The following is a 72,089-nucleotide window of genomic DNA, read 5'->3' as shown; positions in this document are numbered from 1 at the left end:
ATTAACTTCTAATCTGAGTCCCTGAGCAGCCTGAGATAATGAAGAGTTGACATTGTCTGAATAACTATTTTATGTCAATGTATCAGCAAATACTTTATGTTTTTAATCTTATATGTAATACATAATTAAATCCCCAAAATACTACAGGTATTATTATTATACTTATTATAAGGAGAATAAACTTAGGTTCAGAGTGGTGACTTAATTTGATGTAGGTGACATAGCAGAGCAGAAATTTGAATCCAAAGAGTTGGTCTCTTAACCGTGATACTCTCTCTGTCAGTTACCAGTTTTGCCATACTGGTTAGCTATGCCTATAGTCAGGTTCAAGGGGTTGTCTATGCAGCCTTTGTTTTTCTATTTCTTTTCTTTTTCTTTTCTCTCTCTCTTTTTTTCTTCTTGAGAGTAAATTTATGATTTCCAACAGTGTGATGGTTTGAACCAGATCTGTACATCAGAATAACTCAAAAAAGAATTTTCAGGTATGTTTTTGACAGGCCCAACTGTAGAGCTTCTGATTTTGTGCACTAAGGCAAGTAGATGCCTGGGTGTAGGTAAAAGCTCCCTGTGTAAGTCTAACCTGGACTCCTGAGGAAGAACACTGCATCAGGTCTTATTAGACACTGAAAAAAAAAGGGCAGAAATTGCAACATTATCTTCAAGGACTTGGGCAAATACAGGAACTCCAAGTGGTGTTAGAAAACTGGTCAACAAAAGTATATAACAACTTCAGAAAGATTGTGAATCTAGTCTAGATGGAAAGAAAACTTTATAACAGAAATATGGTACCTTGCTTGACACATCACAGCAAACCCCATGAAAGATTTAAAGATGAATCAACCACCTATGATACTTTGCAGCCCCTTTTCCTGAGTTATCACATGCCTTTGCATCCATGAGTAGAAAATTAGGGTGGAGTGGAGCAAAAGAATAAAACTCTAGATTAAAAAAAAAAAAAAAAAAACCTCCACTGGAAATACATTGTGGTTAGAGCTAAACAGTCCCAGTCATTTAAAAATGGAGCGACTGCTTCCAGGAGAGAGCAGTGCAAAATAACCCCATATATTTTATTCCTCTTTAATGCTTTCTGTTCTACAGACAAGCCCTCACAATTCTGCAAAAGGGTTTAGCCGGCTTAAAAAGACACGGTGAGAAGTCATTTCAAAGGATCAGTGTGTTTGACATGCTCAGACTAATTTTGCAGTCTCTCTGCATTATTTCATATGAATTATTTAAAATAATCTACAACCCACCAACACAATGACTTGTGCCTTCTTTCATTCTCTATTTAATGTTCTTGTTGTTGTTAAAGTCAGAAGACAACTTTTTGGCTTTCTGTTCTATTTATACTTCTGAGAAAGGCAAAGGAATTTTTTTTAATTGGAGGATAATTTCTTCATAAAGGAAGCTTTAAAAAAATGTTGATGTCTGTTTGTACATAGAGTTGATTTTTTTAAATGTCCTAATTTGGTGTCCTAATTTTGCTTCCTTGTTGTGTTTCCATGTGTAATCAACAGACACTAAGTACGTCATTGCTGCTGCTGCTGCTAAGTTGCTTCAGTCGTGCCCGACTCTGTGCGACCCCATAGAGGGCAGCCCACCAGGCTCCCCCGTCCCTGGGATTCTCCAGGCAAGAACACTGGAGTGGGTTGCCATTTCCTTCTCCAATGCATGAAAGTGAAAAGTGAAGTCACTCAGTCGTGTCCAACTCTTAGCAACCCCCTGGACTGCAGCCCACCAGGCTCCTCCATCCATGGGATTTTCCAGGCAAGAGTACTGGAGTGAGGTGCCATTGCCTTCTCCAAGTACGTCATTAGGACATACTAAATTTTTTCCATAGCCCTGGGGCCATCTTACACTCTGTTTTTTTCATTAGAGCCCCACACACGGTATTTTCAGTAAATTTTCAATTCTTAGGATGTGGTCTTTTTCCACTGAATACAAATTTTTCCCTGATTTGCTTCTAAATTATATAACTGTTGCTAAATTAGAGATTTAAAAAAAAAAAAATCACCACTATCTCTCTTGATGTTGAATTAGTATTTAATTTAGCCTACTAGTAGAAATGTCAACAGTCACCCATTCAAGTGACAAAATTAAAAATTTTTTTCAAGTCACGGTGTGGAAAGAATAACTGATTTTACTACTTAGTTGCAGGACCTGACATTGATTTTCCATTTCTATGACAATGATCCCACAATCAGCAAATATCAATTGAATGCCTACAATTCAGAAAGCAAAGGGCTGTGCCAGGGCCTGAGTTGGAGATCCATTAATAACTCTCTACTTCTTTTTTTTTCCTGTTTTGAAGACAGTATTGGCAGCTTACCTGGCACCCACACCATTCCCCACTTCCTCCTTCACACACTCACTTCCTCCCAGCAGACAGAATCTGCCATCCAACATGGAGACTGAAAACACCAGGTACGTATTCTTCCAGCCTCCTTTGCATTTGGAGTGCCAGTCATGGCCACAGCAAACTGAAGGGAAGTCTGATGAGACTGGGTAAGAAACAGAGGAAACAGGGCAAGAAAAACATGGTTATTCTCTCTGATTAAAAGGATTTTGAGAAAAGTTGCCCCCTTTCAGTTTTTTTTTTTTTTTTTAAGATACTGTTGTTTTAAAAAATGCTGAGGGATTAAGCAGCCATCTTGCAATCATGAGGCAAAAGCTAAAGACCAGAAACCAATATCCTGAGAAAAAGACCAAGCACAAAAGAAAGAGATTGCATTCTCAATGCTATTTTGAGCCATTGTATTACACCTGGAATTTCCCTGCTCCTGCAATTTGTATTATGTGGGATAATAATTGCATTTTTTATTAATCCATCTTCAGTGGGGTAACCTGTATTTTGCAACTGAAGCCATCCCAACTAGTATGAAAGAAAAAGTGAAAGAGAAAGTCGCTCAGTCATGTCTGACTCTCTGTCCATGGAATTTCCAGGCCAGAATACTGGAGTTCGTAGACATTCCCTTTCAATCCCAGGTCTCCCACATTGCGGGCAGATTCTTTACAGTCTAGGCCACCAGGGAAGCCCCAGTCCCTCCCAACTAATATACCTGCTTCAAAATTTAACTGACACATTAATGCTCTATTAAACTTCCCTCAGTAGCATCTCGGACCCACTCTACAGCACCTCCCACCTCCCATCACCATCCATGTAAAACAAAATGACCCTTACTTTCAATTCCCATGATACCCTGGCATACAAATGCTCATTTTCTTACTTAGGTTTTCAAAGCTCCCTCATTCACTAGCTCTCAAATCCAATGCAACAGGTCTGACTGATGTAACCACTTGCCCCATCTGTTGGTGGCAGGCAGAATTAAATGTCTTTACTAAGAGAATCTGCTCACTCTGGGGTAGGACAATGATAGTAGCTGAAAGTTCAGAAGCAGAGGGAATTGTTTGTTCCCTTATATTGAAGCCATCAATCATCTCCTTCTCAAGATGGTAAGCATCTTAAATGAATGGATTATTTCTTTCTCTTCTTTCATCATAATTCCTCCAGTACCCTGCAGAAAGTTTAGCAGTTCAGCACATCATATCTCCTCAATAACTGTCAAAATGGGCTGACAATTATGAAATTTAAATGTTAAAAGCTCAATGACACCTTAGAGATTATCTAATATAACTTCCGAATTTCAGATGATGTATATAAAAAGAGCCTAAACTTAAAGGAGACTCAATAAATGATGGTATTTTTTTAATCATTTTACTCAGTAACTTTTCAACTGAATTCTAGTTGATATCCTATTTGTTTCTTTTAACTGTTGGACCCTTGCCTTGATATGCCAGCTCTGGGCTTCCCCAGCCCCGACCCCAGCTACCCCGATGACCTCCCATGGCACTCTGTGCTCACCTTTAACACCTTCTGTTTCAACTTGTCACTTATCTGTCTTCCTTACTAGGTTGTAAATTCCTTGAACATGTGAACCCTGATTTATTTATATCTATCATATCCAGAATACAATGCTTAGAACCTAAAAGTTTCTTACAATATTTGTTGAGTGACTGTAAGAACAAATATATTTATGTTGGGAAAAGGGCCTTCCAAGAAAAGTTTTTATATAAGCCTTTGTGATATACACATTAGACATTCATCTATTCACTCAACAAAATTTTTATGGTTTTGTCTATGAGCAATTGATTCAGAGATTTGTCTATGAGCAACAGATTCAGAGATTACTGCTTCTTGGAATACATGGGTACATCCCATGGAATAAGTAGGTCTTTATTTATCTTGGCTTTTCCCAGCCAGCTAGTCAATCTCTACTATAGGTAGTTACTCATCCAGTTTGACTTGGACTTGCTGCTCCAGCAGTCCCTTCCATGGAAAGTTGTTAACTTTATGAGGTTCTAAAGAGACTGCAAATGTTTCTCAACACTTTTTTTATGGGAGCCAGAATTTACACACACCACTGCTCTGCGGAAGGGCTGTCTTTTTGGTAATGCAAAACAACAGGGGGCTGACTGGTTTGCCTGCCTCCTCCCTACAAGTGTGGCTTGGAGAGCATGAGGTCAGCTCTAGGCCCACAAGCTGACGTGCCAACTGGCAAAGTCATTTCTTTGGAAATCATTTAGCACTTTTTAAAAATTACTTAAGAACTGAGCAGGGCATTAAAAAATGTCCAAAACGAAACTCCCCATTGAAAGGTTGAGGTCTCTCTAAGCAAGAATAACCTATTCCCAACTTTGTGGGTCAAGAAACCATTAGAAAGAAATCATCGCAACTGCCCAAAGATGGTCTCGAGTCCAACCGCCAAGGTGCCAAAGCCAACATCATGTTGACGCAGACGGGTAGCCAGCCAGAAAAGGTAGCGCTCTGATGTTAGGCTCCCTCTGCTCCTTTAGCCTGGGAGTGAAGGGACGGGAAGAAGGGAGGAGAGGAAGGCAGGCCAAAAAATCAACAAGATGCAACATGTCTCATAGCCACGTCAGCCATGGCAGGGTCCTGTGATGCTGTTGACTAGTTTTAGCTTTATGGAGACAGAGCCAGCTTCTGTATCAGATGCGTCACTTGTAATCTTCCATCTTGGTACCTGCCCACAAGCCTCAAATAATCAAACAAGGAACTGTTCTGGTAACAGTTGAAAATACCTTTTAGAACTTCCTTGGTGGCTCAGTGGGAAAGAATCTGCCTGCCAGTGCAGGAGACACAGGTTCGATCCCTGATCTGGGAAGATTCCATATATAGCGGAGCAACTAAGCTGGTGCACCACAGCTATTAAGCCTCTGCTCTAGAGCCAGGGACCCGCAACTGCTGAGACCCCATGCCGCAACTTCTGAAGGCAGTGCACCCTAGAGTTTGCACTCTGCAACAAGAGAAACCACCATAGTGAGAAGCCTGTGCACCGCAGCTAGAGAGTAGCTCCAACTCTCTGCAATGAGAGAAAAGCCTGCACAGCAACAAAGACCCAGCACAAAAATAAATAAATAAAATTATTTTTTTAAAAAAGAAGAAAACACCTTACCATCAAATGATGGACAACAGCTTGAATTAAGCAGAAACAGCAAAATATAATGGAGCACAGAAGTTTTGAATCTACAGTTCAAGCTCCTGCTTTAACTTTGAGCTTATTTCTTGTTAACTCTGCCACCTTGGACTGGTCACTGGTCCTCTCTGAGTGCTACTTTCTTATTTTTTCTAATTTTCTAATAGAAATGCTAATTATATTTTAACTTACCTACCTGTCAGTTATTGGTCAAAGGTTAAATGATTAAATGGTCTCATGATGCTCTCTTGATTTAAAAGAACTGTACAAGGTATTGCCTGGTGACCCAGTGGTTAGGACTCTGCCATGATCTTACTGCCAAGGCCTGGGATCAATCCCTACTTGGGGAACTAAGATCGAGCAAGCCACTGTGTGGCCAAAAATAAAGAAACACACAAATAAATACGTAAGAATTTTTTAAAAGAACTATAGAATGTTGGATTGTGTCTTATGGGTTACATGATAAAATAAGAGGTATGTTTAAAGTGAGCGTGACGATATAGGTACCTCTGTGTGTGTGCTCAGCTATGTCCAACTCTCTGTGACACTATGGACTGTAGCCCACCAGGCTCCTCTGTCCACAGTATTCTCCAGGCAAGAATACTGGAGTGGGTTGCCATTCCCTTCTCCAGGGTTGCCATTCCCTTCCCCAGGGATCTTTCTGACCCAGGGATCAAACCTGGGTATCCCACATTGCAGGCAGATTCTTTTATCATCCGAGCCACCAGGGAAGCCACCACCACCACCAACACATATCCACTCCTGCCTGAGTCTGGGCCTCCAGTAGCCTTGTTTTTTCTGCCTGGAACCCATTTCCTTCTCATCTCTGTCTCTGAAAGGCCTGCTTATTTCTCAAAGCCCTTCACTTTCAGGAAGACTTGCCAGGTAGCCAGACCTTCATCAGTCCCATTTCAATGTATCCTTCCTATGTGCTTGTCAACTTAATAGAGCCATAACCCAAAAGTTGAGAGTTATGTTTTATTCGGAGGAAACTTTTAGGACTTAAGCCCAGTAGGCAGCATCTTAAGTAGGCTTGAGAGAACTGCTCCAAGGAGGCAAGGGGAGGAGCCAGCTTAGACAGAAATTTTGTAACAAAGGGCAGGTAGCCTGAACATCAACAGATAATTATTAATGAAAGGAAGCCAGATATCCCAAGTGAAGGAATTTAGCACTTTTCTATTTATGGGAAGATGCAAGAGTCTGGGCTCACTGAAATCATTCCTTTCATATGCATCTCAGTTATCTGGGACCAGTTTCCTGCATTTTCACACCCTGAGCTCCTTGGGCTCCCTGGAGGTAGTGGCTGCCGGACCTGCAGATAGGCTTCTCCTTCTGTGTGCCCTGGAGGGCTGGAATGGCTGAAGATCATGACATCCCTGTTTATTAATAAGGTAGGAAATACTCCATTTCTCAGGCTAAACTCCTAAAGACTTCCCATTATGCTGCTGGACTTAGTCACTCAGTCATGTTAGACTCTTTGCGACCCCATGCACTACAGCCTGCCAGGCTCTTTTGTCCGTGGGGATTCTCCAGGCAAAAATACTAGAGTGGGTTGCCAGGCACTCCTCCAGGGGATCTTCCCAACCCAGGGATCGAACCCAGGTCTCCTGAATTGCAGGCAGATTCTTTTTTTTTTTTTTTTCAATTATTTATTTGAATTGGAGGTTAATTACTTTACAATATTATGGTTTTTGCCATACTGTCTTTATGCCTCTGACCTTCTGTGCCACTTCTTTTCTGTAATTATTTTAAAGCATGTGTAACAGTATAGGCCAAGCTCTGATTAAGAGACAGGTGATAAACTCCCAGAAGGCATCCATTTTCAGCAGGCTTCCCTCCACCCCTCCCTGATTTGACTGCCATGGATGCTGGGAGGTTTCCTGCTTATATCCAGTTTATACTTTTAAATAGGTGGTAACTGTAGCATGAACAGTCTTTGAAACTATAAAATCTCTCCATTCAATGGCCTAGACATCCGTGTCCACATAGCACCTGTTACAATCATTTTAAACTAATACATCAGTGAATTTGATGACAGAGGTGCTGATGTTTGTGGAAAGCTTACTGCTTGCCAGGCATTGTTCTTACATATATATCCCTATTTACTACTCAAAACACTCCTAAAAAATGAATACTGTTACAGCTTCTCCACTATGTAGATGAAAGAAGTGAGACCCAGAGAAATGGAAGGACACAGAGCAAGGCAGCAAAGATTCAGATGCAAGGAGTTCAGCCTCAGAACCATAGCTACACTCTGCTCTATTGCTTTTCATCTAAATGATTACTTTGGCTGCAAAACTGATCTTTATTCTATGCAATTCAGGAGACGCAGCAGACTGGAGTTTCATCCCTGAGTCGGGAAGATCCTCTGGAGAAGGAAATGGAAACCCACTCCATTATTCTTGCCTGAAAAATCCCATGGACAGAGGAGCCTGGTGGGCTACAATCCATGGGGTCACAAAGAGTAGGACATGACTGAGCAACTGAGCCCACGCACATGCACACACACACACACACACACACACACATGCATGCACTCACACACCCCTAGACCTTATCTTACTTGAGTTTAAAGGAAAAGCCACAAAAACCCCCTCTTCTACACTTCCCACTGTGCCTGCCCCTTGGGACTTCTGCTTTTGTGTTCCTTTCACCTCCCCAGCATCTAACAACCACTGAAGAAGCAGCAGGGCTTCCTTCAAATGTAAACTGTGGTAAGTACCAGGTTGTTTGGAGCCCACGGAGCTACTGAATCAGTCACTGTTCCCTGCTCCTGCTAACAAATATCTCTTTGAGATTCTCCAGTGACTCAATCACACAGCCCACACCTGCCAAGCAGAATCAGCTGCCCTGAGATCTGAGCTGAGCTGCGAGTACACAGTGTCAGAGGTCAAGCCCGTTTATAGACTCCGTCAGGACAGTGATGCACTAGTGAGAAGAAAACAAGCTTCATTTATGTAGTATTGAAAATTCAGGATGGGTAACCTAGACGAGAACCCAGGAAACATAAATATTGAAACATGACAAACAATGATACAACATTATTACTAACCAAGGTACAAACATCTCTTTAAAACGGAGCCGCAAAATGTTTCATCATATTCCAAATCGGTTTCCCTCCTGGAGTCACAGGCTATGAACCTTCTAAAACTGAATGCAAAATTCATGTGTTTACATTTTTTTTTTTTTTGTCCTGGAAGACCCACAGCTCTCATGAACTTGAAAGCCCCGGCCATGAGGCTACTCCTGCCAAGAAGGCTTTCTCCTGCTGCACAGTCAGTGGAGTTGGATCCACTCAGTCATGATCTCCGTTGTTGTTGTTTAGTCGCTAAGTCATGTCTGACTCTTTGCAACCTGAAAGACTGCAGCACATCAGGCTTCCCTGTCCTTCACCATCTCCCTGAGTTTGCTTAAACTCATGTCCATTGAGTCGGTGATGCCATCCAACCATCTGTCCCCTCCTTCTCCTTTTGCCCTCAATCTTTCCCAGCATCAGGGTCTTTTCCAATGAGTCATTTCTTCGCATCAGGTGGCCCAAGTATTGGAGCTTCAGCTTCAGCATCAGTTCTTCCAATGAATATTCAGGGTTGATTTCCTTTAGCATTGACTGATTTGATCTTGCTGTCCAAGGGACTCTCAAGAGTCTTCTCCAGCATCACAATGCAAAAGCATCAGTTCTTTGGTGCTCAGCCTTCTTTGTGGTCCAACTCTCATATCCATACATGACTACTGGAAAAACCATAGCTTTGACTACATAGACCTTTGTGGGCAAAGTGATGTCTCTGGGTCTAGGGCCAACTTTCAGTTCCATTGTTAATGCAAGTACCTGTGCCTCACACATAGTTAAGCCAAACAAACTGAAATGTCAGAGTTTGGTGCAGAAAAAGGTTTACTGAAGGGCAATGCAAGGAGATAGGAGGCTCATGCCCTAAAAACCCCTGAGCTCTCTGAAGGGTTTCAGCAAAATACTTTTAAAAGCCAGGTGGCAGGGAAGAAGAGAGCTCTATAGGGCCAGCTGGTGCACAATTCTCTGACTGGCTGATGGTGAGGTAAGACTGGTGTCACAGGGGTTAAAGTTATTAGTCCTTAAGCTCCATGAGGGCTGAGGCTATGTGCTCATGGTCATCAAGAAGTTAGTATCTTCTATTTGGTTAGGGTTGGGGTGTGGTTTCACATCTGCAAAACAACTCATCAAATAATATTATCTGTTACCTAGGTATTTCAGAGAGGAGTTAAAACAGAGGATAAGTGGGGAGGCCTGTCTCTTCCCCGCCCCTCCCGCTGCCCCTTCCCTCCTGGTCTCGCTCAGACCTCATGCGTCCTTGTGATTTGGAACACCACAGTTTAAAATCCTTTCTAATGTCCTAATTTATAAGAACAAGTGTGTCTTTGCCTCTACTGGAAGAGAAAAAAAAAATCATAACAGTTAATGTCCTTCTTGTGCGTGTGCTCAGCCGCTTCAGTCGTGTCTGACTCTGTGCGACCCTATGGATTGTAGCCTGCCAGGCTCCTCTGTCCATGGAGTTCTCCAGGCAACAATACTGGCCTGGGTTGCCATGCCCTTCTCACTAGGACCCAAAAGGTAACCTTGACTGTTCTCAGGTTCTACTGACTACATAATTCTTATTGACTACCATGTGGTACCTACAGAAATATGAACCTTCGAAGGCCATTTCACTTCACATACAGGAGGAGGAGGAGGACTGTAGTGACACAATTTGTAGATGAAACGATTTTTCACTTATACAGGTTTACATTCCTCCAGAGTCATATCCTATCCTCTCTCTCCTATTATTGTCTAAGCTATTCCCCATACACAGCTCTTTCTCTGCCACTCCCTTGTTCTGAATTCCTGTGTGTCTGAAATTTATTGTAGAATATTTTGGCACTGCGTGTATATAATGTGTTATATACACATTAGTCATGTTAATCTACCCTGTGCCTGTAGGCAGCTGACTTAACCAGGACTCCCACTTAGCAGAAAGTGAATTAGCATTTCAACAGAAAGTCCACATTCCAGGAATTCAGCTCTGTCCATCTTCCAGCAATACCAAAGACTTCTTACTCTGCATGCATAATGGTGGTAAAATGGGCTCTCACTGCTGAAATTATGGGTATTTAATCAGGGCATTGGCTAAAGCATGCATTCTCAGTGGGAGACATATGTTCCGCAAGTGGCAAAATTTATTTGGTGGGGGAAAGGTAAAAAAAAAAAAAAAACCCTGAAATATTGCAAGGGATTCATGTTCCAAAGCACAACCTCATGTGAAAACATCTTATGCCTTAGTATTTAATTTCTCTCTTTAAACTGAGTTATATCGACTTAAAAATTTCTCCTTTGGGAGTAATAATGAAAAATATGTGGAGAAACACGTAACTAAACTATTTTAACACCCTCTACAGACCTTCGTAGGAATACAGAATGTAGCCAATTCTTTGTCCTTTATTTTTAGGATCACTGAGTACCTTAAGCACTGACCTGGTCATATGTGACCTTTATTATGCTGAGGTATAGTCCTTCTCTGGGGATTCCTAGGTGGCACAGTGGTGAACAATCCGCCAGCCAAAGCAGGAAATGCAAGAGAGGAGAGTTTAATCCCTGGGTAGGGAAGATCCCCTAGAGAAGGAAATGGCATCCTACTCTAGTATTCTTGCCTGGAAAATCCCATGGACAGAGGAGCCTGGAGGGTTACAGTCCATGGGGTCACCTAGAGTTGGACATGAATGAAGCGAGAACCCATGCACATTCCTTCTATACCTAAGATACCAAGAGTTCTTATTATGAAAGGATATTGAATTTTGTCAAACTTTTTTTCTGCATCTATTGAAATGATCATATAATTTTTATCCCTCTCACTCTGTTTATGCCCTGTATCATATTTATTGACTTGCATATGTTGAACCATCCTTCCAACCGAGGGATAAATCCCACCTAATCATGTTGGATCCTTTTAATGTGCTGTTGAATTTGGTTTGCTAGTATTTTGTTAAGGATTTTTGCATCTGTATTCATCAGGGATATTGGCCAGCAATTTTCTTTTCCTGTATTGTTGTCTGGCTTTGATTTCAGGGTAATGCTAGCCTCATAAAAAGAGTTTCAAAGTGCTCCTTTTGCTTCAAATTTTTGGATGAATTTGAGAAGGACTAGTATTATTTTGAACTGTGGTGTTGGAGAAGACTCTTGAGAGTCCATTGGACTGCAAGGAGATCCAACCAGTCCATTCTGAAGGAGATCAGCCCTGGGATTTCTTTGGAAGGAATGATGCTAAAGCTGAAACTCCAGTACTTTGGCCACCTCATGTGAAGAGTTGACTCATTGGAAAAGACTCTGATGCTGGGAGGGATTGGGGGCAGGAGGAGAAGGGGATGACAGAGGATGAGATGGCTGGATGGCATCACTGACTCGATGGACGTGAGTCTCAGTGAACTCTGGGAGTTGGTGTTGGACAGGGAGGCCTGGTATGCTACGATTCATGGGGTCACAAAGAGTCAGACACTACTGAGCGACTGATCTGATCTGATCTGAGTATTATTTTTTCTTTAAATATTTGGCAGAATTCACCTGTGAAACCATCTGGCCCTGGGCTGTTATCTTTTGGGAGATTTTTGATTACTGATTTAATCTTCTTCCTGGTAACTGGTCTGTTCAGATTTTCCATTTTCCTAATTTTAGTCTTGATGGATTGTGTTTCTAAGATTTTTCATTTCTTCAAGTTTGTTCAGTTGGTTGGAATAAATTGTTCATAGTAGCCTCTTATCATCATTTGTATTTCTTTTGTATCAGTTGTTAGACTCAAGAGTGAAAGGTTAAGTCTTTCCTCTAAGATCAGAAACAAGACAAGGATGCCCATGCTCATCACTTCTATCCAACTTAGTACCAAAAGTACCACAATTAGGCAGCAAACATAAATAAAAAGCATTCAAATTGGAAAGGAAGAAGTATAAAATGATCTTTGCTTGCAGATGGCATGATATTATATATAGAAAACCCTAAAGACTCCACCAAATAGCTGTTAGAACTAATGAATAAATTCAGTAAAACTGAAGAATACAGAATCAGCACACAAAATCAGTGCATTTTATATACTAACAATGAACTCTCTGAAACAGAAATTAAGAAGGAAATTGCTTTTACAATAGCATCAAAAACAACAAAATATTTAGATGTAAAATATTTTCAGTATCAATGCCCTAAATTTGATCCCTGAATTAATCCACTTCTGATGTTAAGAATACTTGTTTGCCTGCTGGAGGCATTGTTGCTACATCTTGTCACTGGCCCCTGCATGGTCTAGTCCTGTCCATCAGTCTGGGCACATATGGTTTAAATCTCTCTCTTACTCCCTTGGTTTTATCCCAGTCATATTTCTCATCTGGGTCACCACACTTGTTCTTTGCTCTACCTGGAAGACTTTGACCCCTCACCCACGCTCCCAGAATACACAATGTGTTCATCATCCCATCGTCTGATCAGGAGTTATACATCCTGCTGCTGCTGGTAAGTCGCTTCAGTCCTGTACATCCTGAGAAAATCACAATTCAAAGAGACATATGTACTCCAATGATCTCTGCAGCACTATTTACAATAGCCAGGACATGGAAGCAACCCAGATGTCCATCAACAGATGGATGGATAAAAAAGATGTAGTACATATATACAATGGACTATTATCAGCTATAAAAGGAATGAGTTTGAGTCAGTTCCAATGAGGTGGGTGAACCTAGAGCTATTATACACAGTGAAGTAAGTCAGAAAGAGAAAAACAACTATCATATATTAATGCATATATATATATATATATGGAATCTAGAAAAATGGTGCTGATGAACCTATTTGCAGGGAAGAAATGGCAACACAGACATAGAGAATGGACATGTGGACACAGTGGGGAAGGAGAGGGTAGGACAAATTGAGAAAGTAGCATTGACATATATACTCTAACATGTGTAAATAAAACAGATAAGTAGTGGGAGGCTGTTGTATAACACAGGGAGCCCAGCCTGGCATCTTGCAATGACCTGGAGGGGTGGAATGGGAGTGGGCAGGCAGGCTCAAAAATGAGGGAATATATATATATATATATATATATATACATATACATATATATGTGTGTGTGTGTGTCCCAGGTAGCACCTGTTATAAAGAACATGCCTGCCAATGCAGGTAGACATAAAAAGATGTGGGTTCGATCTTTTGGTCTGGAAGATCCCCTGGAGGAGGGCAAGGCCATCCATTCCAGTATTCTTGCCTGATGAATCCTATGGACAGAGGAGCTGGGCTGGCTACAGTCCATGGGGTCACGAAGAGTCGGATATGACTGAAGCGACTTAGCATTCATATGCGTGCTATACGTATATATGTAGTATATGCATGCTATATATATATATATATAAATTATGATTCATTCACCAGCATATGGTAAAGGAATGATTCCCCAATTAAAAATAAATAAATAAAAGAAGTTGCTTCTTTAAAGAGCTTTTCCCTAAGAAACTCAGCTAATGTAGCCCCTTTCTAGGCAAGTGCCATTATGCTAACTTGTATTATGGACTTCAACCCTCTTATCACTTTCTGAAACTGGCTTATCACATTCAAAGAGTTTATTTCCCAGTTTATTTCATTACTCTCTCTCCCCAACCTGACTGAAAGCTTCAGAAGTGTGGTTAACTATTTCTGTCTATAATGGGGGTACGGCATCTGGTACCTACTAGGTATTAAATACTTTATCACTTATCTGTTGAATAAATAAATGATAAAGTACTTTATTTGTACTGAAACCTGTTGCATTAACAGTGTCCCTTCAGCTGGATATTAAACAACTTAATTTCCCTCTTTAGCTTAACAGTAACTTAGAGATAGTCCATGGGGTCGCTAAGAGTCAGACACGACTGAGCGACTTCACTTTCACTTTTCACTTTCATGCATTGGAGGAGGAAATGGCAACCCACTCCAGTGTTCTTGCCTGGAGAATCCCAGGGACGGCGGGGCCTGCTGGGCTGCCGTCTATGGGGTCGCACAGAGTCCGACATGACTGAAGAGACTTAGCAGCAGCAGCAGAGATATTCCTTTAGGCTAAGCCTTTTCTAGGTAAACTCTCATTGCAGGAAGCAATTTTTTCTTGCAGGTTAGTTTCTCTGAAAATTATTACATCAAAATCTTTGTTTATAAAGGTTTGTTTTAGTTAAAGGAGGGGACTTTCCCAGGCTGAAGCACCTAATTGACTACTAAGAAAATAGTTCTAAGGATTCTTATCTATCTTATTTTCATTTGCCAGGTGCAAACAAAATGAATGAGGGTTTGGGAGAGGGGCAGAATCTTTGAATTGACACTAGAGATGACCAAATTTCTTGAAGGACCTTAGAAGAGGAAACTGTGTAGGCATGCTGTATTTTCTAACATTCATCTGATAGGAAGATATCACACATATTTGTTCAGCAGCCTTCAGGTGAGTGGTTGTTTGGATGTACATCCTTGTTTAATTAGGGAATCCATTTCGTGGGCCTGAGTAGACACTAGATGGTATCTAAGTTTCAGGAAACCCTGGGTGAAGTAACTGGAAGTATTGACAGACAGGTATGTCTCTTCCTCTAGCTGCAGAGGAACAACAGACACCATGTTTTGGTCTATTGAAATGCCTTTTTCTTTTCCCCCAACTTGCCCACTGAGAGTTACCATGAATTTGGCACCATCCTTGAAAATAATTTCAAAGAGAAAATTGTGATGGGTGTTGCATGTGCAGAAAGGCTTGATTTATGTTTTTTCTCTGTTTAAGAGGGCAGGGTATGCTATGCTATGTAACGTAATACAGCTCATCTATTAAGAACTTTTTCAAAACCTTGTTTATTTTGCTGCACCAGGGCTTAGTTGCAGCATCTGAGACCTTTTAGTTTCAGTATGTGAACTCTTAGTTGTGGCACGTGGGATCTAGTTCCCTGACAAGGGATCGAACCTAGGGCCCCTGCATCGGGAGCATGGAGACTTAGCCACTGAACCACCAGGGAATTCCCTCTATTAAGAACCTTTATCAAAGAATGTACAAAAATTTCCCCTGCTAGTATCTTGCCAACCTCGTTCAGTCAGGGAAACCAGAATCTACAATCAGGTGATGTATTCAGAAAGAAATACAGACATAAAGTGAAACTGCCTGAACTATGGAAGTTATTTTCTTAAATTGAGTAGGAGAAAGAGAATCCCGAAAAGGAGGCAGAAAGAAATTTGAGGGTAAGAAAAACTATGACTTTACAGTTCTATATTCATGGCATTTATTGAGCACTATAGCAAGTACTGCAAAAGTCTAAATTCCCTTGAAAATTAAGCATGAGCTTATACACCCTAAAAGAGGGGAATAGAAATATGCTGCTATGGATTGAATTGTGTTCCCCCTTAAATTCATATCTTGAACTCCTAACCCTCAGTGCAACTCTATTTGGAGATAGGGCTGCTAGGAGGGAAACAAGTTTAAACTAGGTCATAAAGGTGGAATCTATAGAACTGCTAACCTCATAAAAATAGGAAAAGAGACCTCTCTCCCTTTGAACACACACAGAGAAGAGGTCATGCTTTCACACAGCAAGATGCTGATCACCTGAAAGCCAGAAAAAAAGGACTCACCGTAATCTCAAACTCAAATTCAATCTCAATCTCAATCTCAAACTCACCTCAACCTCAATCTCAAACTTCCAGTCTCCGAAACTGTGAGAAGTAAATATCTGCTGTTAAAGCCACCCAGTCTATGGTATTTTGATAGGGCAGCCCAAGCTGACTGAGACAAATTTCCCACCTTGCACTTCTCTTGAAGGGCTAGCAGAAGTTGCTGAGCCCTGAATCATAAATGAGGTAGCTTTCTTTATAGAGCTTGAAAGACCAGACTTCCCTCTTAAAGTGCTCCCTCCAGTGCTACGTGACATGCATTACAGAGAGTAGTAGTCACTTATTTTAGGTACTCCTTCTTGCCCCAAACACACACCAAGTGGTGAGATTAATATTAAGAATTTGTAGTTGTTTAGTCACTCAGTCGTGTCTGACTCTTTTGTGACCCCATGGACTGTAGCCCACCAGGCAGAGTCTCCTGTCCATGGGCGTCTCCAGGCAAGAATACTGGAGTGGGTTGCCATTCCCTTCTCCAAGGGACCTTCCAGACCAAGGGATCAAACTCACGTCTCTTGTGTCTCCTGCAATGGCAGGCAGATTCTTTACCATTAGTGCAAAAAACAGGATATTTATCCATAAATATATGTCTTTATATGATCTGAACAATCATATAAAAACCATTGATAGTAGAAGCTTCTATAAATGGGCAGTGGAGGTCTGAAGCAAAATGGAAATTTACCCTCCATGGTATATGTATTAATACTATTTAAATTTTTACCGTAGGCAGGCATTTTAAAAAGCTTAAATTTAATTAACTTAATAAAACACTTTTCCATTTTTGCTGTGATTTTCTTAATTTAAGAAGGCTTTCTATTGTGCACTATGCTTGGATATGACCCTGAGGTTGGCAGGGTAAAGTTCAGAGAATTTCCACCCCACAGAAGCTATAATGATCATGTCACTCTCATGCTTAAACCCTCCAGAGCTTCCTTTCAATGTCTGAAGGAAGAATAGAATCAATTACACTTTGCAGCCTGACCACTGTCCACTCTCCTTTGCAGCCTCTTCCAGCCCAGGCAACATCTTGTTCTCTGCCATACCAGGCTTCCTCTAGTTCCTGGAAATCACACCTCACTTCCTCTTACCTCAAGGTCTGCTAACACATTGTTCTCCCTGTCCAAGGGCTATCTTCTCACTGCTAGTTAACATATGTGAGATGTGGCTTACAATCACACTGGCCCAGTAGCTCCTATTGTTATTTCTTTCCATGTACTTATAGATTTGAATATTTACATATTTGTGTGATTGATTTATGCTAGCTTTCAATGAAAGGGTTATTTTAACAAATGACTGACAATGTCGGAATCATTCTACTACTGAGTGGGAAACTGTAACTAGCCCTTAATGACTCTTGGTCTAATACTTTCAGATCTTTAAGAAATGGGTGACCTACTGAAGCAGAAAGTGCTTCAGCTATATATAAACTTGCCTTTCTGGATGCTACTTTTTTAAACTTTTTATTTTGTATTGGAGTATAGCCAATGAACCGGAGAAGGCAATGGCACCCCACTCCAGTACTTTTGTCTACAAAACCCCATGGACAGAGGAGCCTGGTAGGCTGCAGTCCATGGGGTTGCTAGAGTCGGACACGACTGAGCGACTTCACTTTCACTTTTCACTTTCATGCATTGGAGAAGGAAATGGCAACCTACTCCAGTGTTCTTGCCTGGAGAATCCCAGGGACAGGGAAACCTGGTGGGCTGCCACCTATGGGGTCGCACAGAGTCGGACACAACTGAAGTGACTTAGCAGCAGTAGCAGCAGCAGCATAGCCAATGAACAATGTTAATGACAGTTCCAGGTGGACAGCAGAGGGACTCAGCCACACATATACAGGCATCCATTCTCCACCAAACTCCTCTCCCCTCCAGGCTGCTACATAACTTTGACCAGAGTTCCCTTGTACACTATTTTTAAAGTAAGTACATATCCATTTTCACACAGAGCCTATAACACCTTAAAACATTACTGTGCTGTGCTTAACCGCTTCAGTTGTGTCCGACTCTTTGCAACCCTATAGACTATAGCCCTATGGACTGTAACCAGGCTTCTCTGTCCGTGGGATTCTCCAGGCAAGAATACTGGAGTTGATTGCCATGGTTGGGAAGATCCCCTGGAGGAGGGCATGACAATCCAGTCCAGTAATAAAACATTAATAGCTAAAATTAATGTTTTGTCTAAAACATTAATAATTAAAATTATGTTTGTTAATGAAGAAGTGGGCAAACATTAATAAAATAAAATCAATAGGCTAACTACCTATTTCTCCTCTTTCTGTTCCATCTCCTATGAAACCAGAAAAAGATTTAGTAACAGCGAAACAACAAGGAATGAGTTCTTGTTCTTCTACTATTAACCTTTCCCATACACAACCTCAGAACTTGTGTTTCCAGTTTCTATGTGTGGGAGCTTATGTGTAAGATGTTCTAGACGTTCAATCAGTCTCTAGGGAACCCACCAGTTTGTCTTGATTCCCAAAGGACCAAATTAATCCCTGTCCTGAGTTTCAGGCATTTCTGTTATAACGATGAATATAAATGGCCTCCTATAGCAGGTGCTTTGCTGTTGTGTTAAAGAGAGGAAGTATTTTCCTCAAGGGGGTCCCCAATATTCAGACACCATTTCTTAAAGCCATACCAGTGGCTGAAATGGAAGCAGGGACAATCATAAACGTGCGCAATGAAAATGTGTTTCATGGTCACTGAAAATGGGACCAAACTCAGAACAGTTCAGGGAAGAGAAGATGATGGCTATCTGATGAGGTGTCACCTACAGTCAGCATCACACATCTCTGGTGATCAGAAAGAGAAGGTTAAATTTACCAGACACTCTGTTTCATGTCACCCTTGGCCCCTGCCAATGAAGGATCTGTCATGGGAAGATGGATGTAGTCTGTCCGCCAAGCGAGTGTTCAGACATCACCCCATGGATTCAGTTCTGAATCCCCGGGTCCCATCCAGTCTAGACTGAAGATGGACTCCAGCTTCCAAGTGTTCAGGGCCTGCTGCTCACTGTAGTGGGTCCCTTGGGAAGAGCCAGGGGGATCGGCCAGACTGCTCCAGGAATATAACAAATGACGTGACTGCAAACTCAGAGTGTCTGTTTCCTGTCAGTGGGTGATTAATAAACAGCCCACGGTCAGGTCCCGAAAGGCACAATCAATACACTGTCTACTCTGTGACTCTATAAAAATGGGGCTTTTCTCAAGATGACAGCTAATTACACTTCCTCTCCTCCCTTCCCCAACACACACACACATACCAACCACCACCACCACCTCTATTACCATTATTCATCAAATAGTTATAGGGAGGCCAGATGTGGAGCTAGAAGTTTTAAGAAGTATCATAAGAAAATATATGATTCCTGCTCCCAGGAGCTTAGAGTCCAGACTCACCTAGTGCTTGTATAAATGTGCCTAAGAGCACCTCAGATAAGTATAACAATAATAGCTAGACTTAGTGAACACTTACTACATGTTAAACAGTGCGATGAGCACTTTACACGTTTTAGCCGATTTAATCCCTTTGAGGGTGGTATGATTTTTATCGTCACTATACCAAAAAAGAAATCAAACAGAAATACAAATAAGTTAGTTAAAATCTGCCTGAGATAATAGAGCCAGAGTGCAGGAGATCTGGGGTTCAAGTCTAGGAGTCAGTCTGGCTCTAAAGCCTGGTATCTTATATGTACTCCCTGTGAACAATCATAGCTATAATTTAGTAAATGTTTCCTATCCAGGCAATGTGCTAGGTTATCTCATATGCATTTACTTATTGACTGCTCATGGTTAGTGATTAACCTCATTTATGCATTACTAATCTAATTTATGCATTACTTTTTAAAATGCTTTCATTTGTTCCATTCCACATTTCTGTAATAACTACTATTTTTAACCGATAGATTTTTAACTGAGTCATAAACACTTTCCCAGGGTTAACACTGCAGGACTCAGTCCTTGATCAGTTTTCTCCAGAGTTTGACTCCTGCATGTGAGCATTATACGACAGTTCAAGAAAAATGCCTTCAGGCAGTATCCCAGGTAGGCATCACCTCATAAAGACAATAATACTGCCATTTACTTAGTATTTTACAACTAACATTCAAATTTACCTGAGTCCCATGGTCAGTCTAAGTGCTAGTAGCTCAGACTGTGGATGTCAAAGCTAAAGTTCAGAAGCTGAGAGGCAGGGCTGGAGTTAAACCATTTGGTCAGTACTCACTGACCTTTGTTCATTCACTAGTTCACTTAAGAAACCATCATGCTGTGGAGAAAGAAAGCTGAGTAAGACGCTCTGTCTTCTGTAATTCACAGTCGGAGCAGAAGAGCTGAATTTGTTCCCTCTAAATATTTTCTACTCGGTCTATGGACCCACTTTGACCTTCTGGTGGAAAGATGTTGGTTTGAAAGCGCAGATACTCTGATCCCTGCTGGTAATACTTGCCCCTGGGGGCCACTTTTTATTGCCTGGGATAGTTTGAGCCAGAGAGAATCACTTCATCTCTCTCTCCATGAACTCCGGTGAAAAGCAGAAACTGATCTTCTCAGGAGACAAGAACTGAGCACGTGGCCCTGATGGGGAGGCTGGCTTTGCAGTGTTTTTTTTTTTTCTTTTTTTCAGCCTCTGTAAGTGAAGGGCTCTGGTGGCAACCTAAGAACAAATCAGCAAACTGCAGGACCTCAGAAGGGGCCTACACTTTAGAAATCATGGGGTCCAACTCTCACAAAAGCAGCTGGTGGGAGTGGATGGGGGAGCCAAAAACCCTTTAGGCAGAGCCAACTTCCACCAAAAGCTTGGGGGCAATGGAAAGACCTGGAAGAGGCAACTTCAGAAGTTCACTAGGTACCAATAACCTTTGGATGATGATGGTGTTGATAAAGACGATCAGTTCAGTTCAGTATAGCGGCGAATCCTACAGTGGTGTTTTTTCTGCCCTAGGCAAGAAGTTTGTCCTCTGCTGATTCTCTCTGGCTGGAACTACCCCAGGCAACAAAAGTGAGTGGGGAAAGGCATGGGCTTTCGAACCAGACATAAGTTAGAGAAGTTTCTTCTCCATCTGTGCAACCTTGGAGATTAATGACTGCAAACTCCCAGAAGAGCCTCTGAGCGCAGCGCGTGAATGAGAATACTTGTTATTGGGGATCTCAGAACCCCTGAGAAGCGGGTCAGACGAGAGCGGGGTGTAGTGTCTGGGGCGCACTGCAGGCTACGCTGAGATCTTGGCTGGATCCGACGCTCAGGGTGGAGGAGCCCAGCACAGCGACTGCTCAGCGTGCGCCCAGTCCTCCCACCACTGGTCGCGGCTGCCAGGAGGCCGGCCGCTGGCGGGAAGGGGCCAGGAAACCTCAGAGCCGCACGGAGACAGCAGCTGCCTTGTTCTGCAGCTTTTTTTTTTTTTTTTTTTTTCCTCCCAGGGGCCAGACATCCCCGCCCCACCCCCTACTCCCACCTCTCGTGCCACTTCTTTCCGCCCTGGTTCTGAAAGTGTTAACCCCGGAACGTTTCGCGCCTCCCCCTCCCGTCCCCCACCCCCCACCCCTACTCCCCGCCCGACTCCCGCCCAAGGTTCCTAAAAAAGAAAGGTGCAAAGTTTGGTCCAGATAGGGAATGAATGATCAAAGCCCAGCCGATACTTCCTGTTGCCGGGACACTATATATAAAGTGATGAGTGCACGGGCAGCCGAGACGCACCGTAGCGCTCGCCCCGCAGCCGCCGCCTCCGAGCGCCTGAGGTTTCCCGGGGACCACAATGAACAAGTTGCTGTGCTGCGCGCTCGTGGTAAGTTCCTGGCCCGGGACGCCGGCAGCGGTGCTCTGGGCGCCCGCGGAGGCTCCTCGCCTCCTGGTCTCCCGACCTGCCCGCCTGTTGATGGGGACAAAGCTCAACTTGCTCCCTTTCCCAGGAGAGATCTGGGGTCAGGTTGGAACAGGAGACCTCTTTCAAGCTGATTGTGCTTCTCCTAGGGTGTCCCTTTACACTGGAAAGTTCCTGCTGGGTTTATGAAGAAGAGCTCCTGACCATTTTTATTGGAATGATTTTTTTATACATTCTATTTATTGGCTTTCTTCATCTCAGATGGCTCCATACCATCTTTGCTTAACTTGGGCATCCTTATTATTATTATTAGCGGTAATAATAGTATCAAAGTAATTTGAGAGATTATTCTTAATGCTAAGAATAATAATTCTTAAAACTACTGTAATTAGAATAAAAGTTGGATGCAGTGAATATGACATCATTAGTGTCATATTAAGTGGCTTATTTGCCACTTAAGCAAATATTATAGGAAATTTTGAATAATTGGCACCAGAGAAAAGATCATACACACACACATATTTCTTATTGTGCAATTTAAAATTTTAATAACATTCTATTATTAAAATGGGACATTTCAATTTCAATGTAATGTGGAAAATACTGGTGAGATAATGTTAATTGGGTTACAAAATAGATTTAAATAATTGAGGTTCTGCACTCAATAGGGCTAAAAGTAATTTTAAATTTGGAAAAAGAAAGGAAATTTGGAAAAGAAAGGAATGTCTGTAATTTTTAGCTTCTTTTACTTAAATTTACATTTTGACCAATCAAGTTAATAAGATTTCTATGTAGATTATTCTGTGACCAATGACTTATTTCCTTTGAAACTAAAATGTAGACTGCATTGAGATATGAATCAGACATTCATGAAAGGACAGGAAAATCCATATTTAAGCCACATATGTGTTTTGAAAGTTGTTGCAGTAACTGCTTGAATGTGAATGTCCAACCCACTAAGAGTGAATGGAAGGCTAGCAAGTCCTCCAATTAGATCTTGGGATACACACACATAAATAAGTAAATAAACAGCAAAGTCACTAAAGGAAAGGTAGATTAATAAGAGGTCACACTTAAGCAAGCTAATCTTACGTATAGGTACTATGTATACATATATGTGTATAAATATATTTGTATATATGTGGGTATATATTATATATATATAATATAATTTCACTAATATGGAGAACTTTTTAAAAAGTGAACCCTTATTTAAAAAGGACACATATAAAGAACTGCACAAATCATAAGAACCTAATTAAGTTTCCGAAAGTGAATACTTGTAAGCCAGCACCCAGCTCAGACACCATCACATTACCAGCACCCCAGAAGCTTCCTGAGCTTCCTCCTTATCACCACGACAGTCATGGCCAGAGGAATCAACATTCTGACTTATAATGCCATCCATGAGTAAATGAACTTTATGTACTTTTTTGTGTCTAGCTGCTATCACTTAAGGTTCTACTGTGAGATCATCTCCAGTATTGGATGTACAAATGCCCATCCATTTCAGTGCTGTATAATATTCCATTACATGGCTATACCACAAATGACTTAATCATTCTAGGTTTTGGCTAGTATAAATAATTCTGCTATTAATATGGGGACACTTTTTTCTTCCTAGGCTTTTGTATGCTGTCAAAGATTTGATTAATAATAAACATATTATCAGTAACTTTTAAATTTCATTATTTCCATTAAATAATATGTATATCTAATAATGGGCTTCCCTGGTGGCTCAGATGGTAAAGAATCTGTGTGCAGTGCAGGAGACCTGGTTTTGATCCCTGGGTCAGGAAGATCCCCTGGAGAAAGGAATGGCTACCCACTCACTCCAGTATTCTAAGTGTTCCAAAATAATAAGTAGACAAATGTTTTGATATCTGGTCTGTATAAGGATGTAGATACGTATGTAGATAATACGATCTGAAGATGTTACAGCATTATCAAAAGAGAAACCTTTTATTGTGTCTTGAACCTAGTAAATACTTCAAATAGGAATGTGCTCCCTTTCCCTTCTGTAGCTTCTGAGATTGATTTTATTTTATAAATAAGTGAGAAAAGATACTTTGCAGTTACATATGAAGAGTCCAGATGCCCTTTCATAAACACCAAGAGGTAGTGCTAAGAACTGGAAGCATTACGGCTATTTAGTCCTTTGTACCAGGCAGGCCACTGGATACGAGACACAGAATGGAAAACATGGACACCATTTCTGTCCTCATGGACCGCACAGCAAAACGGAGAAGGCAGATACTAGAATGTCTAAATGAGAATAACAAAAGGGGAAATACGAGGTGACTTGGGAATATAAAAGATCCTGCCTTCCAAGACCTTATAAAGGCAGCTGCTGTGCAGTGGTTATGAGTTTGGTTATTTGAGATCAAAATTCAAAATTCAAATACCAGTATTTTACTTGATAAAAGATGGTGGGCAATTTATATCTCTCTTGTGTTTTAGTTTTCTATAAAATAGAGATAATAATATGCACACGTGCAAGATAACCACACATAATATAGAGTTCCTATTCCACAGTAACACTAGCTTCTAGTCGACATTCTAGACCCAAGTGAATTATGTAAACAAAGTGCCGATGATGCTCAGAGATGGGGGAGAGATGGCCACCAACTATTACCTTGCAGGAGCAATAGAATGTTTATTATTCTCATTATACATTCCAAATGTTTCTTATTTGGAGATAAAATCAAGGCGTCCTGAATTTAAGAAGTGGAAGAAGATAAAATTGTGAGGCAAACTAGAATTCTAGATTCTTTTTGTGACAGCAGAGGATATGCTGGTAGGTAAGCATGAGAGGGTGTAGTCATTAGGACTAATGCCATAGTCGTGGGCTTTCTGAAATGCTCACTCATGTAGTTAGAGACCTGCTCTGCAAGGTGAGGTGGTGACATCACCAAGTCACTTCTTTCATGGTTGCTCAAGGAGCCTCCTGATGCTTTGGGAACATCCTAGTCTAGTCTTAGATTTTCACTGGTGGCTGAAACTTCCCATCAAGGAGCTCCAGAACTAGCCACTGACCTTCTCAAAGCGAAGGTCTAAATTAATGTTAAGATGCTAGGACTTGGGGTGGGGGATGGGGTGAAGCATTAGGAGGTAGTAAATTTTTTTTTTCGGGACAACTGCCTGATACATTGGTCCTCCTTATGTTTATTTTGGTTTCCTTGCCCTCCCCCAGTGGTCGAGTATATCTGTCTAGCCTTTTTGTTTGTTTGTTTAAGAGAATGATGACTTGAAGTTTCTAGGAGAATCTAACATACACTCCGCAGCAGTCCTGTACTTCTGTCTCTAGCAACCTCTCTGGCCTCTATCACCCATGAACCCTCAGCACAATTCCTAATTTCTATCTGGCCTTTAATTTTACTTCTTATTCCTAATTTCAATCTGGCCTTTAATTTTACTTCTTAGGTTAAAACCAATCTTAGGTTGTCAGATTCCACTGGTCAGGGAAGAAGGCGTTCTGTGACAGATGTTTTATCTACATAGTTTAGAAGGAGAGGTATATCAGAGTCTCTCAAAGGGCCACTAAACACACTCAAATATTCTTGTCCTCCTATCCACTCACTTGCCAGCTGGGTCTTGCTCTAAGCAACCCTCAGCCTCCCTGCCTGCATGTTCCCTTTCCATGAAGGCTTTCTGTGAGAAGCATTACCTTCAGTATCTCATTGACCAGAAGTACTTCATTCAACCTGAGTCTTTTCTTTGCAGCCCAGGAAAAAAAGGACAGTGAAGTATATTGCAGAGAAAGAGTACTTTCATTAAAAAAAAAATTATGTTTACATTATTCAAAGTCTTGCCTAATGACGCCTGGCTGCCCCTGATGTTTTTACTGGAGCAGAGATGCCAACATTATCAGTGTATCTGTGTATCTTACCTTGTGGAGCAGTAGTTCTCCATCAGATCAGACTTCTTCCATGCGCTTATTAAATAAATCCTTTGTAACAACTCCCTTGGAGAAGGCAATGGCACCCCACTCCAGTACTCTTGCCTGGAAAATCCCATGGATGGAGGAGCCTGGTAGGCTGCAGTCCATGGGGTCGAGAAGGGTCGACTGAGCAACTTCACTTTCACTTTTCACTTTCATGCACTGGAGAAGGAAATGGCAACCCACTCCAGTGTTCTTGCCTGGACAATCCCAGGGACGGGGGAGCCAGGTGGGCTGCCATCTGTGGGGTCACACAGAGTTGGACACGACTGAAGGGACTTAGCAGCAGCAGCAGCAGCAGCAACTCCCTGGCTCTCCTGAAATGAAATTGAGAGTGCTTATATTTTTACCTACATACAGAATTTTTTCAAATCAATATACTGGCATAACTATACTATGAAGGAGAAATAAAAAGAAAATGATTTATAATGAAATAAGCTTCACTAGAAGATTTAATGAAGTAATGATACATTAGCATCTTTATGTAGAACTGTCATGAACAGACCATGAGAAACAGATGAGAGCACGTGGGGTTCAAAACCATGATTGGCGTTGGCTTTGGGCTGTGATTTTTTGAAATGGTGAACAAATCTCGCTAAAGTTTTAAACAAAATACAACCCTCTTTCAGGCTTCCCAGATAGCACTAGTGGTAAAGAACCCGCCTGCCAATGCAGGAGACTAAGAGACGCGGGTTCGATCCCTGGGTTGGGAAGATCCCCTGGAGGAGGGCATGGCAACCCACTCTAGTATTCTTACCTGGAGAATTCCCATGGATACAGGAGCCTGGCAAAGTACAGTCCATAGAGTGGCAAAGAGTCGTAGATGACTGAAGCGACTTAGCATGCATGCATGCACAACCCTCTATCAAATTTTATGTTGTTAAATTCCTTGAAAATTCAATAGGCATAAAAATCTTACAACACACACACATAGGTCTACATATGTGTGTGTGTATATATACGTACACATATATATGTATGTATGTGTGTGTGCTCAGTCACTCAGTTGTGTGCGACCCCATGGACTTTAGCCCACCAGGCTCCTCTGTCCATGGAATTTTCCAGGCAAGAGTACTAGAGTGGGTTGCCATTTCATACTTCAGAGGATCTTCTCGACCCAGGAATCAAATCCACTCTTCTTGCTTCTCCTGCATGGACAGGTGGACTCTTTACCACTGTGCCACCTGGGAAGCCCATATGTGTGCATATATATACACATATGTGTGTATATATATATATATATATATATATATATATATACACATACACACATGTGTGTTTATATTATATACACATATGTATATATATACGTGTGTTTGTGTATATATATATACGGAGTTTGAATCCAGGCTCATATAATGATAAATATTTTTTTTTAGCTTAGATCACTTATACCATCATCAGTAGGACATTTGACAGTGTGTGTGGGATTTCCCTAGTGGTCTGGTGGTGAAGACTCTGTGCTTCCAACACAGGGGTAGAAAGTTCAGTCCTTGATCGGGGAACTAAGATCCCATATGCCAAATGGCACAGCCAAGAAAAAGAAAGTGTGTGGAATATGGGATTATTCTTGGTCACTGGGGCATCTAGCAGCACACAGAAATTGTGACAAGAGAAAATCCCACACAAATTTCCAGAACTTCTAGGGGATGGTACGACCCCTGTGGTAAACAAAATATGAACTCTTTGCAAACAGAGATTTTTTCCCAATTCATATTTATAGCCTCCAGGTCTCCACAGTGCCTGACACTAAATGTGTGTTTGCTGAGTCAAAGGAGCTACGATGAGATTTGCTGGGGTGTTTGTATAATGTACCAGCAGTTTCCATGGATATTCCAACAAAATGTAGCTTACTGTCAGAGATTTCACATGCTCATGTCAGCTTTGATCTCTTTCAAAATACAAATATAATGCCCTACCCACCTGACCAGTATTTTTCCTACTTATTTTTGTCCATTTCTACTGTGAAGGTACAATACCTTCATGGAGGTCCATTCTTAAGAGAGCAACAACAATGAACCAGACTTATATACTGACCCTTGCAGGTGCTACCTAACTGAATCCCCTTTCTGACCTTCCCATCGATGTTCATTTTTTGGTTTGATAAATGTGATACATTCTTAAAATATCCTAATGGAGATGTCAAATAGGCATTTGGATTCAAAAAGTTCAGAGAAGCCTGGACTGGAGATCAGAAAATCTGGGTCATGAGCAGAGAACGGGTTTTGAAAGCCATAGGAAAGGAGGATTTCACAGGGCAAGAGAGGAGGGCAGGACACAGCCCCAGAGTGCATTTCTGATACTGATAGGTTTAAAAAAAAATGCACACATGAACAGTACTAGCAGCCATGTTTAGAAAAGAAAACAAAAATCAAAATAAAACTTCACAACCCACAAGAGCAGGAACTAGTCAATCGGAAATCCTAGCAACATCTGTAAACTATCCATGCAAGAAGAAGGAGTGAGGTATAGCCAACTTGAAATACACATGGTATTTTTATGTGACATGTAATTAGTTTTAGGAACTTACTACCACAGAATATTTATTTTGGGGTAACTAGCATAGAAAGTCTAAAAAAAGAATTCTTTTAGACAGTTGTAAGGGATAAGAATAGTGTTACAACACATTAGGTAAGAAGCTGTGTGGTACCCACTCCCTCTCACATTTACCTGGCCTTGCTAAATGAATGTTCCAAAGGCCAGAACAGTCTACAGACACACTAAAATGGTTTCTTTCAACTACAAGGTGACATAACTTCCCAGGTGCTTGGGTAGTTTTTTTCAAGCCCAGTTTCTCAGAAGCACCTGAATCAGCCAGACCATAAATGGATAGAGGATACAGGAGGAAATGCAATGTCATTTCTGGAGCCCTTCTAAAAAAGTAATGTGCTCCCAAAAGTTCTGATTTATTACTTTCCTATTGAGATTTTTTTTTAAATCCACCTCTTTTTATCATAGTTTTAATACAGTGAAAAACATTAATTTCCTAGAAGCATCTTCTATAAAATTAAAAAGAGTAGCCTTAGGATTCTTCACCTCCATTTAGTCTGTACCTTGGAAGCATTTTCTATAACAGCCTCTTAAATAATCAACTATAAAACAGGAAAATCAGTGTCAAGATGAATATAGATTTAAAAGACAGTAATTCATCTAAGCTTTGTGACTGCCTTTGGTAAATTCAGTTTTCGTCTCTGGCCTTTGATCCCTAAACCTCTATTGCCATGTAATATTACTTTCTTGTTCAAAAACGTATTTTATTCTTAGAAAATATGGATATCAAGGCCCTATTCTTAAATTCCCTCTGGCATTCATACCACCATCATCACCACCAACAGAAGTAATTTAGGAAGTCATCTGTGAGGTGTAATGATAGTAAGACCTCCGCAACAGCAGTCAAGAAGCAAGAGACCTTATTCCTCAGTTTTGCCTTAGACTCTGAGGTCCAGTCTGTGACTTCATTTCTCTGGGTCTTTGCTCACCTTTAAAATAGGTGTGTTGTACCACATGATATCTGGAAGCTCTGCTATAATTTTATACTTTTGGCTCATCCCCCTGGGCCTCTCATAGTGTCCCATGCCAGAGCAAACCCAGCCCCAAACTATTGCCTGGCCTCTGCCAGTAGGCTGCAGGCACTGAAGCAGTTTGCACAGTGGGAAAAAAAAAAAAAAAAATTACGTTTTTGTCATTAAAAATAAATTAAAATGTTTTATTATATATTGATACTATTTAAAATGCCAGACATACAAAAATCAAATGGACTTAGTTATCTATGAAAAAAAGCATACTAAAGAAAAATTTTTTAAATCTACCTTGTTGCAATTGTCAAAGTTCCTTGTGCCCAACTGGTTTCATTGATAAGAAATTCTGTTTAAGTGAAGGAGATCAAAAGAGGAAGCAGCTTTTTGAAATGTCACCTACTTTTAAGCAGTAAGAATTCTGTGTTTTAGGATCAGATTATTCTTTTAAGCTAAAAACTATTTTTTTTTAAATTCGGAAACAAGACCTTTTTGTCTTTAGCTAGCATAGAAGCCATTAATGTGCATATTTTCATATCCTACTTAGAAGCCCTATTCCCTCAGGACTTACTAAAGAGATGTAATTATGGTCACCAGCAATCTCTTTAGCCTCTTTGAGCAGAGTTTTCTTTGAATTTGTATTCACAAGGAAGCATTTCACCTTCAGGTGAAATAAGCATGTTAATGGGTAGATTGGCATGACCATTAATACTGTGCTGGAATACTACATTGGGCTTCCCTGGTGGCTAGATGGTAAAGAATCTGCCTGGAATGGGGGAGACCTGGGTTTGATTCCTGGGTCAGGAAGATGCCCTGGAGAATGAATACTACGTGGGCTGAGAGACAGAATCCTCTGTTCCCACACTCTGTTTGCTGTCTCTTAATAGCCAGTAAAAGGGGAAAAAATCAACTAGATAGTGCTAAAATAATGGGTCAACTACAAAGTATGAGTGATGTTTACTGAACAATGATGTAGCTATTCCTGCTGTTTGTAAGCCTTCTCCCTTGTCCTACCTTCCAGAAACATGGTAACATTGTACCTTCCAGCTTTCTCTGGTGAGGAAGGAGGTGGATGTGATAGTTCTGGCAGATTTGTGAGTTTAAATGATACAAGTCACTTGTACATTAGAGCACCTCATTGCCTGTATATGACTCCCAACATTTTCTTTCCCAGCAAACCAACCTTGTTCCAGATATTAATTTTTATAAGATCCTAGGTCCTGGACAGAGAGGACAATGCTAACAGCCTTCATTTTCACAAAAACCCTCTGATGCAGAGACTGGAATCTGTTTTACAGGCAAGGAAATTAAGGTTCAGAGAAGTGAAGTAATTTTCCCTACGGTGACCTAGCTGAGGATTTTTTTTTTTCTCTCTAATAGGAGCTGAAATCTAGCAGTGGAGTCCAGTGAAAAATACCCACAAAGCAGAGGAAAGCCTCTGAGTTCCTTCAACCAGAGTTCTTTTCTCTGCTGGAGATACAAACGTCCTGGGATGGGACTCAGAGTCATATCCTTGGGCAAAGTGATCCCAGTGGATTTTTTAAATGCTTTTTTCACCTGCTCCTTCAGCTAGAGGAGGCCACTGTTGTTTTTCTTTCCTGATGAAATTAAATATCCCAGCTTCCTTACCAGACTTGAGTTCTAAGTCCAGACCCTTCAGGATAGAGAACATGAGGCAAACACTTTATAGTTTAGCTCCTTTATTAGAAACAGCAATCCTAGGGAAGCAGGGGCTAGCAAAAGAAGAGTAAGCAAAAAAGGAAGACAAATTTAAGCGGGTGCTTGACTGACTGAGAAGCTGCTGTTTTGTATAAAGTACAACAGACTGCTCAGTCTCACAGGACCATCTTCTAGAGAAGTTGTGTGAACTACTGCATTTCAGGACAGAAGAGCGAGGAATTTATTCACCAGGATAAATGATGTAAATGATAGATAGATAGATAGATGCATAGATATAGGATGAGGTGGCATGGATGGCTGTATGGACAGATGGACAAAATATAGATCTTCCAGAATTTTACATTGTGTCATAGGTGATCACTTAAATGCCTGTCTCCTTCCTAACACTGCAGGTTCTTAGCGAGAAGAGTCAATTGTTAAAGGCTTAGGTTCAGACAGGATTAGGTTTGAATCCTATCTTCAATGTATACTAGCTCTGTGACTTTTGAGCAATCACTCAACTTCTTTGAGGCTCCGTTTCTTCATCTATAAAATGGGGATTAATACTATCATCTCAGAGGTGATTGGAGGGGTAGATGACAAGTGAAGTATAGAACTTACTATGTCATGATGTTATAATATACTATGCTATTATTATTCACCATATCATCCAGTACTTCCAAAAGGATGCTTCACATTGTTTAGGCACATGATAAACATCTACATGTTTAAGTCACATCCTGTTTTATTCTATTTCCATTTCTAGTTTCTATTTCATTTCCTAACCACCATGGCTGTTCTTTTCTAAATTTCTCTCTCCAGATGCCCTTAACCATATATTGATTGGGCTTCAATCTAAATCATCACCAACCAGAGTAATTCATAAGATGATGTGAACAAGGTATTATCTTCAAAGAAAGGTAGAAATAAAATGGGACTTAATAATTGATGTTCAAAAATATCAACATACTAAAATGTATTGCCAATTCTGAGTCCAAAGTGCCAGGAACTTTGTAGCTGGAAAATTCTGGAAAATTCTAGGGATGTCACCCTTGTGCTTGTCTGGTGGGCTTGAATGGATATAATTAAAAGGAAAATTGTGGCCAGCTCTGTTGTTGAGTTGAAATTTTCAAAATGGATGTTATATCCCAAATCTGGTGATTATGACCCAGCAATTCACCTGCAATGCAGGAGACACAGGAGACATGAATTCAATCTCTGGGTCAGGAAGATCCTGTGGAGAATTAAATGGCAACCCACTCCAGTATTCTTGCCTGAAAAATCCCATGGACAGAGGAGCCTGATGGGCTACAGTCCAGGAGATTGCAAACAGTTGGACACAACTGAATGAATGACTAAACAAATAAGCAAAGAGAAGAAATTAAGATCTGAGATTCAAAATGCGGGAGATGTCCACACATCTGCCTTGGAAAGTTTGACGTGTTTACTTGCATCACAAGTTCTTAGAGATTTTTCTCATTTATTTGTTAATCTAGCAAATGTTAATTATCTGTAAAACTCTGAAGCAGCAAAAGCATCAGAAGCAAATCTGCTCTGACAATTCTTGTAGATTCCAGACATAAACAAGGTACTGCTAATTAATTCTAAAAGCCTCCAAACAAACAACTAAAGGGAAAGTTCTTGAAGGGAACAACAACAAAACGCATTTAACGTTAAGTTTTACCTAGAGACAGTTCTTCAGCCTCACGGGAAGCAAAGAGTGTAAAGTCTGGCCCAGCGATTCATCTAATAAATCATAATTGTTCCTGTTTCCTTTCTCCTGTTTATGTAGCAAAAGCTGTTGGCAGCACATCAGTTCCTAATAGATGAATAGATTTAATGCATTTGCTCTGCATCCTTACCTAGAGACCTCATCCTGGCTGTTCTGGAAATGATTAAGCAGTGGCAGACCCTCAGGTAGAGAAATGGAAGCAGCAGATAAACCTCTCAAATGAGCCACCTGCTTTCCCCACATTTACCTTCAAAATAGAAGCTAAATACAAACAGAATGATCCATGCAAAATGCCAAGCAAAATGAAAGATGCTTAAAAAAAAAAAAACTTCCTTTAGGCAAATTTTGTCATCACTATCATTTTACAGATAAGAAAGTTACAGATTTTGTGCTTGTCCTTGAAAACGCACCCTTTACCTGGAGGCTCTGTATGTGTCTATAGAATCATCAGCAATCCTAATTATACCTAGTAGGTACTCAATATCTACTGGATTGAATAAAATTAAAATATATATTGGATACTTGCTGTGTATAAGACACCATGAAAAAAGCAGGGAATGTGTCAGTCACTCAATCATGTCCAACTCTTTGTGACCCCATGGACTGTAGCCTGCCAGTCTCCTCTGTCCATGGGATTCTCCAGACAAGAATGCTGGAGTGGGTAGCCATTCCCTTCTCTAGGGCACTTTCTGATCCAGGGATTGAATCCAGGTCTATTGCGTGACAGACTGATTCTTTACCCTCTGAGCCACCAGGGAAGCCCATAAGACCTTATGCATGCTGCTTGCTAAGTTGCATCAGTCGTGTCTGACTCTTTGCAACTGTAACCCTCCAGGCTCCTCTGTCCATGGGGTTCTCTAGGCAAGAATAATGGAGTGGTGGCCATGCCCTCCTCCAGGGAATCTTCCCAACCCAGGGGTTGAACCCACATCTCTTACAACTCCTGCATTGGCAGGCAGGTTCTTTACCACTAGCGCCACCTGGGAAGCCTGTAAGACACCACGCTAAACATTTAAGGTATATGGAAACAAATCCTTTTCTATCTGAGCCCTTTAATCAAATCTGTGGAACTGCCTTTCGACCAAGTCAATGATACAAGTTGGGAAGATACTGGAACTGATTTTAAAAACGAGTCAGAGATGCTTTTTCTGAAAACAACTTAAGAATAGGATAAATAACTGACTGGGGCACATTTTAGGTTTGTGACTTCCTACTGAACAAGAGACTTCAAAATGTCTCCAAAAATGAATCTGATTCAAAATGTTCCCTATTTCCCACCTCCTGTGTAATTAGCATATGTAGTCATGACTCATTCTTGTCTGGAATCTTATTCTTTACCAAGTTTATTTGTGTCCCTTTACTCAATTGAAAACAATTGTATAGGAATAGATGAAATAAGAATTATCTCTTTTTAGAGCTAAGATAATGGCCAAGGGTTATTAAACTGGTGGTTGAACTGAATTTGGAACCCTAATATGCAGGTTCCCAGCAAAGAGATCTGGTTAGTTCATATCAATCTAATGGATCTAAACCCTGTACATTTTTCATATCTTATTATTCATCATACATTTAGCATTTTTCTTGAAACTTTCTGTAAAATCCCTACTGTTTTTTTCCTTCTTTTTTTTTCATCTCATCTTGCAAATGTTTGTAAAGTCCCAAAGGTTATATTTTAACATTTTTTTATGTATAAAATCCCTGGGTAATGCCATGCTACTTCTCTGTTTCTGGAACCATTTATGTGCTCATAACCCTGTGCTAAGTCACTTCAGTCGTGTCCAACTCTTTGCAACCCCATGGACTGTAGCCTACCAGGCTCCTCTGCCCATGGGATTCTCTAGGCAAGAATACTGGAGAGGGTTGCCATGCCCTCCTCCAGGGGATCTTCCTGACCCAGGGATTGAACTTGCATCTCTTTAAATCTGTGTCTTTAGCTGCATTTCTATCCTGAATACCTGATACATATATTTAAGTGTCTACTCGACATCATCACTTGAGTCTCATTGTTGGAGGACCCAGAACCAAATTCATTGTCTTCCTCCATAACTGCCTCTTTCTCCTGCTGTCAGTAATTAACAGCAACACCACATACCTAATAGTCATAATTCATGGGCATGTCCTCCTTTACTCTTTCTAGTACCTCCCTCCACGGGCAATTAGCTAACATATATCTATCTTTTCTCTCCTCCTTACTACTACCTCATTTCAGCTTCTCATTTCTGACCTGTTTCTCTATTGAGTCTTTTCTTGATCCTTTTTTTACCTTTGTTTTCCCTCTCATTGTTTTGCAGTGATTTGTGACTTTTTACACCAACAGAGGCTTTTGGATGAATTCTTGTAGGAAATAGGAACATTAACTTCCTCAGCTCCATTGTTCAGCAATATTTCCTGAGCATAGTAATTGTCTCAATAAGTGTTTGCTGAATGAATGAATAAATAAATAATTTAAGGATTGGAAGAAATAGGGAAGAGGCCACTATACCAGGTGTATGCTTAATTGCTTAGTCATGTCCGACTCTGCTATCCCATGGACTGCAGCCCTCCAGGCTTTTCTGTTCATGGGATTCTCCAGGCAAGAATACTGGAGTGGGTTGTCATGCCCTCCTCCAGAGGATCTTCCCAACCCAGGGATCGAACCCAGATCTCTAGCATCGCAGGTGAATTCTTTACTGTCTGAGCCTCCAGGGAAGCCCCATTATACCATAAGACTATAGAAAGTTAAATAAGCTAACCTTCATAGCAAAAGAGTTTTGTTTTTGTTTTTTTTTTTTAATAAGCTTTGTAGTTTATACTACAAGAGATCTTTAGGAAACTCACTTTGGTATATATCCTGAATGTTTCTTTTCTTGGCTAAGATGAATTGTAAAATATCATGGTTTCCAAATTGACCAGAAGTTTAGCTAACTCTGGTAGTCCTCAAATAGTTCTTTGTGGCAAAGATCATGACGAGGGATCACAAAAGGAACTCCCAAACCAAGTAGTTATTTCAAGCTTTGTGTGGGCTCCTTTTAATGAATTTTCCATAAACGGAAACCCACTGGGTCACTCGTGGTTCTTCATACCGGAGAATAAGCGCAGCAGCAGGGGACTGACTGCATTGCATCACGCAAAAGTAAACTTGATGGAGAAAGTATATTCCTGTATCCTTTAAGCAGCAAATACCGGTAGTCAGCTATACTGAAATCACGTGTCATCTAAGACATTTCCATATCAGTTACCTTGGACAGGTGCTAGTCTTAGCACAAAGAAAGAAACACCATCCATTCATGTGGACTTAAGGAAGGCACTGGGTGATCTCACTTCTATAATCTCCTAACACTATGCTCTTGAGTCTGAATGAAAAACTAGCATGTTAGGGCTATGCAATGTTAAAGGATTTGGTCAAAATATACTATTCTATGGCACATGCTCTGGGTTTTAATTCTGCTTCCACTAATTACTGTGACCTGGACTGGTTCCTCATTTACTTTTGTACTTTTGTAGCTGGTGGACAGATATAGAGTGGGAAGAGGAAGAAAGAAAAAATGGAGAGAAAATTCCATTTTAATGTTTCTTTATCATTATCACATGTAAAATAGACAGCCAGTGGAAATTTGCTGTGTGACACAGGGAGCTCAACCCAGTGCTCTGTGATAACATAGAGGGGTAGGATGGGGAGGGAAATGGGAGGGAGGTTTAGGAGGGAGGGGTCATATGTATACCTGTGGCTGATTCATGTTGATGTACAGCAGAAAACAACACAATATTGTAAATCAATTATCCTCCAATTTAAAAAAAAGTTAAGCATGAAAAAGCAGCTTCTTTTATAGGAAACTATAATATAGGACACTCTTATATAGGACACTTCAGGCTTCTGCAGAGACACCTATGCACAAGTCCTAGCTTTTGCAGATATTCATCAGTATTTATTCACTTCACACAAAAATTACTTTTGTACTCTTCTTAGACTTTAAATGTTATCAGCTGGCAAAGGACACAGAGCCAGTGTTAAGATGGACTGTCCTCCTTTGGCATATTTTTCATTGCTTTTCTAGAAAATGCAGAAGAAAGAGGGGATTGAGATGAAGAGGTTTATTAATTTTGCCAATCCTCTGTCAAGAATTGGTTCCAGAAATTCCATGCGGGAATTGAGGCTAACCAGAGATGGAGAGCTAAGCATCTAATTTTGGCCACACAGAGCTCTGTCTTTTTACCAAAGTGGAAAATTTTCAAGTAAATCACAGAGGCCCATAGAATTTGCTGAAAACAAGTCTGCAGTTCTTTAAGGCTTTCCAATTTTTAAAAATATATATGATAATTCCATGCGGTAGCCTAGGGGAAATGATCTTCACTATTATATAATTGCTCTCTAATCCTTAAGTCAACCTAATTTATTAATTTTTTTCCTCTGTGGATTCCTTTCACCTCAGCTTCCCTGTATTTTGAAGAAATGGCAACTAATTTCTTAAGCATGGTTTCAGAAAACCAACAGTGTCATGTCCAATTGCCTAGAAAAATACAAATTGCATCAGTATTCTCGGTCAGATCTTGTATTTGTGTGGCTGCTTCTAGTGAGGAACACATGCACCATCTGTGGGGTTTTCCCATTTCATCCTCATCTCTTCTTGGTAAGAGAGAAAAGAGTCAGCTAATGGGTAAATGAGCTGCGTTGTCATGGGAAGGGCAGGATGATGGGAAATCAGGCAGGGTTAAGTCTCAGGACTGCCAGCCCTACCAGGATGGGGCTCACTCAGCCACAGTAAGCAAGACAAATGTGTCCCTGTGGACCTCTGAGCTGGGCCTCTTGAAAAAACAGAACCCTCAAAAGTGGCTTTTCAGGAAATCAAAAGTGAACATCAAGACATAAAAAAATAAAAACATTTCTCATTGCTTTCATGTGTCTTTGCAAGTTGCATCAGGAATACTTCATTCCCTAGCGTTGAGGATGTTAGAAATAATTCAGCCAAACCCACACAAAGGGCCTTTCAGAAATATAGTACAATATTATTAGAATGACCAAGTAGCAACAAAGTTAGTTCGTCTTGCTTCATTTCCTTCAAAAGATTGATCGTTATCTGTAATTATTTATTCCTTCACTTCTCTGTCTTCTCGCTAGACTGTGAGCAGTCTGAAGAGCATCCTTGTTTTGTGGGTCACCATATGCTAAGACCTTCTACAATGCCTGGTACACAGTGGGTGGTCAAGAGACATATGTTGAATGAATAGATTTCTGAAAGATACAGACCAAACCAGAGCTTTCACTCATTACTGGTCCATTTCTTTCTTCTACTGTTGACCCACTTTATCTTAGCCAATAAAAAGCCCCAGGGGAATTCAAGAACATCGTTTTCCCCAAAACCATTGGGTCATGAGAGTGTCTTGAAAATATCAAGGCAGCCCCAATTTTCCACTGTAGTCTATCTTTTGTTGGTTAGCGGTCCTTTACATTATAGCGCTCTGAAAACTGCTCTCAGTTAAAAGGTCTGTGGCCCTAGGGAAGATATTTTATTCAATTCTGGTTTATCAGCTCATATTAGGTCCAAACTGCCTAGTTGCTAGTCATATCTCAATAAGAAATGAGGGCATGTGTATATGCATGCTCAGTTGTGTCCCACTCTTTACGACCCCATGGACTGTAGCCCACCAGGCTCCTCTGTCCATGGAATTTTCCAGGCAAGAATAGTTGAATGGGTTGCCATTTCCTTCTCCAGGGGATCTTTCCAACCCAGGGATCAAACCCGCATCTCTTGCATCTCCTGTATTGGTAGGTGGATTCTATTGCTTATTAAAATGCCCAAATGCTTATGAAAAAGGCCTTTCTTTACCTCTGTCATTCCTCATTCAAAAAGGAGTGCTGTTTTCCTAGCTTGGCACACTTTCCTCCAGGTCAAAGGGTTTCTGTGAGATTTGCTGAGTTCTGCAAAGAAGAGAGTTTAGAAAAAATTATTGTGTTTAGCCTGTCGCTTCCCAAAAGTCTGAAAATAGTCAGTGTTGATCCCTGTACCAAAAACAAACAATAAAAGCCAAACAAACAACCCCTACACAGAAACAACACTTTTTCTCTTAATTAGTGTGAAGAACTACTTCAGTGTTCCCTTGAAGACCTTTTGAGATCTAGAATACAAGATAGAATACTCATTTGGAGCCACCTTCACAAGCAGGATTCTGGCCCACACAACTCTCTCTCTACTATGCACACACCTCTTTGGCCATTATGGATAGAAACTTCTGAAACCCTGCCTACTCCCTCAAGTTTTCCCCAATTAACCTCAAGAGAGGTGATCATTTCATTTTCTAGACATCAGTCACCTATAAGATTCAAGACTACACTGATATTCTGGAGGAAATATCAGTCTTAAAATTTTAATAGTTTTCCAGCAGATTACCAGCTGCACAAAGATTACATCTTCTCATCAGCATATTTCTGGTAAGCATGCAATACATATCTGCTGCATGAGTGAATGAATGACCAGAGTGAGTATAATCACCAACTGTTTACATACATGTGAAATCATTACATCTTAGAACAGGAAAACTGAAAGAAAAATATCTGATCTTAAATATACTACTGTGACCATCACCCCATAATAAAGATTGTAATTTCTCCACCTTCCCCTCCATATTTCCAGTCTTTTACTTGCTCACTTTTTTACAACATTCATCTTCTAACACATAATTTATGTATAATTTGTTATTAAAATAAAGTCCATAAGATAGAGTTTGTTGACTATTTTATTCACTCCTGTATCCCAAATACCCAGAACAGAGCCTGGTACATAACTACCAACAAGTGAATAAGTGAAATAATATTTATTGTATATGGGTTCTACAGATGGGAATCATTGCAGGACATTTTTAAATCCTCAGTTCCATCTGAGGATTTAAAATTCAAAATTTTAAATTTAAAATTCACGTCTGTAGAATCAGAATTTTTAGGAATATAAATTCCAGGAATCTACATTTTTATCAAGGAGTCTAGGGATCCTAGTATAGCTATCCTGAGAATCTAGTTCACCTAACTCATTAGTTCACCCAACTCACTAATCTAATGATTATCCTAAAACCCAAGGAGATAAAGTATTACTCAAGGCACACAGGCTATTTAGCGGTGCATCTAAGTGTAATAATTTCTACTTTGATGAGCTTTCCACTCCAGCTATCTATGAGCTATGTTTTCCTAATATACTTTGCTGGTACTGCCATCATGGTCTTGGAGATTAATCTACGTAGAGGCAAGAGTTATGGCTTCTGAACTTGTTTTCTGTGGTCCTAGCTCCGCAGGCAGGAACAGCATGAGGTTCCAGGTAGTAAAGGACTCTGAGGTTAATGATGCTTTTGCACAGAAGAATCACCCCATTTCCATGCTAACATACCACTATTTCCCTTTCTTCTTCTAGTTCCTAGACATCTCCATTAAATGGACCACCCAGGAAACCTTTCCTCCAAAGTACCTTCATTATGACCCTGAGAGCTCTCGTCAGCTGATGTGTGACAAATGTCCTCCCGGCACCTTCCTGAAACAGCCCTGCACGGCAAGGCGGAAGACCGTGTGTGCCCCTTGTCCTGACCACTACTACACGGACACCTGGCACACCAGTGATGAGTGTCTGTACTGCAGCCCAGTGTGCAAGGAACTGCAGTATGTCAAGCAGGAGTGCAGTCGCACCCATAACCGCGTGTGTGAATGTGAGGAGGGGCGCTATCTGGAGCTGGAGTTCTGCTTGAAGCACAGGAGCTGTCCCCCTGGGTTCGGAGTGCTACACCCGGGTATGTACCAGCCAAGTTCATTAACATCACACAGAGTCAGGTAGTGGGGGAAGTTTAAGGGAACAAGTTGGTCCTGATGACATTACAGGATAGCAAATTACAAAGGTAATGGAATTTGCTAGGTATGTACTATGTGTCTGGATGGCTGCCAAAGAACCATTCCTCAGAGGAGCACTTTGCCACGACGGGCCAATTTAGTGACAAATCTCAAATGCAGCAAATCACTCTCTAATGAGATGTGTGATGGATTGCTCTTTCTTAAAGGGACACACTCTTAGTTGCACCATTCATAGCTGATCTATGTCTGTGTTTCACTTTGGCATGGACAGCCTCAGAGTGCAGTGCTTTTGGACAAACATCAGAAATGTTAATTGATACCAAGAGAGTAATTATGCTGATATTAATGAGGCTCTGGCGTGCAAACAGTGAGTAGTTATAATTAATTATATAAAAAGTGAGAATGGCTAGGGGAACTGCAGCTCATTATTAAAAATGAAGCTAGTTTTTCCTTTGGCAGAGGAGTTGAGTGTCTGGGAGGATAACGGCTATAGCAGCATCTCTTCTATGAAGCTGATTCTTTATCTTAGACAAAACAGACTGGCAAGCCAAGAGTAAGTACTTGTCTACAAACAAAGTACTTTCTCTTTTTGCATTTTGAAGAGCAGAGATTAAGGCCACTTTGCACTGAATTTTTTAAAGCTGCAATCCACCTTTTTTTTTTTTTTTGCTACGTTCATGAAGTTTCAGTATCGTCTGCATGTTCTCCTGGCCTGGAAAAATTAAGAGTATTCACTCACTTTTCCGGAGGAAGCAGTATGGGTATAGATTCCAGTTATTCAATTTGAATCAGTGTTTCTCAGTCTCAGCACTACTAACTTTGGGGGCTGAATAATTCTCTTCGTGGGCAGCAGTCCTGTGCATTGTAGCATGTTCAGCAGCATCCCTGGTCTTTAGCCACTAAATGCTAAAATAGTACTCTTTCCACTAAAGTGTCCCCTAGATGGCCAAATCACCCCTAGTTGACAACCATGGGTTCAGAGCATGTGAATTACTTGTAACCATTTTGACTTTCAGAAGTTGCAATATAGAGTCTAAATTATTATCAACATTTTAGGTTTCTGGAGAAGGAAATGGCAACCCACTCCAGTATTCTTCCCTGGAAAATCCCATGGACAGAAGAGCCTGGTAGGCTGCAGTCCATGGGGTCACAAAGAGTCGGACACGAATTAAATATATTCAAAAACTGAACTATTAAGTGTCCTAAGTTCTGAATTTTATAAAATCAGTCACAGAGGGTGCAAATTGCATGACAGTTCCTTAAAATGCCTCTAGTATAAGTCTTTGAGGGAGAAATTGGTGACACTTCCTAATTTTTACTGGATGACAATTTGCGACTCAAAAGCTAACCCAAGTTGTAGAGGGAGAAGCCCATCCAACAGAAACAGATGCATTTAATTCCATTCAGTAATTTATATATGTAGGAAAATTCATTAAGCAGGGCATTGCAGTTTGGAAACTAGAAAGTTTTGAAAAATAATGGAAATAGTAAGAATTTTACTCATATAAGCATGAAAATCTGTTTGTAGAATGAAGTAAGCACACAACCGAAGTCTTAGCACAAAGGTACACAGAGGTTTATTTATTTACTCACCTCTCTCTGCCTAAAATATAAAAGGTTTCCAGACCAAAGAGAAGGCAAGATTCTGCAGTTTTAGTCTAAAGAGTATTTAACATTCATTCTCTGTTGTTTTGAAGTCAGATTGCCTTGTCTTCAGATTTTACAGCTGACCCTTGAACAGCATAACATGGGTTTGAACCTCGTGGGTCCACTTCTATGCAAATTTTTTTCAATAATACTACAGTAATACCTGATCCCAGTTGTGTGAATCTGTGAATGCAGAACTCTGGCTATAGAAGGCTGACTATAAAGTTATAATGGGATTTTCCAATGCAAGGAGGTTGGGTCCTCTAACCCACCATTGTTCAAGGATCAACTGTAGTTAGTTCTATTAGTTGTATAATTCTTATATAATTGTTTATGCCTAGCATGGTGAATTCTCAACTGAAAAGCAAAATTCCTCTTGCCATTCTGTTTCACGTTTTGCCTACCAGATTATACTTTGGGTATTTCTCTTGACATTAACAAGGCAAAATCATTTACTTAGATGGATACATCCTTTTATAAGAAGTTCTGTCAATCATGAGAGAGGGAAGCCCTTTACAGAAAGGTCATTACATAAAGCCTCCACATATATTAAGAAACTTTCCTTCTATAATTCTTGGATTCCTCTTGGTAAGGAACTTTAAAGGCTAAATTACCTGGAAGAGTGTCTTGTGCCTATGACCTTCTCATTGGAATGCAGAAGAACACCCAAGCCATCAACACGTATGTGAAGAATTAAAGATTCTTCTTTGTGCAGCTGACAAAGGGAGATTTGGATCCAGATGTCTAAGACCATTTATTCCCAGAATATTCACAATAAAATAATACCATGCAGTCCATGCCCAAATACCTCTGCTTATGATACTGTAGAATTTGGTGTGGAGTTGGATCCCCTTTAAGGAGAGGAGTATAGTAAGAAAATACTAAAAAAAAAAAAAGAGACCTCTTTGTAAGGTGGTTCCTAAGATAATGTCACTGCAACCCTGGAAATGGCATTTAACATGTTAAAATTTCATGCTTGGTCTCCCCTTTTCTTTTTTTCTGCCACCTTTTTGTCATTTTTATTGGTCAATGCATTATCAAACCCTTTAGAAAAGAAAGAAGCCAGAGGTGAAAATAAAACCAAATTCACTGTGCTCTTTTTCCCTTTTTTGGTAGAGAATGCAATGAAATGGGAGGTTAAAAGTTTTAATAAATGAAGTTTATTAACTTTCTCTAACTTTCATTTGTTTCTTTAGTATTTGATATCTTGTGTCAGCCAGAATTGCCCTGGAATAGCTACATTTGAACACTGGAGTCTAAATCTGTTCAACTAGCTTACACTAGATGGAGGTATTTTCATATGCAAATACACTATAATGTATGATCTACTCAGGCATAGAGTCAAGGGTTTTAAAGATGTTTATTTTTAATAGCATCTTGGGTTGTTGACTGGTTCAAGTTTTTCTGTCAATGATTTCCCCAAATTTATCAAGTATCTTTCCACCATGAAAGAAAATGCCCTTTCAGTCACCCTTGCCTGAAATTTTAACGACTGTGCCCTTTTTAAACTCAACAGTTTAAGCAAATGGTATATCATCTTCCATTTATTATGTAACTGCAGGCTTACGCTTAAGTCCACAGTTAACTTTATGGCCACCTTCAAAAGTTTATTATAATGTTGTAAATTTTTACTTCTTGGGGTTAGCACACTTACGAATTGCTTCACAATTAGGATTCAGAAAAGAAAGAACTTCCGTAGGAATCGATTGGGATTTAACGATGTGGCATACCACGGGTACTGATTTCAAAGAATGATATTACAGTGGTTACACAGCAGTTATTTTCATGATTTTCCAGGGATAATTGTGTGGAGAATATGGCTGACAACAAGATCTTCCTGACAACTTCAGCACAGGCAGGACTAATTGAATATCCTACCCTTCTTTTCTTCCCTCTCCCATTATGTGCTTTGTAGGTAACAACAGAACACATTTGTGTTTGTATTACAAGGAGGAAAGAATGCCTAAGGGGTTCACTGTAGAAGTTTTGTTCTGTCTAATGAAGTGAAAAATGAAAATGCCTGAAGTTTCCTGCAACATAATAGTAGCAGTAAAAACCAAGTGAAAAGTCTTACCCCAACTCTGTTAAGATGGTTTCTGCTGCGAGAGTACTTGAGAACAATGTGCTAAACGGCTTGATATTTTTGTAGGAACCCCGGAGCGAAATACAGTTTGCAAAAGATGTCCAGATGGGTTCTTCTCGAATGAGACATCATCCAAAGCGCCCTGTAGAAAACACACGAATTGCAGTGCATTTGGGCTCCTGCTAACTCAGAAAGGAAATGCAACGCATGACAATATATGTTCTGGTAGCAGCGAATCATCGACTCACAAATGCGGAATAGGTAATTATGTTTCAAAATATCAATCTTCGTACCACCTCTGGGTTGAATACAAGACTCTCTGGTCCTTCTTAGTTAAACTTATATTTCCCCTTTCTTGAATTTTAACCAACTAAGACTATTCTCTGTGCATCATTGCTAAAGCCACAACTCAAAAATCTTTCAAAAAGTCTCCATCTTCCTATAATAGTGCTCCAAACCCTGACTTTCACACTTGAATCACGTTACCCACGGAAAAGGGGTGAAGTAAGATTATGTTGAAGGTCACATTATCAGAGTCCAAGTTGCAGAATGTTTTTAACCTATGCATTTTTATCACTTTTACGCACATCTGTATTATTAGCCAAAGTATAAATTGGCAACTAAGAAGCCAAGTAATTGAGAGTACTTGGATCGGATTGTGTTAGTCGCTCAGTCGTGTCCAATTCTTTGCAATGCCACGGACCGTCCCAGCCCTCCAGGCTCCTCTGTCCATGGGATTTTCCGGGCAAGAATCCTGGACTGGGTTGCCATTTTCCGTCTCCAGGGGATCCTCCCGACCCAAGGATCAAACCCAGGTCTCCCGCATTGCAGGCGGAGTCTTTACATCTGAGCCACGGTGATATAAATAGATGACAAATTAGAAAGGCAATACTGGCTTTGTTACCTGTGGTATTACTGCACCTATTGCACAGAAGTACTGAGTTCCTGTATATGTCTTAAACTCTATTCAGGAAGGGTCACTAGCTCCAAGTTCAAGGTATCTGAATGCACCCCATGTTGGTGATGACACTAATCAGGTTGGTATCCTCGTCTTGTCACTCCTGCCAGCACACTAGTCTCAGACCTCCTACCAAGGACTCATCACACCGAGGATAACTGACCTTTTAGTATTTAGTCAGCTTGACTCTCTTCAAACATCTTTTTGTGCAACATAGATGTATATAAAACATAGCAACGTGGATTGGGAGATTTAAGATTTAAGCCTGGTTCCAACATTTTTTCTGTTTTATAAAAATCTTAGCTAAGTCATTCATCCTGTCTGGTTTCTTATTAAATGATGGAATGTGGGGAGGGATGTTAAAAGGAGTAACATCTAACTTTAACATTCTCTTTAATCCATTTATAATTTTATTTATATCACTCTTTGAACACTTACTATTTGCCAGACACTTTTGCTATATGGGTTTTAATCTTTACAAAAACACTGTGAAGTTTGTTCAAGTTACTGTATGAACTTGAATGGCAGAGTCAGGATTCAAACCCAGACCTAATGAATCCAAACACAGACTCTTAATCCCTACGATAGACTAATGCTACCCAGACACTCAGCTTATTGGACCTTTTTTCTAAATGACAAGTTTTTGTGTTTGATTATTTTCCCACTTAATGTATGCTTATACTTCTGTATCCATCCTTGTTCCCAAAGATACTGTGTGTATGTGTGTGTGCAGAAAATAATATGCTATTTCAGGTTACTTTTCAGGCTTTCTTAAAGACAATGATTTGACACTGGCCTTGAAGTAACTTTTAGATACCAGCCAAGCCTTTAAAAGAATGTTTAATAGTTACTTTAAAATATGTTAATATTATATTAAGTAATAGAATTTTTGCTGTAATTTTTTATAGCAATACTATATTTTTATTAGACATTTAGTAAACTCTTCCCCTCCAAAATATTCTAAAAGAATATTTCATGGGACCGAGCTGGATTGGCAATCTGCCATTAACAACAGGCAATAGAAGGTTGATTTTATTCAAATTTTTCATTTTAGCATGCAATATTCTGGAAAATGCAACTGTGTTGGTTTTTGTCCTTTTTTTCTCTATCTCCCTCTCCCTTTCCTTCTTCTTCTTCCTGTTATTATTATTATCCATTAGACATCCAAGATTCCAATTACTGAGTGAAAGTGAAAGTGTGAGTCGCTTAGTCATGTCCGACTCTTTGTGATCCCTTGGACTGTAGGCCACCAGACTCTCCTGTTCTTGGGATTTTCCCAGGCAAGAATAATGGAGTGGGTTGCCATTCCCTTCTCAGGGGATCTTCCCTACTGAGGGATTGAACCCAGGCTTCCTGCATTGCAGGCAGATTCTTTACCATCTGAGCCACCAGGGAAGCCCAAATTATTGAGTAAATCTTCTTAATCTTCCCACCTTCCTTTTAGACATGACCCTGTGTGAGGAGGCGTTCTTCAGGTTTGCTGTTCCTACAAAGCTTACCCCGAACTGGCTCAGTGTCCTGGTAGACAATCTGCCTGGCACCAAAGTAAATGCAGAGAGCATAGAGAGGATAAAACAGCGACACAACTCACGAGAACAGACTTTCCAGCTGCTGAAGTTATGGAAGCATCAAAACAAAGACCAAGATATGGTCAAGAAGATCATCCAAGGTATGGTAGCCTGAACTAAACAACTCAAACAGAAATCAGAACACCTGCTCATCATACAACAGAAATGAGACTATGTACCTGTTTAGTTGTATGGATGCTGTTTCCCTTTGGGAATTATTGTTGGACTGAAATAGTTTTCAAATGATAGAGGAGAAGCTGTTCCTAGATCAGTCATGCGAGGTTTTATTTTCACCTACTCTACTCTCCAATTTTTCAACTGTCTCTCTGGAAGGAGAGAAAATACATTTCAAATGTAGGAATAAACCTCAGGAAATCTGACTCTGGATCCCTTAGTAGGTGTGCGAGCATCCTGTCTGATATATCTAGAAGTTCTTTAACTATTTTAGATCTTACCTCGCAATTCTACCAAGAAACTATGTGGTATTTATCTGGTAATTCTCTCCAGAGAGAATCTAAGTGTCTAGGTATCCTCTCATTAATCCTCACAATACAGTCTATTTTAAAATTACCATTTTAATAGCACATGTCGTGAGGATTAATGAGATAAGTTCTTTAAAGTGTTTGAGCTTCTTGGAGAAAGGGGCTATTTAAATCCAAGTACTCTCATGTTTTAGTTTTGTAAAGAATCTCCTTTTGAAACTGTGTGTGTGTGTGTGTGTATTATGATGGGAGTGAATTAATACAGAAGGGAAAAGGGAGTAAGTTTCATCCAGAGTGTACTATAAGCTTTGGGATACACAGAAGAGAAAGTTCTGACTTGAATTAGCATTGGGAGGACATTCTGGAAAAAAATGGTCAGGGGGCTTTCATGATGCAATGTTAATGAGAAATCCATTCTGCTCTTCACGTGTAGTTAAATGATTGAGGAATCCTACACAACTCTAAAGCCTCAAACATCTGAAACTGAGGCAACAGATTTTAGGAGACTAACATCTTTGACAGTTGAATGCTTTCACTTGTGCACAGTAAACTTGTCTTCTGTTTTTGGCAAACAAAATGTATTCTTTGAAAGTATAATTAGCCCTGAAGCAGAAAGAAAGGGAAGTAGAGAAACAGAGACAGTTAGAATTGGATGGGATCGAATTCCCTGTTTTATAAATGAAGACATTTTATCCCAGAAAGATGAAGGGACTTGCCTTCGGTCTTACAGATACTAAATGACTCATGTCATCAACAGAAACATTACTTACTCATCTATGTTTATGTCCTAGCTCATTACCAAAATATTCTCTAGGCCATGTGTATCCTACTGTTCTCTGGCCTCGTATTATTGGATTTTCAGATCTCCTGTGTGCTGATAATCCTCTGGTGCTATTTATTAAAGACTATTTGAAGCAACTAATTTTTCAAATAGCACATATATTGGTATCAATTAATGAAAGTTTATATTACAAAATAGCTAACTGTATTTTTTCTAAAATGTTACGCTTTTCATTTCTTCAGATTTTCTTAGAAAACTGAGAACAATGTGTCTCTAGTTTCTTACTGTTATTTTCCAAATGTGGGCTTTTCACAAAGCTCTGTTGGATGCCGAGAATACAGAAAGCATATTATTCTGTGGTAACACAAAATAATATTGAACTCAGTTCTCAGAAATAACTAGCGTGACCTGAGCCCTCCCTCAAAGGAAAGGAGGAGGTCGGCCTTTAAATTATGAAATGCTGGGGAACTCCCTTTTGCCTCGGGGTAGTTCTCTAGTGGCTTTAGATAGACTGTGTGAATGAATGTCTTGTTTTTGCTTCATTCAGACATTGACCTCTGTGAAAACAGCGTGCGGAGGCACATTGGACACCTGAACCTCACCTTTGAGCAGCTTCTAAAGTTGATGGAAAGCTTGCCGGGGAAGAAAGTGACGACCGAAGACGTTGAGAAAACAGTGAAGACGTGCAAATCAAGTGAGCAACTCCTGAAGCTGCTCAGCCTGTGGAGGATAAAAAATGGCGACCAGGACACGCGCAAGGGCCTGCTGCACGCCCTAAAGCACTTGAAGACGTACCACTTCCCCAAGACTGTCATTCAGAGTCTCAAGAAGACCATCCGGTTCCTTCACAGCTTCACCATGTACAGGTTATATCGGAAGCTGTTTTTAGAAATGATAGGAAACCAGGTCCAGTCATTAAAGATAAGCTGCTTATAACCGGAAGTGGTCACGGAGCTGTTTCCTCACCGTGGACCAGATCTGATGAATGAGTAGACTGTTTCTCAGGCGCTTGAGGAGGGAACAGTGATTTCTTTCTCATCACCAAGGACTAGCTTTGACCCCAGGGCCCCAAAAGAAACTATGGTGTGGAGAAAGAACTCTTATCTCTCCCCCAAAGTATAATAAACCCCAAATAGTTTATCCAGCTGACACATCTGGTCCAGTATCTACTGCCTCTATTTTCTCTTGTTACTGCTTGCAGTAATTCAACTGGAAATAAGAAATGAGACTCCATTGTGTCTTACTAAATATCAGAATGTCTAATTTAAATAGCTTTGAGATTTCAGCTGTACTAGAGGCTTTTATTTAAAAGCCATTTTTTTCTGTAAAAGTTACTAATATATCTGTAACACTATTATAGTATTTGCTATTTATATTCATTCAGATATAAGGTTTGTACATATTACCATCCTAAAGGGAAACTGTGTAAGACTTAATTTTAGAAAGAAAAATATATATATTCTGTTTATTATGATACATGAAAGAGATAAAAATATATATTTTTAACAGAATGTTTGTAGCATTTCCTAATATGTACTGCCATTCTTCCTGTGTAGAGTATTTTTGTAATATACTTTAACCTGTATAAGCTGTAATACCATTTTATAGAAAATGCATTATGTAGTCAATTGTTTAATGTTGGAAAGTGTATGAAATATAAATTATCTGAATATTAGATGCTCTGAGAAATTGAATGTACCTTATTTAAAAGATTTTATGTTTTTACTACATAAACAACATCATTAATTAAAGTTTTCAAATTATTTTTCATCGCTTCTCCTCTTGCTTTTATTTGAATGGCACATGAATGGATCTGAGGTTTCACGATTTTCCCTTTCTTTTATCATCAGGACCATTTGGGAACACTGTTAAAAATGCAGATTCCTGGGCCAATTTTTTTGAGAAATTCTAGGGAGGAGGGCAGAAACCTGCATTTTTAACATGCTCCAATGTAGTTTTTACTACACATAAGTTGAAGAATTTCTGAAGTCAAGTTTAGTAAACAAACGACACAAGCCACTTACTTATAACTGCTGCCACTAGCATCAAGAGACCAAACTATATAAGTTCTTTTGGTTGCCAGTAATGGATACTTGTGGGCTTCCCAGGTGGCTCAGTGGGTAAAGAAGCTGCCTGCCAATGCAGGAGACACAGGAGATATGGGTTCAATCCCTGGGCCAGGAAGATCCCCTGGAGGAGGGCATGGCAACCCATTCCAGTATTCTTACCTAGAGAATCCCATGAACAGAGGAGCCTTATGGGCTACAGTCCATAGGATCACAAAAAAGTCTGACATGACTGAAGTAACTGAGCAAGCAGGCATGCACTGGAAACTGGCACTATTTAATTGCAGAAAACATTAACTGGAAGGGTGATGTATTTGGTAGAATGGTACTCCCTGCCCAAATTATGTTTATACCATATTCTCCAGAATCTGTCAATGTGCTTTAGAAAAATCATCTGTCTTTGTACGTGTAATTAAGTTGTCTTGAGATGAGAAAATCATCCTTGATTATCCAGGTGGGCCCTACATGCAGTGGCAAGTGTCTTCATAAGAGACACAGAGCAGAAAGACAGAAGAAAAGACAATGTGCAGACAGAGGCAGAGATGGGAGTGATGTGGTTTCAAGCCAAAAAGCCATAAGCGAGAGAAGAGAGGAGCACTTTCTCCCTGAGAGCCTCTGTAGGGAATACGCCCTGCTGACATCGTGAGTTTGGACTTCTGGCCTCCAGGACTATGAGAGAATTCACATCTGTTGTTTTAAGTCACCCAGTTTGTGGTAATTTGCCACAACAGCCATAGGTACTAATACAGGTTGTATCTAAGCGTCAGAAACAGTAGAATTAAGATAACACTGGGCCCCTGAGTGACAGAAGTTCCTACACTTAGTCTTAGTCTTATATTTCTGTATCTTTCAGTTCAAATTTCTAATTCCTAGCAGAGAGACTCTGGTTGTTCAAATAGGGACTGGTGTAAATACATGGCCAGTGAGGGTCTGTCTTCATCAGCTTCAGTTCCCAAGAAGGGGATATCACTGTGAATAGGGTCCACACCTCATCCTTTCACAGTCCGCATTTCTCTTTTCTGTCACTTTACTAAGATGTAGATGCAACACCTACATTACAGGTGAAACCTTAATGTAGGTCAAGCCTACCTTTGTGAAATCAGATCATTATGGCTGCTTTGACAGGAGGGTTACTGTTGTCTAGTCGCTAAGTTGTGTCGAACTCTTTCGTAATCCCATGGACTGTAACCCATCAGGCTCCTGGTTCATGGGTGTTGCCAGACAAGAATATTGGAGTGGTTTGCATTTCCTTCTCCCAGGGCCCATCCCAAGGACTGAACCCACATCTCCTGCACTGGCAGATGGATTCTTTATGACTGAGCCACCAGGGAAGCCCTTGACAGAAGGGTAGATCCTGGTAAATGTCACACAAGCTCATAAATCTGGGGAAATAAACGGCAGAGGTAAAGTCAAGAGGCTCCAGCCTGGAGAATTAGAGTCCCAAGCTGCAATCCTGGGAGTGGAAAATGTGGAAATTAAGTGCTGAAGGCATAAGTAGGAGGACAGGGGTTAACTAATAGCCAGCATGTTGCCTTCAGAAGTTCCAGTTCCTCCACCAAAGTTCTTGTGCACAGAAAATGAAATGGCCTCATACACATCAGTTAAGCTTAAGAAACGTTTGGAAGTTTAATGGCATCAAGTATAAATCCTTTAAGTGCTAATTTGATTGGTTTCCTTGCCTGCTCCTTTGGGTTGAGTCTGCCTCAAGCCTCTCCTCCAAGAGAAATATATGTAAATTCATGTCAGTTTCTCTCTTTTTTTAACTTTTAATTTTGAAATAATTTTAGACTTACAGAATCATTGAAAATATTATATAAAATATCCCCAGTAAGCTATTTTGTAAAATACATCTCAATTTCAGTCTGTCTATTTTCTCATGAACAGATGATATTATGGATTTGGGAGAAGAATATCACATAGGTAATTGTCCTGGTAGGCTGCCGTCCATGGGGTCGCAAAGAGTTGGACACAACTGAGCGACTTCACTTTCAATTTTCCTTCTTACATCATACCAGGGGCAAATGATATCAGCATGACTGCCATTGATATGAACCTTGATAAAAATGAATTTTTATATAAAATGTGACATATGTATTGAAGTCCCTTTCTTTTCCAGATATATGATCATTCACTTGTTCCTATAGGATCTGTTGAAAAGACTAGCATTTCTTTCTTTAATTGCCTTTGTGTCTTTGTTTCAAATCAGTCGATTATATTTCTGTGGGTATATTGCTGGACACCATTCTATTCCATTTATCTATCAGTCTGTCTTTTCACCAATACCACACAGTCTATTTTCTTCCAGTTTTGTTGAAATATAATCAACATACAACACTATATATAAGTTTAGGGTGTACAGCATAATGATTTGACTTATACATCATGAAATGATTATCCCAAGTGTAGTGAACACACATAATCTCACATAGATACAAAATAAAAAGGAAAATATATTTTTTCTTGTGATGAGAATTCTTAGGATTTACTCTTTCAACAACTTTCATATACAATATACAGTAGTGTTAATTATTTAATCATATTGTACATTGCATTCCCAGTGCTGTGCATGCTTAGTCGCTCAGTCATGTCCAACTCTTTGGGACCCCACAGACTATAGCCCACCAGTCTCCTCTTTTCATGGGGATTCTTCATGCAAGAATACTGGAGTAGGTTGCCACGCCCTCCTCCAGGGGATCTTCCCAATCCAGGGATCCAACCCAGGTCTCCCGCATTGCAGGCTGATTCTTTACCCTCTGAGCCACCAGGGAAGCCCAAGAATACTGGAGTGGGTACCCTATCCCTTCTCCAGGGGATCTTCCTGATTCACGAATTGAACAAGGGCCTTCTGCATTGCAGGTGGATTCTTTACCAACTGAGATACCAGGTTAGACCTACATCCCTAGTACTTATTTATAATTGGAAGTTTCTACCTTTTGACCATTTTCAACCAATTCCCCGTCCCCCCACCTCTTACTCCCTGCTTCTGGTAGCCACAAATCTGATCTCTTTCCCTATGAATTTCTATGTTTCTTTCTGAATTACAGTTAACTTACAACATGATATTAATTCTGGTGTACAACATAAAAATTGGATATTTCTGCACATTACAAAATGACCACCATGATAAGTCTAGTTATCATCTATCACCATACAAAGATATCACATTATTAATGTTGTACACTTCGTCCCTGTGATTCATTTGTTTGGTAACTGGAAATTTGACCTCTTAACTTCCCTCACCTATTTTATTCATCCCCATACTTCTCCCTCTGGCAACCACTTGTTAGTTCTCTGTGTCTATGACTCTGCTTCTGTTTTTTTGTTTGCTCATTTATTTTGTATTTTGCTGCTGCTGCTAAGTCGCTTCAGTCGTGTCTGACTCTGTGAGATCCCACAGACGGCAGCCCACCAGGCTCCCCCGTTCCTGGGATTCTCCAGGCAAGAACGCTGGAGTGGGTTGCCATTTCCTTCTCCAATGCATGAAAGTGAAAAGTGAAAGTGAAGTCACTCAGTTGTTCCCGACTCTTAGCGACCCCATGGACTGCAGCCTACCAGGCTCCTCCGTCCATGGGATTTTCCAGGCAAGAGTACTGGAGTGGGGTGCCATTGCCTTCTCCGATTTTGTATTTTAGATGACATATATAAGTGAAATCATATGACATTTGTCTTTCTCTGTTTTAATTCATTAGAATATTATCCTCTAGGCTCCTCTATGTTGTCATAAATGGTATGATTCCATTCTTCTTTATGGCTGGATAATATTTAATTGCATATATACACCACATCCTCTTTATCCGTTCATCTATGGACAGCACTTAGGTTGCTTCCATAGCTTGGCTATTTTAAACTATGCTGCGATAAGCATATGGTGCATATATCTTTTCATATTGGTGTTTTTGTTTTCTTCAGAAAACTATCCAGAAGTGAGATTGATGAATTGTATTGTAGTTCTGTTTTTAATTTTTTGCATACTTCTTTGCATAGTGGCTGCACCAATTTACATTCTCACCAATAGTGCACAAGGGTTCCCTTTCCTCCACATCCTTAAAACTTATTTGTTCTTTTGACGATAGCTATTCTGACTGGCTATCAAAACTCGTTGAAGTTTTGATTTTCATTTCCCTGATGATTATTAATGTTGAGCATCTTTTCATGTGTCTAATGGCCATCTGTATGTCTTTTTTTGGAAAAACTTCTATCCAGGTTCTCTGTCCATTTTCTAACTGATTGGTTTTTTTAGAGGTTGAGTTGTATAAGTTCTTTGTGCACTTTTAAAATTAACCTCTCCAGTTCCACTGTCATGGGCACTGTTTTCCTTCTGCTAAAATTGTAAAGGAAGCCTTTCCATTAATCCAGTTAGTAACTGGGCTAGTTTTGTGATTTGTTGTTGTTGTTGCTAGGTTACATGCCATGAATCACAGATTTTCAAATCTCTATAGATACCTGTTTCTAAGGTGGCTGATGTACATCAAAGCAATGGCTGTAGGATCCTGAGTTTCTGGTGTTCCCTTTAGGTTGTGCCTCAAACTGGTTCTCTGTGCACATTCTTATTCCTCTAACAACCCTTGCCCAGAAATATTTTTGCTGTTGTCATTTGAAGTTTCATAGTTTCACAGTGCGGGGTGGGAGGTACAATTACCGTGTTATATTTTTTCTTTTCTCCTTCTTTTTATTTATTTATTTATTTTTGGTTTCACTGGGTCTTGGCTGCTGTGCTTTCTCTAGGTGCAGTGAGTAGGGGCTACTCTTCATTGCAACGTGCAGGCTTCTCATTGCAGTGGCCCCTCTTGTTGCAGAGCATGGGCTCTAGGGGTTCAGTAGTGGTGGCACACAGGCTTAGCTGTCCCACGGTTATTGGGATTTTCCTGGACTAGGGATTGAACCCATATCCCCTGCATTGGCAGGCAGATTCCTTTTTTTTTTTTTTTTTTAATTTTATTTTATTTTTAAACTTTACAATATTGTATTGGTTTTGGCAAATATCGAAATGAATCCGCCACAGGTATACATGTGTTCCCCATCCTGAACCCTCCTCCTTCCTCCCTCCCCATACCATCCCTCTGGGTCATCCCATTGCACCAGCCTCAAGCATCCAGTATCGTGCATTGAACCTGGACTGGTGACTCGTTTCATACATGATATTATACATGTTTCAATGCCATTCTCCCAAATCTTCCCACCCTCTCCCTCTCCCACAGAGTCCATAAGACTGTTCTATACATCAGTGTCTCTTTTGCTGTCTCGTATACAGGGTTATTGTTACCATCTTTCTAAATTCCATATATATGCGTTAGTATACTGTATTGGTGTTTTTCTTTCTGGCTTACTTCACTCTGTATAATAGGCTCCAGTTTCATCCACCTCATTAGAACTGATTCAAATATATTCTTTTTAATGGCTGAGTAATACTCCATTGTGTATATGTACCACAGCTTTCTTATCCATTCATTTGTTGATGGACATTTAGGTTGCTTCCATGTCCTGGCTGATTCAAATCAAGACAGTATGGTACTGGCACAAAGGCAGGCAGATTCTTAACCATGGTCCCCAGGGAAGCCCATACCTGGTGGTGTTCTCATTAAGGCCCGTAAGCATGTCTGTGTCCCTGGGGTGTATGGCCTTCTCAATTTTCCTGCCCCTCCCCTGGCTGCAGTTCTGGGTTCAGTACTTAATTCTGTGCTTTGTCCCAAGAATAGACTTTTCCCTTCTCCTGTTCCCTTTCCTTAGCTATCAGGACACATCATTATCCCCCAAAGTCCATAGTTTGCCTTAGAATTCACTCTTGGTGTTGTACATCCAAAGTTTGTTTGTTTGTTTGTTTTTAAGTCTGAGATTTGAATTTAGTTTGGTTCCTTTTCGTCATAAGTTTGAGAATGTCACTCACTCCAGCTCTCTACATCCTTCAGCTCTACCCATTCTTCCCAGGAGGAAGTCAAAATTTAGTCAATTCTGTTGTTTAAAGACTTAATGTGAAAGACTGGATGGGAGTTAAAACTATCCTCGTGAGTGCAGTCCCACTATCTCCTCTTGTCCATCTAGAAACTTACACAAGTTGTGAAGCAGTTTTAATGAATTAGTATAATGGGGAAAAAAGATTCAGGCCAAGGAACAATTTTGAAATCCTTATTCTACACTTGTCATGAAAAATTTCCTTGAAGTTTTAATCTACAAAACCATGTTTTTCTATCCTATCTATTTTATTAAGCATCTAATTCAATAGACTACCTTCAGTATTTTATTCATATGATGAAAATCTAATGTGTTAACTTATTGAAAAAATATTTGTGTTCCAAATTAGAGTACTCAACACAGTATACTTTATACCCAGGTTTACACAAGTTGCAAACCATCACTACTCTCAAGAGTGTAGACTTAGGTTGTTTTAATTTGCTAATTGTGAAACTGTCCCTGTCAAACAGAGAGGTATTTATATTCAGGTATAGAGATGAGTGTGAAAAAAAGGACCTTAAAGATAGAGAACTCTACACTCTTCTTTACCAATGCAGAGATAGCCCTGGAAGTGCATGCATGCTCAGTCACGTCCAACTCTTTGCAAGCCCATGGACTGTACCTCATCAGGCCCTTCTGTCCATGGAATTTTCCAGGCAAGCATAGTGGAGCAGGTTGCATTTCCTACTCTAGGAGATCTTCCTGACCCAGGGATGGAACCAAATGCCCTGGATCTGCTGCATTGGCAGGCAGATTCTTTACCACAGAGACACATGGGAAGCTCAGCCCTGGAAGTAGCTCCTTTCAAAATACTGAGAACATTTGAAGATGTTTCCCTAAGTGAGTGAAAGACGTTCAGTTGTGTCCGACTCTTTGTGATCCCATGGACTATACAGTCCATGGAGTTCTCCAGGCCAGAATACTGGAGTGGGTAGCCTTTCCTAAACTAATACCCACACTCACTGAGGGATAAACTTCTACCATGCTCCTTCCTTGATCAAAGTTCATAACAGTGGCGGTTATCAGTTCAATTAATATAAGTTGTTGATACTGAAAGCAACTGTATTCTCATTCTTTGACTTCCTTGCTGTTGTTTGCCAAATTCCTCTCTCTTCACATCTAAGCTAAGCTAACTAAGCTAAGCTAAGTCACTTCAGTCGTGTCCAACTCTGTGCAACCCCATAGACGGCAGCCCACCAGGCTCCCCTGTCCCTGGGATTCTCCAGGCAAGAACACTGGAGTGGGTTGCCATTTCCTTCTCCAATGCATGAAAGTGAAAAGTGAAAGTGAAGTCACTCAGTCATGTCTGACTCTTAGCGACCCCATGGACTGCAGCCTATCAGGCTCTTCCATCCATGGGATTTTACAGGCAAGAGTACTGGAGTGGGGTGCCATTGCCTTCTCCGATAAAGTAGGGATTTAACAGTAATAATAGCCAGCAGCAATCATCTCTGTAATGGAGTTTAAATACATCTGTTCTGAGGATGGTTATAACCTATTAGGTAAGACAGGATATACACATGAAAGAGTAACTGTTAATACCAGACAGGATACCCTAAGTGCCAACTGGATTGTATAAACATGGCATAGTCATCACATGTCACCTTTGAAGCCCAGAGAAAGCCAAGAAGAAACAGTAACTTCAGTTAGGTCACGTAGCCACATCTAAGCAGAGAGAAAAGGTAGGATATTTGAGATATAAGAAATTGTACTACAAAAGTCATAGAAGCTGAAAGGTACATAATGTGTTGAAGAAACATTGTCTATACTTATGTCGTTTTATATAAAAATTCAAAGAGTAGCATTAAATGTGTTCATAGAAGTTTATTTAACCCTCTGTGTGCTAGCAATAGATAAAATTGCTTGATTTACCCCCAAATCTTCATTTTAGTCTGATAAGCACCTCCTTCTTTTAAGGAACTGCTCTCTCCCACCCCACCCCAAACTCATCATGTAGTTCCAACGGGGGCTGATACGAATTCCTTCTCTGTCAACTTCTACACTTTCCCATTGCTATCCCAAGGTATTCAAAGAGATATATCTTCTTCAGGATTTATAATTTGAAATGACTTGAATATTTTTTTCTGTCCAATGAAATAACTATAAAAATGTAAATCTAAAGCCACTAGAGGTCACAGAGAAAGGGAGTGTCAACTACAAATTAGCATTTGCCATGAGCACTTGCCATCTACCTCTACAAGGATTACATCAAGTGCTGCTGCAGATGCTAACTTTCAACACCCCCTTGAAAGGAGTTCAGGGTGGAGAGAAGAAATAAGGCACTCTGTGCTCTGGGAAAAACTGGCAGAACAAGTCTTCAGATAGTTAGATATTTTCAAGAGATGATTTTATGAGTCCAGTTCTCGTATCTCCTCATATCTAGAAAAACACTAAAATCCTTCACGGTGTTGTCTGCTCCAGTGACTAGCAGTAACCTTTATGAGACTAGAAGTTTTCGGTAAAAAATATGTGCTTCATTGTATATACTCCCCCTTCACCAAAACCACATACATGCTGACCTCCCCACTGCCTCTTTGGAACAGTTTCTCAGAGCTATCTAAGAAGCTGTCTCCCAGACTATAATCCTCATTTTGCCCCAAATAAAACTTAACTCGAAACTCTCATGTTGTACACTTTTTAAGCTGGCAGAAGCTAACAGAGAGAACTAAGGAGAAAAGGTAGGCAGAGAATCCTAATGATGTTTAAGCCCCTGGTTCTAGCCACATTTTTTCTTCCTGATACTTAGTTTTGTGAACCATTGACTTTTCCTTCTCCCTCAAGCCAGTTTCTGTCATTCATAAGCAGGAGTCCTTATTTAGGTCCCTAAACACCGGACAAAGTTGTTTGGATTTGAGGAGCTAACAGCAATGACTGTGAGTACTTATCCATCTGAGAATCTTTAGTTTTATAATATCTATATATAAACACAATAGGAGCCATTGAGGTTTAAGAAAGGTATTGATGCTTGCAAGGTAGCATTTCAAGATTATTCTGGCAGGAGTGTAGAGAATGGATTGGAGCAGAAATAGGCTAGAGACAATGAAAGCAGAAGAGTTGACTTATTAGAACAGTTTCAGCCATGAAGTAAATAGACAACACAGACTAGGGCTGGGAGCCCAGAATGTAAGAGGAGGTCACATTAAAGCATCTGCCATCTTTCCAAGAGTCATCAGAGGAACAGCACCATCTCTGGACACTTGGTTATGACTAATGGATTGAGATTCCTGGCTTTTTCCAAGTATTTAATACAAAATAAATCTCCCATTTCCTTGGGTTCTCTTGAGTCTTTTTCCAGGGAAATTCTACCTCATCTTTTGAGACATAAAAGCTTAAGTCATAATTCCACAAAAATCCTTCTAACTAACACAAAGACGTCTTCCAAATTGACATTTCTGTAGCAATTTTGGTTTCTCGTGACTCACTGATTTCAGACAAGAGAGGGTAAACAGGACAGATCATGCATGAAACCTGTGTCATCCTTGTGGAATCATAGGTTTCTAAGAGACAACAAGAGGTCATCTGTTCGCCTCTCATGTCGTGGTCCAGTCATTTCTAAACCATCCTAGGGAATGATGACCTCAAATTTAACCATTTTACAAGTAATCTTATTGCTTAGTGACTTCCCTACAACATATACACATGGACCCACACTGCCAACAGAACACAATTCCAGGACTTAAGAGCTTTCACTCTGAAATTGAAACTGAGGAAAAAAAGGTTTCCTTAATAGAAATTCTTACTTAGAATTTTAGAGCAGGTGGGCCCTTCTAGATTGTTCTAACCTAGTGTTTATCAGAAATAATCTAATCATAAGTATCATGTGGGATGTTTATTCAAAATACACATTCCCAGCACACTTTCAGGATGATTTTGATCCCATGGGTTAGGAATTGGTGCTAGAATTCTTATTGGGCAATTTTGGAAATGAGTGTATTCTAACCATTAAGGATCCCAATCAAATTGCTCAGCTGGAAGAACTCAGAGCTCCTAAGACTCAGAACTCTACTACAATGCTCCTTTAACTTTGTGCTTCTCTTGATGAAATGGAAAACAACTAGCTTTCCCTCTCTGAGTACATTTAATCACTGTGTATGTATCTATCATTTCACTTCTCAAAGGACAGTTCAACTACCTCTTGATACTGATGTTAATGGTAATAATAACAACAGCAATAATAATTATAATCTCTATCATTTATTACATGCTTTCCTGTTATCCCAAGATTTGTGTGTCCATTTAGGTTCCTAGAAAACAGTGTTATGTAAGTGAAGTAAGTCAGAAAGAGAAAAACAAATATCGTATAATATCCCTTATATGTGGAACCTAGAAAAATGGAACAGATGAACTTATTTTCAAAACAGAAACAAAGTCACAAATGTAGAGAAAAAACTTACCATTAGTAAGTTGGGGGAGGGAGGGAGGGAGGGATGAACTGGGAGATAGGGATTGACATATAGACACTACTCTGTATAAAATAGATAACTAATGAGAACCTACTGTATTAGTGCTGGGAACTCTACCCAATGCTCTGTGGTGACCTGAATGGAAAGGAAATATAAAAAAGAGTGGATATATATAAACATATAACTTATTCACTTTACTGTACAGCAGATAGTAACACAACATTGTAAAGCAGCTATACTTCAATAAAAAATAATTAAAAACTAAGATGAGAAAATGATGTTCTATAAAGCCAAAAGCTAGAAATCCTTGATCCATCCTTGATTTGCTATTGCTTCTACACTGACCTTAGAACTCACAGGAAATGCCCTTTAAGAACTTGCTAGGAACACAGCCCTGCGCTTAAGCTCATAACAGACATCATCTCATTAAATCTCAACAACCTAATTCATTAACTCTCCCTAATCCACTTGTTATATCATTTCACTAGGTCCTCACAGCCCTAGCAGCTGACTTCCCCTGACATCCACCATTTTAAAAATTGAGACCTGTCTTATAACCTACTACATGGACTGGGTGTGTCACAACTACCCTAAGTCCTCTACTTCCTACCACTGATCTATCTCGATTACACCTTTGGATTTTAGCTCAAGATGCCAAACACCACTCCTGAAATAGGATGACAGTAAGAGCCCAAAGTCATACTTTGAAAAACAAAATTCACTAGCCAGCAATCCAAGACTAACAGTTTTGTATGGAAACTTCCATCTGTTTTTTGTGGCACCTGGATCAGATTTTTCCCTCCTACCAGGAGAATATGCCACTCAAAAAACTCTGCCTTGGATGATGACATGATGTATTCTGCCATTAAGCACTCAAGGCAAGGAAAGCATCCAAGATTTGGTTACTAAGAGGAGATGGCAAGAGAAGCAGCTTTGCTAAAGCCTCCAGAATAAATTTCCGTTTAAACTCAAACTATGAAGTTGAAACTGGGTATTAAAAAAACCTAAAGCCTGCAAACTCACACTTGGGTATAAGTTGTACTACATCTTTTCTTGATTATTTGAAAATAGCTTCTGTTGACTAAGCCACATTTAGAGAATAAAGAATTTCATAATAAAGTTTCTAGAAAACATAAACTTGATGGAATCTGAGAATAAATATAAGAGATGATTCCACTTCGAAATAAGTAGCCATCTTTCTCAGAAGCAGGCCCACGTGAGTTAATAAACCTTCAGTAAAGGAAAGGGGCTTTAAAGTAAGACACACTTGATTTTAAATATTTTTGGATTTTAATATTCAACATGTGTGTATATAATATTTTAGGAATTATATCAACAGTTTAACAATATTTATGATGACCATGTTTACTTCAATGGAATTATTCATTTTGTCTTAGTAATTGTTGTTCAGTTTAGCAACTAAGCTCAGTTGCTAACTTGCAACTCCAACTCTTTGCAACCCCACGGACTGCAGCACGCCAGGCTTCCCTGTCTTTCGCTGTCTCTTAGAGTTTGCTCGAACTCAGGTCCATGAAGTCGGTGGTGCCATCCAACCATCTCATTCTCTGTCGCCCCTTTCTCCTCTTGCCCTCAATCTTGTTTTAGTTAGTGCACACCAATTTTGTACTATCTGTCATCTTGTGTTCTTACTTTTAGCTCATTTCTTGATTAACTGAAGGATGTTTGAATAGGTGTAGTAGAATGCATGAAATGTTGTATATTAAAAGGTTGTTTTCCCTTGTGTGATTATGTTAAAAAAAATAAGATCTTGTAGGTTCGGCAGCTTATTTTCAGTTTGAGGCTATTACAATAAAGCTTCTACGAATATTTGTGTAAAAAAATAAATAAATCCTGTCTCTTCTCTTAAGCAGTGTGATTGTTTTAGGGCTCAGCCTCTCTGTCTGCATAATGCATAGACTAAAACCTTAGAAACGTATCTGGATACCTCATGTAAATTTCTAACACAGTACATGGCAGAGCAAACAAGTGTTTTTTAAAACTTCACACAAAGGATGGGTCCCAACCATTCTGTGTGATCATTTTGATCAGGGAAATGAAATCATTTGACCAGGGAAATGAGAAAGGATCATTCCTCCAGAAAACTATACTGATGATTTGGTTCAGGGTTGTAGCCACTTCACCCCCAAAATGGAAGGGAGGCAGGTCAAAAGAAGGCGGTTAAGGAGACACATAGGTACCCATAGGCCTGGATTTTATTTTGAGCCCTAGGCTTTCTGGGCTTCACTGAAGTTTTGGACTGCTTATGACAGTGCTGCCGTGCAGAGTACGGACACAGAACACCTGCAACTCAGATGGTTTGTGACAAATGCCATACACGCAACTGCAGGCACCATGGAGAGAGCAGATGCAAATACCGTGGAGATGTTCTCTGTTCACGTGCTCAGCAGAGATGGTGGACAATTATGGGAAGACTCTCTTTAAAATAAAACTCTACCCAGTCACTGACATCTGACAGGCTGAGTTAGCCTATTGCCACAAAGTCAGACAGGTCTTTGAGTGTTCAGGGAAGCCACATCAATCATTCTGACTTCCTTTTGATGAATCTGGATAAAAGAAAATCTCCCTCAAAGAACGATTCCAATTGGAAATAATCTTAAAGGACAGAAGAAAATAGCAATCACTGTGCATCTGTCTTTTGCCAAGATCTTATCTTTTTATGTTCATTCCCTTAACGGCTTTACAAATTAGCCCTTAATATTCCCATTTGAAAGATAAAGGGCCATGGCCAAAAGAGAATAAGTTATATGCCCACTATTTCATAGCAAGGGAGTAACGGAGATAGATGTTAAGCTCCATTTTGTTTTTAAAACTCTTGATATTTCATTTTATCATACTGATCCAAAGACATTTGGAGAAGTCAGAGAGCAGTCAGTTAAGAATCAAGAAGTGGGCATTTAAAAGCTGTATTTAGTATTTCCTGCATTTTCTTGCCCTAGTGTGGAGGGCAAACTGGTTTCATGCAATTTTGAGTTTGGCTACAGATATTTATGTCATGTTTGTGTCTACTTATTCTGTTTCCACCCCAAGTGGGTGAACAGAAATTCTTTTTCAATTGATTGATTTTTGACTGCACTGGGTCTTTGTCGCTTGGGCTTTCTCTTTAGTTGCAGCAAGCGAGGGCTACTCTCTAGTTGTGGTGTGTGGGCTTCTCACTGCGGTGGCTTCTCTTATCACAGAGCACGGGCTCTAGGCGGGCAGGCTTCAGTAGTTGTGGCACATGGGCTTAGTTGCTCTGCAGTGTGTGAAATCCTCTTGGACCAGGGATTGAACACATGTCTCCTGCATTGGCAGGCAGATTCTTAACCACTGGACCACCAAGGAAGTCTTGAAATTCAGTTCTGATGTTAACTAGCCAGAGGCAGCACAGACCTCATAGATTATGAGGAAAGGTCCTCCACAAGACTGCCCTGGCTTCAGAGGCAGCCACTAGGCACACGTTTTAGGGAGTCCCCAGGCCACTCACACTTCTCACTGGCTATGAAGAATGGGTTCCTACAACCTCCTCAGGCTTGATAATTTGCCAGAATAACTTACAGAACTCAGGAAAGCACTGTACTTATGATCATAGTTTATTATAAAGGATACTCCTAGGGGCAAGATCTACAAGGGTCCTGGGAGGACCATGCCTTCTCCGTGTGGAATCAGATGCATCACCCTCTCAGCACATGAATAATGTGTTTACCAACTAGGCAGCTCCACTGTCCAGAGTTTTTATTGGGGTTTCATTACATGAGCAGGATTGACTGAACTCAGTTTCCAGCCCTCTTCCACGTCCCGGAGGTCAAGATAGCTCAAAGTTGCAATACTAATCAACATGGTTGGTTGATCTTACATCTAGCCTCTATGCTAAAATTATCTAGGAGTCTAACATTTGTAATTATATTGGGTTGGCCAAAAAGTACATTGGGTTTTTGGTAAGATGCTATGGAAAAACTCGAATGAACTTCTTGGGCAACCCACTATAAGCATAAAAATGATATTTTTCATCAGTTAGGTTAGTACAAAGATTGTCTCCCAGAAGAAAGGCCAGTAAAATTCTCTATTATATACCCTACCCTACCCGACCCTACTCTTCAAACTTGTTCTCTTTCCTAGCATCTCAATTCTGCCATGGGCACCATCAACCACCCTTTAAGTCTGCCACACCTAAAAACCTGAAGTTGTCTTTGACTCTGTCTTTCCTTTGTCCTTCTCAGGTAGGTTAATTTCCCTTGAGCTGGTTTTCTTTTCCAGGTTTCCTGGATTCATCCTCTCCTTTCCATTTCTACTACCAGCATTGCCACTGTCACTCAGAATTCAGACCCAAAGAAGCCTAAGTTGTCCAACTTCCTGAATGATCTGCCTAGTTCCCTCTTCACTGACTTCAATCCTTCTTTCACAAGACTATCAGATCAATCTCTGCCAAACACCCCAGTAATTAACAGTAATTTGAGTCCCTTGTGGGCTTTCCTTGTGGTTCAGCTGGTAAAGAATCTGCCTGCAATGCGGGAGACCTGGGTTCTATCCCTGGGTTGGGAAGATCCCCTGGAGAAGGGAAAGGCTACCCACTCTAGTATTGTGACCTGGAGAATTCCATGGACAGTATAGTCCTTGGAGTCTCAAAGAGTCTGAAATGACTGAGTGACTTTCACTTCACTTCATTTGAGTCACTTGTAATACTTTAAAAACTATTGATGTCTGGATCCCATTCTTAAGAGACATGGATTAAATTGGTCCTAGGTGTTAACCTGAGCAAAGGATTCTTTTTTGCTTTTTTTCACAAAGCTCCTCCAATGACTCTAATAAGGCAGCCAAGATTGGGAATTACTGCTGCAGTGAATTTAAAAAGAAGACAGCAGTCAAATTCAAGTTTTTGGGCTCCACTTCTAACTAGTGATCAGCTCTTGAGCTATTTAAACAATCACCTAGTATCTATGTTTATTTGCAAACTGGGAAGAATAATAATGCCTAATAGGGTGGTTAAGAACATTGAATGATATAATGTACGAAAAGTGTCTAGTGTAGCACATGACTCAGAGTGTGTTCCCAACCAATACTAGCTCTAAGAGTGTTTCATGGCCATTCACCTTATCTCAGAGACTACAAGCTACAGGGTTTGCCTGGGCATAACCAGCCCCTCTTTTTGTGGTCCTCAAAATAAACACTTGTTATTTGATGGATAGGAAACAAGCAAGTGTGGCCAAACCACATGATTGCAGCTCTTTGAGCCATAAATCTTATTTTATTTTTAGTATAGCTTTGTCATATCTTTGCTTTCCAAGTATCTTTAACCAGTGTAATCTGGATGCATCTTAGAATCATTCTGGAGGCTTTTTAAAAATACCAGGCCCAGGGCCTACCCCCCTAGAGATGTAAACGCAATTGGGACCCAGGCATCAGTGTTTTCTAGTTTTCCAGGTAATAGCAATACACAGCAAGGGATGAGAATCTAGAACCTGGACTAAGAGTCTACAGTTGTGCTCTGGGTATAGCCACCTATCAGTAGCCACAGGAGACTGCTTCCAGGAACTCCACAGATGTCAAAATCCAAGGCTCTTCAAATCCCTTATAAGCATAATATGGCATAGCACATTTACCCCTTGGTGTCTGTGGGTCTGCATCCATGAATTCAACCAACAGTGCGATGGATTCAGCCAAACACAGATTAAAATCACACCTGGGGGACTTCCCTGGTGATCCAGTGGTAGGACTTTGCCTTCTAATGCAAGGGATATGAATTTTATCCCTGGTTGGGGAGCTAAGATACACACAAACTTCGTGGCCAAAAAAAACAAAACATAGAGAGGGAGAAGGCTAGAGTGAAGAAGGCCTTGGGGGAGCTTGCCACAGGACAGATACCTGACAAGGGCCTTAAAGTTAAAAAAAAAAACCAAAACATAAAATAGAAGCAACATTGTAACAAATTCAATAAAGACTTTAAAATGGTCCACATCAAAAAAAAAATATCTTTAAAAAATCGCAGTTGGTTGAATTAGTGGATGCAGAACCCTCCATAGGGCACTGACTGTACTTCTAATGCAAGCAGTAACAAATACCCGAGAATGCCATAGTGAGTCTATTGATTGGCAGACAATGGAGTACAGGGAGAATAAAAGAGAGAAGGGATTAAAAAAAGAAGAAACAAGAAATAGATAAAGTAAGGAAAAGAAGATAATCAAGTACACCTATAAGGTATCTCTGGATTATTTATTGGCACTTACTGGCTTTCCTGGTGGCTCAGTGGTAAAGAATTTGCTTCCCAATGCAGGAGACGTGGGTTCCTTCCCTGAGTTGGGAACATCCCCTGGAGAAGGAAATGGCAACCCACTCCAGTATTCTTGCCTGGGAAATCCCATGGACAGAGGAGCCTCGCAGGCTATAGTTCATGAGGTTGCAAAACAGTCAGATACAACTTAGCAACTAAGCAACAACAGAACAACAATAAGTGTCATGTAGTAACTATGATCTTCCACCTTAATTAGGTCCTTAAGGAGAGATGAGTATCTCATTAAGGAGAATCTCATTAGAGTGGAGACTCTGTGCTTCCCAGAGCATATACTCAAAATACATATCAGCAAGCCCGAATCTGACTTCTGCACAGATTTGTTCTGTGGCTACTCAGGTAGGTAGTATTGGAAGATGTGTTAAATAAAGACTAAGTTGAAAGTTTGGGGCTAGTCCTTAAACAGCCATAGAAAGGAAATTCCTTGCTCACCCTAGGTGGTACACTGTCACTATGGGGACTGCAAGGAATGTGAGTCAGAAATTACTTGAGTCAGAAATTACTCAAGAAAGTTACTCAATCTCCTAACATCCGGTGGCAAAGAGAGCAGCTAAGTGACCTCAAGGTGACTCCCAGGCATGAAGCAGTCAACAGCATCAGTCAGGTGGCCTTGCAGGGAATTTTCCTATATGCTACAAAGGGATCTATAGCAAAAATCACATCATAAGTTAAATTTTTATATCTTTTATAATTTTAAAATTCTTTCCCATTTATGAGTTCATTTGATTTTTTTTTCCCCAGGGGAAAAAATACAAAAAAACTGTAAAACACATAGGTCAAATAATTACCCCCATACTTGAGATAAAGTATCAGGTAGTAAGTGACTGAGTTTTGCAGATAAAGGCTTCTGATCTTACCTCCTTTCTGGATGTGACCCTTTTTAAAGAAAAGGATAATCAGTCATGGCATAGATAAGTCCAAAATAAGCTATAAATATTTTAAAATGAATTATCACTCTGTCATACAGAGTGAGGTAAGTCAGAAAGAGAAAAACAAATACATATTAATGCATATATGTATAATCTAGAAAAATGGTATAGATGATCTTACTTGCAAGGTAGAAATAGAGACACAGATGTAATGAACAAACATGGACATATTTGGGGGAAAAGGGGTCGGAGGAATTAGGATTTACATATATGCACTATTGATATTATGTATAAAATAGATAACTAATGAGAACCTACTATGTAGTACAGGGAACTCTACTCAGTGTTCTGTGGTGACATAAATGGGAGGAAATCCAGAAAAGACAGGATAAATGTATACATATGGCTGATTCACTTTCCTATACAGTGGAAACTAACACAACATTGTAAAGCAACTATACTCCAATAAAAGTTAATTTAAAAGTGAAATATTTAAAAGGTTCTGGAGGGAAAAAAAAAAAGCATCAGTAGGGCACCAATAGGCTCTATCTAAGAGAACTTCCTAGGAAATGTGAATTTGGAGAGGTATTTTGATACTGAATAATAGCAGTACTACCTTTCTGGGAAATGTAATTTCATATAAACAGCATTTTGCAAGCAGAAGGAAGTCATATATATATAGAAAACACACCACCATATACACGCTTCTGAAGTGAAAATGAAATCTCATTTGCCAAATGTCACTGTGTTAAAAGACACTTTCTTCATCATAGCTACTGATCGTTAAATATCTGAACGGCAGCACAATATGACTCTCGACACACATTAACCATCTAAACCTAACAACTCTCCTGTGAGATGGGTAATTATTACAAGAATGTTCTCAGATCACAACGAGGAGACTGAGGTGCCCCCAGTCAGAGCCCCGCAGCCGGTGGACCGCAGAGCCATGATTCAGACCCAGGTCTTTCTGACTCCGAGCTCATGCTTTTTCCGCTATTCTATGCCATCTCCTCAAAGCCCATAATTAAGCAAAATAATATGCTCTTCACAAATGAAAAGATCTCAAGCACAAGAGTGATGAGACAACATTCGGTTGATGGGCATCCAAATGTGCGGCGGATCCTTTTTCTGGAAACCGCATTTGGCTTCAGGGGCCTCAAGTCCAGACAGTTTTGGTGACGTAAGTCAAGGTCTCCGTGGCTGTTGGCCTTGAGTCTGAAATAGCTCTGAGCCCTCCTGTCCCGGGCGTCTCCCCTGAACCACCCCCTCCCCCGCAACCCTCCCCACCCCCCAACTCCCACCAAGCTCAGACCTGCCGCAGGACTTGCGAGTGGCTGAGGAGACAAGCTCGTGGGGTTGGAGACAAGTTACATTGTGATCTCCTTCCTCATGCCAGTAACTATTTCCAATGCTCTCACTCTCTCCAGAACTTATTCTCAGCTCTGTAGGGCTTCGTGTTTGTTTGTTTTGCTTTCAGCTCTAAAAAGGACTCTTACCAGCAGTTGAAGACTTTAACAAAATTATTTGTCACTTAGAGCAATCCAGAGGGTGACTGAAAAGGAATGACGGACACTCTGCAAGGTGATGCTAAAGACCGGATTTTAAGTGTAAACTGCTGTGGTGTCTCTCCACTCTCATTCCTATCCACTTTGTTTGAGTCAAAGAGCGGCTTCCCTCAGGTCTGAAAGTCAGTCAGCACACAGTACACCCAGGGCTCTCATCACAGGCAACTCAATCTTACCGTCGAGTCCTCGTAATTCTGCAGGTGTGGTTTCTCTGTGTGTTGCCATCTCCCCTCAGTCTTCCTTGGTCCAGGTCGTGTCTTCCTGGGGACCTTATCCTTTTCCTACCAAGGTTTGGTTTCTGTTAAAAGGAAGCAATAAAAAGTAGTGAAAGGGGGCAATGGAATTAAAGTCCAAAGAACTCAGGCTCTGTTTACTTCCCTTTTCCCTCACATAGAAGGGGTGGCTATGGACTCTTTTTCTCATATATAAAGCAGAGATCATGCAATACTTGCCCTACATATCTCACAGACCTTTAATAAGGATCAGAGAAAAAAGTAGATGAAAAAGAACTCAATAAATTAAAGGTAAATTCACTGGCCACTCATGTGATTAGAGATTGTGCTTTAATAGACCTTCCTTTAAAAGAGGGAGGCAGAACTGGAAGTGAAGTATTATATGACGTGAGGTGGTGAAGAAATGTACAGACTGTCATCGGGGCCTGGAGGAAGGAACTTGGTTGATGTCTGGGGACATGGGTGCCAGGTTCTAGAAAGAATCCAGAGAGGAAGTCAGATTTAAGCTTGGCCATGTAGGTTGAATGCTTTTTTCTGAGAAAGCAAAGGAGCAGAGGGCATTTCAGAAGACCAGCACATACAAACAGCCTCATGTGTTAATATATTTTTTGTATCCTAAGTGCCAGGGATGGGGGTGGACAACAACTGCTTTGAAGCAGAAAGTGAAATAAGAAGACCTTTTTCACTTTTTTAAGGGTGAAACATATGGCATTTTACTTAATTTTTTGACTCTCTATATATTTTGACTTTACATTTTGTTAAAGTAACATATTGTGAAACATTTAAATTCAAATAACTAGTGCCCTTTTTCCCATTTTGTTTTTTTAAACTGAGGTATAGTTGCTTTCTAATACTGTATTAGGCCAAGAGGCACATGAAAAGATGCTCAACATCACTAATTACTAATATTGTGCTGTGCTCAGTTGCTCAGTCGTGTCCAACTCTTTGTGATGCCATGGACTGTAGCCCACCGTGCTCCTCTGTCCGTGGAATTTTCCAGGCAAGAATACTAGAGTGGGTTGCCATTTCCTACTCTGGTTATTAATATTTAGTGAAATGCAAATCAAAACCACACTGAGGTATCACTTCACAGCGGTCAGAATGGCAATCATCAAAAAAATCTGTAAACAATAAATGCTAGAGAGGATGTGGAGAAAAGAGAACCCTGCTACACTGTTGGTGTGAATGTAAATTCATACAACCACTATGAAGAACAGTATAGAGGTTCCTTAAAAAAAAAATGGGAAAAAAAAGAAGCATTTAAAAAATATTTCAGGGGCAGAAGGGTGAGGTAAACATGAAAAAATTTAACTGCTATTGTTATTATTATCATGAGCGATTATCACCACATGAACCTTAATAGAGGCTGAATAATGACTGGTCCAGGGTTGGGTTATCCACCGCACAAAGAAAGAAAGTGAATCCTGGAGCAAGACCGGGAAGGGAAAGAGACATTGGTCCTCATTTCAAGGTAAGGTGATACTCCTGAGTAGGAAAAAGCTTCCCTTCTAAGGCGGTTGAAAAGAAAATGAACCTGAGAATACAAAATTGACCTCTGAGCATGAACTCAAAGGAGTCTAGAAAAGTTCAAGGACACTCTTCTGAATGTGCAGGGAGGATATCTTCTGACCCAGAAAGACGGTCACCAGTAGGAATGCAAGGAGACTCTTGGAAGGGACCCCAGAAGAAGAATGCACTTGGTTGTATTATCTCTGAGCCTTTGTATTAAATAGCAGTTGTACTTTCCCAGATTTTAATCCCCTTCAGTTATCCCTGAGACATCAGCCATGTCATGGAAACCTTATCAACTGGTCTCAGCTGTGCCGTAGTGAAATAAAATTGAAGCTTGTCCAAACTGGGATCATAACAATACAGAGAGAAGTGGTGAGAATAATGGTGAGCATTTATTGAGAATTTTCTATGTGCCAGGAATGAAGTGTTAGGAGCTTAAGGGGATACCTTATTTTCTCAAAATCTTGAGATTATAGAACTCTAATTATTCTCATTTTACAGGGAAGAAATTTAAGGTTTAGACTGGTTAAATAACTTGCCCAAATCACACATCTGAGATGTGGGGTTCTGTCTCTAGAGACAATTGTCTTTGCTACTACTCTTGATACTTCCCAGATGAGGCTCACAAGGAGGCTGGAGGCTTCAGTCCAAGGATGCGGTGGCCACAGCCAGCATGGAGTGGGTGGTGTCATGGGGAACTGAGATGGAGCAGCCATTGGGGTCTATTGCTGAATGATGGAGGGGCAGGCAATGACCCACATAAACACTGGAAATGAGAGAAGACAAGGCCTGGGGCTTCTCTGAGAACCAGTAGAAAGATCAGGGGGCCTTAAAATAAAGATCAAGTACCTGTTCATAATAATGAATAACATCAAGGGAGGAAACTGCAGCCTAACCTATGTGACTGTCTTTTATGCCTATAAGACAGTGAGGACTGAGGGACATCCAGGTTGTCATTACATGACAATGAGTAAGTGAACAAAGAAAAAGAGGAGACTATTAAGCAATGATGAACTGGCCCATAATCAAATTTCAAACTTGAAAATTTCTAAGCAAAGACTCTATTCTATATAG

General features: G+C 40.2%; 1 protein-coding gene and 1 non-coding gene across 2 annotated transcripts; both read left to right on the top strand.

The window, feature by feature from the left end:
- The first annotated feature begins 21,725 nt into the window (after positions 1-21,725).
- TNFRSF11B (TNF receptor superfamily member 11b) lies at positions 21,726-49,890 on the top strand. Its single transcript, XM_005897255.3, has 5 exons — positions 21,726-21,927; positions 40,186-40,555; positions 44,410-44,604; positions 46,746-46,970; positions 48,680-49,890. Exons 1-5 carry the CDS (start codon positions 21,898-21,900, stop codon positions 49,066-49,068), a joined length of 1,209 nt encoding a protein of 402 aa, XP_005897317.2. The 5' UTR covers positions 21,726-21,897; the 3' UTR covers positions 49,069-49,890.
- LOC138990848 (small nucleolar RNA SNORA42/SNORA80 family) lies at positions 29,421-29,555 on the top strand. The gene has a single exon (XR_011466957.1). It is a non-coding gene; the product is annotated as a small nucleolar RNA SNORA42/SNORA80 family (small nucleolar RNA).
- Positions 49,891-72,089: the final 22,199 nt, after the last annotated feature.

Source organism: Bos mutus, chromosome 14 (genome assembly GCF_027580195.1).
Source record: "Bos mutus isolate GX-2022 chromosome 14, NWIPB_WYAK_1.1, whole genome shotgun sequence".
Classification (NCBI taxonomy): Eukaryota; Metazoa; Chordata; class Mammalia; order Artiodactyla; family Bovidae; genus Bos; species Bos mutus.
The sequence above is the reverse complement of the archived record's forward strand: the minus strand, read 5'-3'. Positions and strand labels throughout refer to the sequence as shown.

Coding starts and splice junctions, on each gene's coding strand:
- TNFRSF11B (XM_005897255.3), top strand. CDS start 21,898: ATGAACAAGTTGCTGTGCTGCGCGCTCGTG. Junction 40,556..44,409: donor GTTCGGAGTGCTACACCCGG/GTATGTACCAGC, acceptor ATATTTTTGTAG/GAACCCCGGAGCGAAATACA. Junction 46,971..48,679: donor GGTCAAGAAGATCATCCAAG/GTATGGTAGCCT, acceptor TGCTTCATTCAG/ACATTGACCTCTGTGAAAAC.